Raw genomic sequence first — 72,089 nt, forward strand, 5'->3', positions numbered from 1 at the left:
TCCAGTGAAATAGATAAAGAAATTTCCAGCCTGAAGTTTATTTATATTGAACCATTCAAAATTGAAATCATTCCTCCCCCTAATGCTTACTCTCTGACATACCTGCAATCAGGTAAAATATTGGGTGTGCAGAATGTAGTAGACTTAAAGCACTATCAGAGACAAATTGTATTATTCTGCCTTTAAATAATTGCAATAAATTGCGGACTTAAAAAGCTACTGAATTTTTTTGTTAATGATCATACAATGTGGATGTAATGTTGAAATAATGAAGATAATGTTTTTATTTAGTTAAATGAGTGTTTAATTAGTTATATAACTCATAGTCAGAATATTAACTTTACTGTAATTAGTTTTAGAGGATGTATAGTGTATGTAACTGATGACTTCTCATGAACTCGGACTTGTGATTTAGGTTGCAAGTACAAACTTACAGGAAACTAATTTATTACCTGACAAAAGTAAAAAATATTATGAAAGATGTGCCTATGGATGTGGGACAGATGCAGGCACACACACAAAAATAAAAGCTGATGAGGACATGCACGAGATAGTGCACCAGTTTCTGCTTTCCAGGAAAAGGAGGAGTATACAAGAAATGCTTATGAGTAAGCAGTGCATATTTAAATAGTATGGTACAAAAAAATGTAAAAAGTAATTCAAATGGTACTTGTGTGGACACAGATAATGTAAATGCTGTGTGAAAAATAATTTTTGGATCACTTTTGAGTAATAAATACTCATGATGTTTGGTTTACAAGAGTTATAGATTTTATGTGGACAGAGATTTTAAAAAGCTGTGTGAATATTTCTTAATCATTTTTAATCATGTTGTTTAATTGGTGTCAATTGTTTATAGCTCAGTGGCTAAATGTTTTCGTTTTTTATTGTGAGCTTTACAGCAGGTTCTTGGGCTGAAAAATTTCCCATATGACTGAATGTTTTGTGTACATGATAGTTTTTGTAAAAAAATTATTTTCTGATTAGCTATATAGTATTAGCAAACAGATTTCAAATGAGTAATGAATAGCATGTTTTGGATGGTGTCAAATAATTCATTAACTTTTAATTCCTTAGTACTAATAGTTGGTTGGTTTAGGGATTGGTTGTTGCATTTCTGAACGATTTCTTGAGTCTACATTTGCCAATATACATCAATGTAACGTGGAACATGTGTAACCCAACAACACAGTCTTCACATATAAAGTTTTCCTGCTTTATCAACTACATACATTTAAATGAAGTATATAAATATGTAGTGTATATTATTGTGCTGTATATATGTTTCAACAACTTCCTGAATTCAAAATAACCAGTGATAGAGAATGGATGGAATTGTAGTAGACACACTGAGCAACTCAGGGAATGTTATGTAAACCAAACAGGTTATTGTTTTGTTGTACTATGGCTAGATGCAGGAGCATGAAGCAGTCGGGAAATGTTTATCAACAGGCGAGCGAGCGGGTTGGACGAAAAGGAGGAATTCTGCTGTGAAAGGACACAAGAATTGTTTCACTCCAACAACCCACATACTGTACGGCCAGGCATAATTTGGAGAAGTAATTGGGCACAGCACGAAGCATAAATGTTAACCAGTGTTTAAGAAGAGCCCTGGGGACCCAAAGTTAATTTTGGTCAAGTGCCTGCAGCTATACATTGTCGTGGTATACTGAACCTAACAGCACCGTTACCAAGTAAGATCCAACCAGTACATCGTTTAGAATTTACAAGACTAGCCACTGCTAGTTGCCAATCGTTCAATAACATATTCTTTAGCAACTTTAGTGTGTTAAGATGTCTAATCCTGAGTAACAACTACCTGACAGGATCCTCTTCATATTCATAATTAACTGAGTGTGGCATTAATGAACTGAAAGTAAATGTTAAAAAAAGATGACATTTATCGAACTGATCAATAGTTTAAATAAAAGTGAAGAAAGAAAATACGTTTTTTGGAATTGCTAATTAAGTGCTAATTATTGACAAGTAATTTGACTAAGCAGTGTATTTAACAGTATTTCATGTTTAGACAATATTGTATGAGAAGTAATTTACTTAACAATAAGTCAAAATAGAGTACTCCATAACATATTATAAAATCAGTTATTATTGTAGAACAGTCAATTTAAATACTAAAAATATTCTTTTCGAAAAATTTACATTCTGCAAAACAATTTAATAGTAGTTAACATTACAGTGAGAAATGCAACTCAGTTGTTACGTAACTGGTAGTGTAAAGAACTTGTAAGCAATTTCATGAAGTAGTTGCAAGTCCATGATTGACTTTTTTTTTGGATGATCATTGGGTTTTGATAATGAGCAAGAGTCGTTGCCTTCGTGACTGTCCATGTCTGTCAACATGCTAAGTGAGTTGGCGACCGTTCATTTACAGTAATTTCCAAACAGAGTCAAAATTAATTCATAATTTCGGACCGAAATTTCATTTTCCAGTTTCTGTATTTTGTACATTTTTATTTCTGCCGATCGTTATGGCGCAAAGTAAATAGCACAATAACAGTCAAGTTATGACAGCACCAAACTTCCTCTAGCTAATACTTTCACTTCGGATTCGATGCCTTATTCCAAATTAATAGCAAACCATTAGCAACACCAAAATTCTTTGTTTAGTCTCCTGCCTGGAGAGGAATGGGTCTGTTAAAAGATCATGTTTCTGGGAAGTAGCGTAAATCTTAATTTGTTTGGTTTAGAATCTTTCGCACATGTCAGTTGTTTATGTTCTGTTTGTGTACAATAAAGTTACACTCTGTTGTGTTTGATATTCAACAGATACTGTAGTTGAGTGAGTGCTAAATTCTTGTTGTAAATGGAAATTCATAACTTTTTACGTCGTATCATACTCCTCAAGTGCTAACCTGTAGCCCTAATTTTTGATCTGAAAAACTCGTGTAGTGTAAAGTGTGTTAAGTGATTTAATTCTGTTTGTAAGTGTGCTATCTGTGTTTCAATGAGTGATAAGTGTGAATGTTGTCATAAAATAGTCAATGAGGGAGGAGTGGTATGTGTAGACTATGGGTTGGAAATTCACCAGGGTATCTGTAGTGGGAAACTGAATAGGGAATTCAAGGCTTTCCCATGGTACTGTAGGCTTTGTAAAAGAGATGTGAGAATCGCTGAGCAGGAGGTAAGGATTTGTGCCCTTCAGGCTGAATTAAATCTCGCGAAATTTAATGTAGATCGGTTGAAGAGGGGAAAAGGTCTTGAGAAATGGGTAAAGATGAGAAGCAATGGGCGAAAGAGTAACAGCTTTTCAACTTGATCGACATTTGAGCTAACAGTATGCAATAAATGGTCAGGTTCTGCTGAAAGTGTCATCTGTCTCTAAGCTGGTCGTAAGTTGCGTTCTAAAAATGAACGTCATAGAGACACTTTCTGCAGGACCTGACCATCATTTTTCAAGACAATGCTCAAGCACGTACAGGGAAAGCTGTTACTGATTTGTTTAAGTTATGAGGCTGCTAAGTGCTATACCACCTACTTCACTCCCTTGACTTAAGCCCTGGTGAGTTCAACTCGATTTCTAAGCTGAAGGAAACAGTTTACGACATTCGCTTCAGAACTGCTAAAAATTCGTCGGGCAATAGACCGCGGCGCTCGTAATGTCAACATAACTGGCACTGCTAAGAGTATCCTATGGCTTCCACATCACTGGCAACGACTTATACGCAGTGCTGGTGACTACTTGGAAGGTCAATAAAACTCTGAAATACGTAACTATTTTGTAAGATCTGTAAATAAATAGTTGCCACTATTAAAGTTCCAACCCTCATATAATCATTTATGCTGATATTTAAATTAAGGTAACAAAGACGAATATGTTATCCCCCCAAAAATAATACTTGACTGAACCCAGTACAATATTTTATTTGTTTATGACGTAATGACTTATGGAGTATGTTGCAAATGAGCAATTCAATTCCTGTTCAGATAGTAGAATAACATAAAAACGTTACCAGATTGTAATCAGGTTGAAAACAAGACCACAACATTCACATAAAATGAACAAGGCAAGTAATTAAGAATTGAATGTCGAACAAACGAAACAGATTGTAATAAAACGACGTTTTTTATCGCAAGAGTCAGGTAAGGGGCAAGGCTTCAGGCTAGTATAATCAAACGTCACTAGATCACGGGATGAACTAAAACTTGAGCATCAGATAAAATCATGATTTCGATCATTTATTTATATATTAGTTGCCATTGTTACGCATGACTTGCACCCTAGAAGGTATTTGAGACCGTGTTCCACAATTATTTCTAATAGTAAAATGAATAGTGTATCAAAAATGCAAACACAGGTCGTCGCGATGATACCTACAAAAGTCAATAGACGGTAGGCTGATCAAGAGAGATTTCCCGAACTGTGACGTAAACTGTTCGAACATTTCGAGTCGTGTTCAACACGTGCTATCAATCGATGTGTTTCCAAGCAGATCTCAGAGCCAACCATTCGCACATATTTTATTTATTTATCTCTTATTCCGGTGATCCATGTTGTGACACTATCACAGGATATGGAACGTGTCAGTTTTACAAGCTTTTGGCCAGAATTCATGATAATATATAAAACAAAACAAAAATAGTAAACAGTAACTTTGGTCCCACTACAAAAAATACATTTTAGATATAGATAGAGATTACAAAACAAAAAACTGTAAACAGTAACTTAGGTCCCACTACAAAAATACATTTTAGAGAGAGATAAAGATTACAAAATAATAAGTGTTACAGAGAAATAAATATTGCAAAATATATGTATACAATCAAAATATTCGGTATTACAAATACAAATTTGGGCATACATTTGCAATTTACAATACAAGAGATGTTAACCACTGTAGTTCAGGAACTCTTCTAATGTAGAAAATGATCCTTGCAATAGGAACTGCCTTAAGGTTTTTTTAAACAAGAGATCATCATCTACTAAACACTTAATTCTTGAAGGCAGGGCATTAAAAATCTTACAGCCACTGAAATGGACTCCTTTCTGCACCATACTTAGATTTGACTGTTCATAGTGGTTATCATGTTTCCTTCTAGTATTGTGACTGTGATATGCGCTATTCAGCTTAAAGATGGATTTTTCTTTTCTTATGAAGCACATCAACGAGAATATATATTGCGCAGTGGATGTAAGTATTTCAAGCTTCTTAAAAAGATTCCTGCATGTGGCTCTAGGATGGACTCCACACATGATCCTTGCGGCTCTTTTTTTTACACACAGTACTTTTATAGCCAGTGGCTGATTTCCCCAAAATATAATTCCAAATGCCATAATTGCATGAAAGTAACCATAATACGCTGACTTCATGGTTTCCATATTTCTATAAGAAGAAACAATGCGCAATGCGTATGTTGCTGAGCTTAGTCCTTTGCACAGATCCACGATGTGGTTTGACCAATTCAGTTTGCTATCAATATGCAAGCCTAGGTATTTTGAGGAATCTAACCTGATTATTGTCTGCTCACCTACTTTTACAAATATTTCCTCATCTTTGGATGTTTTGTGGAACGGAATGTAGTTTGTTTTACAGTAATTTAAAATAAGACCATTAATGTTGAACCAGTTCATCGTTTCATTTAAAACCTTATTTGCCGTTACCTCAAGCTTATCTACTGAATTATCAATAAGTAGTGTAGTGTCATCCGCAGAAATGGTGAATCTACAATGTTCCGTAGAGAGAGGAAGATCATTTATAAATATAATAAAACATTCCCAGACATAGATATCAACACAGCAGCACACTAATGTTGCATTCAGAGACGACTTGTTCTTTATCAAAATAATTGTTTTGATGTTTCCCATCTTCTGTATTAATTTGAACGAATAGTTTCCGAACACCTTGTACATCCTTCATTATTTTCCTATACTTGGTGGTGTTTGCCTAAGCTTTATTATTATTAATATTTCACTTAACTTTGACGAACCGATTGCTTTCAGAAATGATTTAAGATGAATAAAGCATTTGTACTTGTATTATTATTATTATTATTATTAAGCTGACACCAAAGCATGCGAATATGTTTGGGAAAGAGCATTACACAACAGTTGGATGAACCCTTGCTTGCGATGGCAAATCAGTATAGACTAGAGTCTACGCTTTACTTCTATCGTTCAAGTATACAGATTTTTTTATGTATGATGGGTGATGTAGGTGAAATCAAAAATAATCTCGACCAAGGACAAGAGCAGGATAAATCAAGATACGATATTAAGCTGCTGAAATTAGTTTCCAGTACTATCGATATCTCGTAAAGTATAACGATTTAATCTAGCGAGATAGTAGTGATGTAATTGTTGATACAACAGCTGATGGAATAATATAAACACTACAGAGTACCCGCAAAGTTGTGAATGTTGATTGTGTGTGGGGGGGGAGATGATGTTTTGAGATGAAGGCGGGTACTAGTTTTGATTCCTCAGTCACCTTCTAATACCGTGGTTACATACGACGAAAAGAAAGGACTTTCATCGTACTTTTGTATATAATTTGAGAGGTCAATTTTGACTTACAACAAATACACGAGGTAACTATGTCTTGCAACTATATTTCACAAGTCACTGTTGTTGCTTTAAACTGGATTAAATGCCTGCTGAGAGGGAGCTCTCTGATATCTGTTCCCAATATTTTTGTTTCCCACATAACGAAGTTCATGTCGTGTAGTAAAGTACAGTATATCCGCCGTAATCTATGCTAAGAAACTCCTTACAGACTCAGGTAATTAGTTAGTTTCATGTTCCATGGATCATTTTGCACGATAAGTCGTAATGATGTGGATCGAGTCATTTAGGGAAATATACAAATGTGAGTTAGTAATTTTTACCCACCACCTTCAACACATTACAGAAATAGTTCTTCAGCGGAAATGAGTTGTCAATGAGAACCTTTTTTAGTCTTGTTTTAAACTGTACTTTGGTGCCTGTCGGACATTTTATACCACCAGTTAAGTGATCAGAATTTTTTGTTGCAGAGTTGTGCATCCCTTTTTGTGCTAGTCGCAGCCATAATGTGAGTAATGAATGTCACTTTTCCTTCTGGTAGCTTTTGGAGAAAAGAATTAATATACCACCACCCCCAATTCTTGTATATTTTTCACTATAGGGAAATTCTTTTTGCATTACATTTTATATTGCATTAATCATATTCCATGTATCCCACAGAAAATGGTGTCTGGAAAGTTAAAGAAGTCGAGGATGTACATTTAAGTGCAAGGCAATGACATTGAAGTACTGTATTACGGTGTCAGTCTTTTAATTCAGTTCGAAACTCCAATGCGTTACCTACATAACATTTAATGTTGTCTGATAGGTTGTTTAATACATGTGTATCCGTGTATCTGACTCTTTCCTGTATTAATATTAACCATTCGTCATCTTTGTAGATGTTGTATTTCGTGCTAGTGATATACTCATGGTTTTTGCAGATATTTTGGTGAAAAGAGAAAACATCTTAACGAATACGTGTATTGTGGAACAGTTGTCACAATGCGCATTCCTCAAGAGGTCTCTGCAGGATATTGTTGAATTAACTCCAGGTATAATTCTAGTGACACACTTCTGTATTCTGAAAGTACTACTTTTGCAACTTGAATTTCCCCAAATTATGATTGCATATAATATTAGAGAATGGAAATATAGAAAATAAACTAGTTTCTTCATGTTAAACCTCCTATAGTAGTAATCATGTGTAGCATTCTGTAGACATAGTTGAACCAAGGTGCTTCATTAATTCTAGGCAGTGATCTGTGGTATTACGGAAGTGTCATATTCCACCCTTATGCTTTAACCCATGATGTCATCGATATGGCGGAAATGGCTTCTGTAAGCATCTCCAATATGGCACCTATGATGTCGCTACATACACATGGCAACAAACACAAAAATATGTATAAATAAGACAATAACATCTTCTTCCTAAAGTAAAATCAAACTAACAGGGCAACCATATGAAATTGGGGGTTTTTGGGTGGGGACAAGCTAAATATAACAGTAAAAAAAAACCACACACACAACAAAAAAATGATTAAAAAATCTATAGGAATTGGACACTTCCCTTGACCTACATAGGTCAACCACAGATGATGATACCAAAACACCAGTGCCTACAGCAAAAACTACAGAAATTGGTATCAGGCATTTCCCTTGATCACAGCTGACGATACCAGAACACCAATACCTACCTACATATAAAACTACGAAAATTGAAATCTGTCATTTCCCTTCACCCTTATAGGTCAACCACAACTATTGATACGGAAAAACCAATACCTACAACTACGAAAAACAAAACCACAACCAAAACACCTCAAAAAGTCAAACATCCCTATGTAAATTAAAATACATTCAATACACACAACATTACAACTTGAGTAAAATATACAAAAAAAAAAAAATTACTTACCACCAACAAACACAACAAGACAACATCTACAAACACAACCAACTCATAAACTCTGCACCGTAATGACCTCACACACAACACCCTTACGTCATGGGTCAAAGCAGACGGATGAAATCGGATGCTTCCGTTAACCTGTGATCTGTCTATAGTTCCAAGAACTTGACAGTAGATACTACTTGTATTTCACTGTTTGAATAACTTACTTTTATGGTTTGTAGAGTAAAGTGAAAGGAGTACTGAACTGTACGTGGATACTGCCTCATCTGTAGAAATAACAACATCTATTACTATATAGATGTCCACCTGACTGTATTAGCATGTCAGTGTTAGGCCTAGGTGCCCTGTGCAGTGGAGACAGGGAATACTGAGAACTGTGCGTGTTATACTCAATACCCTAACCAACAAGTTCAAGGTGCTGTGTTCCACTGAAACTGAACCAATGAGACTCACTTCGCCAGTTGATAAATGTCCTGTGTGAAGTGGAGACAACATCAAAATGATAAGATAATATTAATTCTTGGGAGTTTAGTTGTGTGGTGAAAAGTGGCACTCCTTTGGTATATGGTAGCAAAGGATGGGAAAGAACACCATGCACACTTAGTGTGCATGTCTGTGTGCCTCATTCAACATGTCAAAGGCGCTATTCCAGTGACCGTTAAGGTAATAGGATGCAACCAACTGCAGATTGTGATGCTCATTACGACAAAGGATGCTTGTCATCTGGGCACCAATGTCATACTTGTATCATTCTGGCAGCTGCCAGAGAAGTTTGAGAATACGAGCATTGCTCGTGGTGTTTCAACGAAGCTCACAATCTGCAGCATTGTCCCTAGAACTGGTCTTGGCCACCTGCAGCTTCTTACCCTTGAGCCGTGGGGTTGAGAACTGTGTGGTCCTACCTAAATGTGTTAGGTAGGCAACTGCCTGGGTAGTTGACTGAGTACAGGATGCAGGCAAGTTGTTTTTTTAGAGTAAGCGACTCTTCATATAGTACTGATAATGATAGCTGTAAGAGACCTGGAGGAATCAGTGTAACATCCAAAGAAAAATCACCAACAGATATATTAAAATCCTTGCGATTAACTGCAGAAATATTTGCAAAAAAGTGCCAAATTTTTAAGTACTCCTAAAAAGACAGTAAGCTCACATATTAGACACTGAAAGCAAGTTAAAACCTGAAATTGACAACAGTGAGATTCATGGGGAAAATTTAAATGTAGATTGGAAGGATAGCCTAATTGGAAACTGAAGTTGTGTATTTGTCATAGTAGACATGAAACTCAAATACATCATCATAGAACTGAAGACGCATGTAAGATTGTGAGGGTAAGGCTCCAGATCAGGAGTGCACATAAACTTATAATTGGATTCTTCTATCAACATTTTTTTGAGAAAGCATCAGTTTGTGAGTGTGCAAATTCCTCAGTCATATTTTAATCATTGGAGGAGGAGCGTGACAAGATATTATGAAACATTTTTAAATGTTTATCTGAAAACTATTTCGAACAGATGGTTGGTAACAGTACTCATAATGGAAATATATTAGATCGAATGACAACATACAGGGCTGACATCTTTGAGAATGATTCATTGAAACTGGTATCACTGACCATGAGACAGTTGTTGTGGCTATAATTACCAAAGTACAAAGGGCAAGTAAAAGGAAGATTTGTTTGTTCAGTACATTTTCTCACTACAGGAGCATATAGAACAACTATGGTTCATGATGTGAAGGACCCTTCATCACATACAGTCACCGAAAGAAACTTCTCAAGAAACATAGGCCCTAGACTGTTACACAATAGATGTAAAACAAAACACAAGAGTGTAGACAGAGAGATACTAAATGAAGAGGACAATGCGTGAAGCCTTCAGTGACCACCAGAGCAGAATGTTATCAAAAGATCTCTCACAAAACCTGAAGAAATTCTGGTTATATATAAATGTAAAGGCTGTTAGAGTCACTAATGTGACCAGATACTCATAGCTGAGGAAATTCTCATACCATTGCACAGATGAGTGTTATAGATGTTAGTGTCAAGTGGCATTGAGAAACAGCTCAAATCATTAAAAACTTAACTTAGTTCCAGGGCCTAACAGCAACCCTATCAAATTCTGTACTACATTTGTGGCTGAATTAACACATCTTTTAACCAAAATACACTGAAGTTCTCTCCAGCAAAAGAATGCTCAGTGGTTGGAAAAAAGTGCAGGGTGCACATATTTACAAAAAGGGCAATAGAAGTGATCCGCAACACTACCACTTATTAGATGACAAATGCCATTTCGTACACAAAAGCGTTCAAAAGCATGTGAAGTGAACAGTGGTCCGTTGTCCAACACAAGTACTTCTGGCAATCCTTCGATGCAAAATATGGAGGACAATGGTTAAATGGTACTACATGATGTGGTAGAAGTCATATGCACCGCAGATTGAAAGTTGCTAAAAGAGTCTACCGCTATGAGCCAATGAGTATTCCAAAATGGTACTGCAAAATCATTGTGCACTCGTTGTCATGGCAATTGCGTCTTATACCTAGCTGAGAATGTCTGTGGTGGAGCTGATTGGATTTCCGTAAGTGCACGACATTGTGACGTTATCTGTTCAGTGTGGGCATCCAGACTGTGCCAAGTACAGTGCCGCCATGCGAACCATTTTAGTGTGAAAAATTACCCAATTTCTTTGGTGAAGCAATAGCAACACATCCTTTTGTAACACTTTGGGAATAAGCATACACGATTGTCTACTGTCATCTTGAACTAGAATCACACGCAGTTCAATTGAAAGGTTATGCTGACATGCACAATATCAGCTTGCTACTGAGGCTGGATACCGTTCAATGAATGAGGCCAAGATCTGTGAATGTAAGGCAACAAAATCTTGAGATCTGGATCCACTTCTGTGACCTTTGCAATTTTTCTGTAGTGCAAGGGAAAAGATTCCAGCAATTCGGAGTACTGCGCATCGATTATCGATTTGGCAACAAGCAGATGCATCAAAATCAGAGTCTGGGCCAGTTGGAAGGTCAGGTAGGGTGTCTGCTTTGCCATAGGTCTGTACACAATTTCATACTGATACTGTGAAAACAACGAAGCCCATTGTTGCAATTTTTGAGCGGTGCATGTAGGGACCGGATTAGACGGATGAAACAATGACTGCAAAGGCTTGTGATCTGTCACTAAATAGTACTTGCGAGCACACAAAGAGTGATAGAATTTTGTCACACCATATGCAGTATTGGAGAGGTTCTTTATCAATTTGTGAATAATTGCACTGATTTTGAGTTAACAACTTTGAGGCAAGAGCAATAGGTCTGTCCTGTAACTTTGAGGCAAGAGCAATAGGTCTGTCCTGTGCACCAAATCTGTGCAAAATCACAGCACTGACTCCATAGGAAGAAGCATCGTCTTGCAAAAGTACAAGCCTGGCAGGGTCAAAATGCACCAAACATCTGTCACCAAGAAAAGCTTTTTGAGTTTTGAAATGCATCTTAACAATCTTTAGTCCATGCAAAAGGTACATTTTTGTGACTCAAGTGATGCAATGGAGTTGCGATTTGAGCAGCATTCATTATGAACCAATGTAGCAGGTCATCTTGCCTAGTAGTGACTGTAGTTCAGACGTGTTGCAAGGAACACACAAGTCGTGGCTTGCAAGCAAATGAGAATGGAGGGGTGCACACCCTGACTGTTTATCACATGACCTAAGTACTGTAGTTCAGTTCGAAAAAAGTCACATTTTTTGAGGCAACACTTGAGGCCTGCATCTGAAAACACTCGAAAAAGAGTACGCAAATTGACAATGTGTTCCTCTGGTGTACGACCTGAGACGACAATATTGTCAAGTTAGTTTGAGGAAAATGGCACTTTTGCAGTCAGCTGTTCCAAGTAACACTTTCTATGATTCTTCATCCCATGGAATTTGCAAGTAGGCATCACGCAAATCTATCTTAGAAAAGTAATGTCCTGCACCAAGCCTGTCGACGAGTTCCTCAGGGCGAGGTAACAGATAAGTGTCAACTATTGTCTGTGGGTTTACTGTACACTTGAAGTCAACACTAATGTGTTTTTTTAATTATTTTTTTTTAATTTTTATTTATTGTATTATTTTTTTTTTCTCCAGTTCACTGACTACTTTCTCTCAAAGTTATTGGAACGGGACTGGCCCGGAAAAACTTAGGCTGTGCATTGTCTTTCATTGTAACATGCACTACGAAGTCATTAACTTTACCAATTCCTTCTGAAAATAGTTCAGGAAATCCTTTAAGCAAGCTAGCAACACTGTCTTTTAGTGCACCAGCTGATATGGACAATATATTGCTTGGATGCTAAGTCCAATGGAAGCATCTAAGGCATCTAAACGGAGTATGTTCTCACTGTCTATTGATTTCAACACAGTAATATTTACTGTTCTAGAGTGAGATTTGTAAGTGACAGGCAAACTACACTGTCCAAGCACTGGAATTTCTTGTCCATTGTAAGCAGTGAGGTGCTTGCAAGATTTAGAAAGGCATGGTGAGGCTAACTGTTCATATGTGGTGCCCATGTCTAACTAAAAGTTCACACAATGGCCAGCAATTCATAATGAGACAAATAGTTTGTTAGATCATCGTTGCACACCACTAAGGGGAGAATGAGGCACAACCTTAATCTTACTGTTGTCAGAACCTGTTACATGTTTGGGAAACGCAACTTTCACTGCATGTGTATGAGCCTTTTTTTTTTTTTTTTTTTTTTTTTTTTTTTTTTTTTTTTTGGGAGTAGGCAAAATTGGCATTTTTGTGCTGTTGCAATGATGGGCAATCCTGTCTTTTATGGCGAGCAAATCATCAAGGGCAAGACTTCACTAAATTCACAAGCTTGTTTACATGTCTTCATGACTGTCTGCATGGCTGTGTATGCGCTCATTATTGTGACTGCTTGGGGCAGTTGCGAGCAAGGGGCGACTTGACAAATCGGGGCCTGGTCAAACTTATCGGCTGCTGTACATCCGAACCATATTGCTCTAAGATTTCCAACACTTGGAGAAGTGATGGATCTGAGTATATTAAGATCTGTTCCTGTATTTTACTATGTGGGACATTGTACATTACTGCATTCCTAATCATTAAATCACTGTAAAATTTGCCACAACTACACTTAAATTTACACCTCCTAGTCATGCCTGTTAATTCTGTATACCACTGATGGTATCTCTGTTCTGGCTTTTTATGCAAGTGAAATAACTGATATCTGGTTGCAGCTGCTTGGGACTTCCTGGTCATAATATTGAGTTAATGCAGTGATTACTTGGTCATAACTGAATTCGGTGGGAGATGTCGTTGGAAAAAGTTTTTGTATTAGCCTGAACACTGGGGACACCGCAACCGAAAAAAAATATTGTAGCTTTACAGTACCTTGAACTTGATAAATTTCACAATGTATGTGGAACTATCAGGTATTTGAGCCATTTGTCTTTGGTGTCATTAAATTGCCGGAAAGTTGGTGTGCTGGTCGGTAGCACTTGTTGGACTGATCGGTCGGTCGGTTGTTGTGCTTCCGACACAGTTAGTGCAGCCGGAAGTTGTTGTATCATAGCTAGTAGGGCAGCAATTTGTTGGTTCTGAAACCGAAAAGCTTGTGTTAGATCCATCACATTGACCGTCTGCGGCCGAGACGTGAGGGTGGAGAGTGGAAGGGGTGGGGTAGGCATGGTATGTTGTAGCTAAAAGCAAGCAAAGCCTCTGAAAAGAGAAATTTGATTAGTTCTGTGGCTCCCCTTCTGGAATATATGCAAGAACACAACAGCAAAATGATCATCCTTGCAAGCTAAAACACAAGAGAAGCAAGCAAAATCTTCTTCTGCACTGAATTATACTCGTCGCCACCTTTGTGTTGTCGTTGACACTGTAGAGTCTTGTACCAGGGGAAGCAAGGGAGAGGATGTTGATTGGTGGCCGATATCCTCTTCCACAACACAAACAGCACACATGTATGAACACAGTTCTTTATTTACCAAGGACAAGAAGCTACTTATCTTTCAGGTTTCCATGTGTTGTGGTACAAGCTCCTCTGTAATAGTCCTTGTTAGCCTCACTGCTGGTGAAGTACAAGTCCCGCTATGTTTACTACTCTGGTCGCTAGGTACTGACTGGCTCTGAGCTAGAGACTGTGCCTGCAACTCCGACTGCGACTTACTGGGTGACTGTGTGTGACTGACTGGGCCATGTGGTCCACGGTGGCGATCTAAATACTTGCAGTTGAGAGGGCATTGGCAGCATGTTGCTTGCGAGTTTGGCTTTGGCCTCTCTCCTGATAGGCACACTTTACCCAGCACCTATTATCGATCCTCTTGCAACCTCTTTGCTGACCAGTGTGCTGGCGACAGTATATGCCAGCACAATGAGCATCGGAGGAAGCCCCCTCTACTAAAGTTCACGATTGTTGAGTGAGTCTTCAGTTTCCTCTAAACTGCCATTGTCAGTCTGTGTCCCTGGACTGTCGTAGGGCTTAATACAAAGGACAGCGACAATATATCTGCACTTATGTCTTCTTAATGAAAGGTCATAGTCCTCATCTGCAAGTATGACATCCAGCAAGCACTAAAGGATATGGTACAGTCCAAAGGAGAACTTTGGAGGAACTTTGCTATATCTGGCGCTCCAGCATTTGACACATCTTTGGTGACAGCATAGTGGGTGAAGTAGCCAATGCGGACTATTATCTATATTCCTGTTTGTGAACTTCGGGAGCCTTCTCAACTCCTGTTCGGTGGAATCATGCTGCTGCAGGTGGGATTGGTAACAGATGCCCTGGAATAATTGCGGCACGTGCTTCTGCTGTTGGCACTCCTGAGAGTGGTTCATATAGTGTCTAACGGATTGGTAGAGACCTAGTCATTGATACTTGTCTGATTCTGTCTAGAGTCTGCACCAATCCCAGATGACCAGATGTTGGAAATTCCTCAGGATAGCTGGCAATAGAAGAACTGGGATGTCGAGCAAATATTTTTACCCTGTTGGATCATAGTTCCTCTTATACAATGTTCCCTTTATTAATTGGAATTCTCCTTTGGTTGGTTCCTCTTCCTTCAAGGCTTATGTAGTTTTCAGCAGTGCTGGATCCTCCCTATGTTCAGCATCAATACCATGTAGTGCAGCATGCTCTGCGATCTGCCAAAGAATTCCTTGAAAGGCAGTTAAATTCATTTTGTATATCAATGTGACATTGTATTCATATAGCCACTGTGGTCATCTCACCAGATGTCTGGTGTATCGTTCAGGCTGGTCAGCCAGTATCAAGTATGATGGTCTTTCACAATGGTGAATGCTTTGCTAAATAAATACAAGGGGAACTTTTTTATGGCTGAAACAATTGTAGTTATTTTTCTGGCTTGTAGAGTAGTTTATCTTGAACTTTGGATTTATTCTGAGACCATAAGCTGTTATGTTTCTAGCACCTTCTTGAATTTGCACTACAGCTGCACCATAGTAGCTAGTGTCAGTGGTAAGTTTTGTCTCAGCATTCTCTTTGTACAGAGCTAGGATAAGAAAAGAATATTTCTTACACCTCATTTCAGGAAAATTTGGCATCTCTCTTCAGTAGTTCTTGCAAGGTATGTGTCTTGGTACAGAAGCCCTTTGTGAATCCTTTCATGCATGTCTGGAAAAGCAGGTGCAGTTGGCAATCCACAGCTGTACAAATTAATTAAAAGTTAGATTCCTTCGAACCAAGACTTGAAATCACTTATTGCGAGTGGTCACCTTAACTACTTTGACTGCCTATGCACCCTCCCTGCACAGACTCAAACTACCACATGTCACACTGTCTACATCTTTTATCATAGTCCACTGAATTCATGGATCACCTGTAGTACAAGCACATTCTGAGAGAACTTCTTGCATCACGAATGTGCCATGGAGTTGGAAAATCTGTGATTGCTCTTATTTTATCTGGATTGGAACGGACTTGATCACCATTCATAAATGCCCCAAGATTTTTATTTCTTGGGTAGTGATGGGGCATCTTTTGGATTCAGGCAGAGGCCTGTAGTCTGATCACACTTCAACATGATAGTCAGGCAGATTTAATGTTCTTCAAATGTCTTTGAAATCCAAATAGCAAAGACATTTTGTCTACTTAAGGTGAGTACACAACTTGCCTGTCACACATATATATGTACTGGAGTGTTACACAGTCCAAACATTACACAGTCCAAACAGAATAACTTTAAACCCACAGAGTCCATCAGAAGTTTTGAAAGCGGTCTTTTCCACATGGATCCCATAAAACTTGGTTTGCTAGTAGCCTGCGTGCATGTCCACAGTTGATAAATACTTTGCTCCTTTCAGCAGCCTAGGTTGTCATCAATATATAGCAATGGATAGATAGGCCTATCTTTCTTCATGATTGTGTTTGATCATCAATAGTAGGCATAGAAACACTATGTGCTCTCCTTCTTCACACAGACTGCAGGAGAGGACCCAGGACTCTGAAGTTTCAGTGATGTCTCAATGTAGCAACTTCTCCATTTTCTCCTGGATTATCCATTGTTCAGCTAGCAATACTCTACGTGAATGCTGACTTTTCTCCTCTCTGGGCTTGAAATCTTCTGATACTTGTCACAGAATGGCTTTCACTCACCATTGTTTTTCATCGGTCAGGCCAGATCCTACTGATAGTTCAATATTAGCTTTTTTTACCTGTGGTGTCTGTAAAGGTAGCAGAGCATGATTTTTCATCAATAGCACTAAGCTGCCCTTCCTTGTCTGTTTCACCTATCCCTAAGCACATACCTTTTAGGGATGAGTTGTGTCTGCTCATGGTAGTTAGTGATCTGAAGTTCTCCTTGATCACCTATAGTGCTAACAACTCTCAATGGCATTTAGATTTCTTTTTGAGCATGAGTAGCTTTTTGCAGTTGACAAAACCTTCACAGTTTAACTCTGCACTTGGATTGATGAATAGAACTTGTCTAGTTGATGACAGTGCTAGAATGTCTCCAATGGCAATAACTGTCCAGAACAATATTTGTTATTTATGGTTCTAGGAATAGCTTTGTCAGTCTAGTGCTGTGATCTTCCCTCAGTCTATGACTTCTTCTAAAGCCTACAAGAAGACCCACCTGAGAACAACATTGTGACAGACAACAAGCTTACATTCTGCTCATGAAATATATAATTGATTATGTGCTGAGCAACTTTAAAAACCGTTTTCCTAAGAAATTAACAGGTGAAGCAGATTAAATACACATAAACCTTGGGTTACAAATGTGTTCTGAATGTCATTCAAAACTAAGGGAAGACTTGGGAAATGGATGATGACAGGGTCAGATCTCATTATAAACTGTACAGTAAAATTCTAAGTGAAGTCATCAGAGCATCAAATTGTAGTTTACATTTTTCAAGCAGTGACATACAATAACTAGTAAGTGTTAAGTTTCTGGAACTGCAAGTAGATCAGAACCTCAGTTGAAAACTCACTGCCTATAATGAAGGACCTTGGTTCAACTATGTTTACTGTGTGCATGATTACTAGAATAGGTGATTTAAAAATGAAGAAACAAGTTAATTCTTCATATGTCCATTCACTAATGAGTAATGGAATATTATTATTATTATTATTATTATTATTATTATTGTTATTTTATTTTATTTTATTGTATTTTTGAGGAGGGGTAGGGGGCGAGAATTAAAGAAGAAGGGATAGTATTTTCAGAGTACAGAAGTGTGTTATAAGAATTACATCTTGTATTAATTCAAGAACATCCTGCAGAGGCTTCTTCAAAAAACTGGGTATTATGATAGCTATTAACCAATACATGTGCACGTTAATATCCTTTGTCATTATTAATACTTCTTTTTGCACAAAATTTAGTGAACATCATGAATATAACCCTAGGACCAAAAACAGCCTCTACAAAGACCTCAAGGGGTTGCCATTAGTACAGAAATGAGTGATAAGTGGGTGTACATGTATTCAATGGCCTACCAGACTACATGAAACGTCACATTGACGTAATTCAAGATAGAATTGAAGAAATTTCTGTTGAGCATCTCCTTCAACTCCATTGAAGAGTATCTTCACAGAAACTCTTAAATTTAATGATTTAGGTGATTGTATCACTAGAATTAGTACTCTGATGCTGTAAAGTAATATCATTTTGCTGTATTGCACTGAATTAAATTAAATGTGTGTCCTTGCCTTCTATCTACATCCCAGATACCATTCTCCAAGAGGCCCAATGTAATTTATGTAAAAATTACTGTAAAACTGTAACTATTAAACTGTATTTTTTTCAAATTTTGTTTTTACTTCAATAGTTACACTAACATATTAAATATGTTGTATGTTGGCACAATGGCAAAACCCACACAAGGCTTTGTATTTCCCATGCAGGCCTCTCATCAGAGACAGTAGCACCCATACCTATTACAGTTGTTTGAAACTCTTATTAGGGACACGATTGCATGTTGTAATGGATGCATGGAATATATCATACTACAGGGTTAACAAATTTTACTATTATGTAGTACGATAAGTGAAGTGAAGTGATTTCTAAGTTATGGTGTGAAGTTTTTGTTTCAAAATTAAATAGCAGCCTATGCAGGAAAATGAGTTGCCATAAGAAGTGCTCCTTGCAACTTTGAATACTTCAGATAACTTTTTTTGTAGGTCTGTGAACTTTAGCGTACTCAGAATAAATGTAGCTTTTAAAATAAATTAAAACTTTTTGCGTACTTGTAACATAATGCAGCGATTTTGTTCCCTTGCAGGTTAAGTGGATAAAAGAATGATGCCGTCGAGAAACATCATGACAGGTAAGCATAAAAACCTAATATAATAGTTCTCATTTTAATCTATGGCATTGCTTTATAAATTATAAATATTTATTGATGCATCCTACCCTTATACAAGCTGTGCTGTACCATATCCTTCAGTTCAACATGAATATACTGGGTGGTTACAATTAAACGTTCCCTATCTAGCACATTATAATACAGAAACTAATTACCATACAAGTACCAAACTTGGTAGCATTAATGTCAAGGACATGGGGAAGATAAATAATGCAGAACCAATGCAATTGAAACACTTTTAATGTGCTGCTACAGTACATCATTCGATTACATACCAGTACTGCTACAAAAGGGGCTCAATATGGCATCAGTAAGTGTTCAGAAGAGTCTGAAAACACAGGATTGCATTGTGAACAGCAGGATGAAGCATGTCTGTTGGTATGCTGGCTATCTCTCGTTATGCTGCACTTCAGATCAGCACAAGGGTGAATCTTACCCCATAAGACCTGTCCTTCAGGTAGCCCCACAACCAGAAATCACAGGGAGTGAGATCAGGTGATCTTGCTGGCCAAGCATTTGGAAACAGTCGGCTGATAATTTGATTATTTCCAAATGTGTTTCGGTGAACTTCATGAGCATTTGTGGTATGGCTGCATCTTGCATGAAAACTGTTGGTTTCAATGCATTTCTCTCCTGTTGGGTAAGTGTTACATGCTGGTGAAGCATATAGCAGTAATGCTGGCCAGTCACATTGCCAATCTGTTAAAAAAAGAATGGGCCAATGATGAATGTAGGTGTGAAGCCACACCATATGGTGACACATTCACTGTACACAGGAAATTCATGCACAGTAACTGAAGGTGAAGATCCCCAGACTTGACAATTCTGTGTATTCATCTCACCTGTCAGAGAAGAATGAACTTCATCTGTTCATAGGATGGTCCAGGACCAGCCCTTGTCAAGTTCAATCTTTGTGAGAAAGTGGAGAGCAAAGTCGACACGTCGTCGTATATCGTATGGTGCAAGCTGTTGTGCGATGTAGCTCTTGTATGGATACCATTTGAGAATGGTTCGAAGCTCCTCCTGTACAGCGGACCACGGGATGTTCGACTGTTGTGAGACAGCATGCGCACTGGCTGATGATCAGGAATTATGGGCAGCATTGTCTTCCATAGCAATAGAGATTTTGTCAACCCCCTCTGGTGCAACTGGTCATCTGCCTCTTGCCGGAGTGACGCCCAGTTCTCCAGTTGATTCGAACTTCTTCATCATGCCCCGCACAGCAGGTGGAGAAAGAGAACCCTTCCATAATCCTTTTAGCCTGCAATAGTCGTGAAGTGCAGCTAAAGCATTACTTTTGTTTTGATAATAGAGCTTCACCAATAATGCCCTGCTCCTTTTTTCCAAGCTCATGTTGACACGTCAACAGGTGCACTGCAACTGGTCGGATGTGTGAGACTATGAATCACAATGACTTATCACGGCATCTGGTGGCCGTAGTTGAAACTAGATGGTGGTGCTGTGATGCATAGTAATCATGCGCCCCAAACTCTGGACATTAATGCTACCAAGCCTGATACTTGTATAGTAATTAGTTTCCATGTTATAATGTGTTAAATAGGGAAAGTTTAATTATAACCACCCAGTATATAGGTAGTAATAAAAATGGAAAGAATTGATTATTTGTTCACCAATAACACTTAACTCTTCCCAAGAATTCAGCACCACTCCACTGTAATTGACATTGACTGTGATATTCCATTCCTCAGATTGATATAAAGAAATCTAAGAGTGAAGATGCAGCAACTAGTGTTAGATATAGCTGAAACATGAAACTTAAAAGATGTACAAAATCGTGTGGTGCAGCTTGTGAACAGAACAGCATAATCGTTAGCAGCTTGTATCTCAACTTGGTCTCTGTTTAATGAACTCATTGCGAATGATATGTTAAAGATTTACTTCCTTTGTTTTTACTTCATTGGTGCTAATAAATATAACATTCCAAAGGCATCAAAAATCACATATCCAATGCTGAGATGTCTTTTAAAAAAAATTTGTATAGAGACTATAAAAACACACAATCCTGATACTACTAGATGAGTAATAGAACTACTAAACCAAATAGTGTGAATGAAATGAATAGAATTTACTTCCTCTCAGACCTTAATGCATTCAAACAGGAATTTATGAACATTACTCAAACAAATTAATATCACATCTGATGTCTACAGCCAAATGTAGAGCATTCGAGAATGGTTTTGTACATAAAATTACAAGCAGAACTGAAAATAAAAGCAGAGTGGAACAATTTTTGAAGTGTATCATAGTCAATCACTAGATGTTGCTGAATGGATAATACTTCATCACTAATTTCAAACAATGTGATCATCATCTATCAAGCCACATAACAGTGGAGAAATATGGAAGATGTGTTGTGTACGTACATACCCTATGCAAGAAACTGAAGATCCTGGTTGGGAGCAAGCAGAGCAATGTGCTGGGCTGATTGAAAGATACTCTGTGAAGGTGAATGCCTTCTGTGCTGTTTCATGTAGCAGAGTGTATGGCTCATAATACTTTTTTCCTGGGAAAACCATGACAGGTGCAGTGTACCTATGTATGGTGCAAGGCTGGCTTTTTTTTCCTGAACTGAAAGCTGATAACCCAAATTTCATAGAGTAGTGTGTGGCTATCTCAACAAGGAGCTTCCAAACCAGTGGACTCTGGATGCTATGCAGCTCTTCAGGTGACCCCCAAGGTCTCCTGATCTTACAGTTTGTGATATCTTTTCTTTAGGGATACATAGGAAACAATGCTTACATACCACCTTTGCAGCAACACTGAATGAAATCCTGGATCGCATCATTGGTGTGCTGGCAAATAATGACAGGGACATGCTAGAACTTGTATGGATTGAACTTGACTACTGTTGATGCTTGTCGTGTAACCCAAAGATAGCACATTGAACATTGTAGTGATATGTAGGAAACCTGAAAATATACTTTTTCATACCATGTATCATTCATTATTTTGTTTGTAATATTTTATGAGGTATAATTATTCAAAGCCAGATGAATCATTTAAATGCCCTACATTTGACAATGTTGATGACATATGCTTTTAAATTCGCATGTTAAATTGTAATAGTACTGCTTACAGTAAATAGAAGAAAGGTTGGAGTTGATATACACGCCATGAGTATAATTTAAGCAAATGTGTTTATTTCTTTGTTTCTTTTTATTCCACAGAAAACTTATTGGGCCTGTCGTGGCATGACAGTGCTTGGATCCCCATATTAAATCCTTCCAACATTATGGATTACTTTTCAGAACGAAGTAACCCATTTTTTGACCGGACGTGTAATAATGAAATAGTTAAAATGCAACGCCTGAATCCAGATCAGTTGCAGTAAGTAATTTTATAGTCACCCTAATCTTAAGGCATGGTATTCATAAAAAGTGCAGAAAAATCACAAAATAAAAAAAATGCTGATTTGCTAAATCCACAAAGAGAGTTGAACTGACAATATTGTAAACTTTTTGTTTTTTTGAATTTTGGAAATCCTTTGATATAGCTTCACATCGTCACCTAGTAAATAAAATTTCTGGTTATGGAATATTGTAAAACTACATGATTTGGATTAAAGGCTTGATAGCTAATTGAATCCAAATTTCATTCTTAATTAAAAGACATGACCAGAAGTGAAAGTAGTGTCCAGTATAGCTCAAGTGAGAGAAGACCATTAATATTTATAAATATGTGCTACCAGCGCATCAGAAAATATATTGCAGGTTTTCAAGGCAATTCACAGATGGTGGTGTGGTATAAAAGGAGACCAGCTAGTTTAAAAATTGTTATAAAATAGTAGATGACTTGAGGATCAGGGCAATGACTGCTTGTGTCTGTGTATATGCGGATGGATATGTGTGTGTGTGCGAGTGTACACCTGTCCTTTTTTTCCCCTAAGGGAAGTCTTTCCGCTCCCGGGATTGGAATGACTCCTTACCCTCTCCCTTAAAACCCACATCCTTTCGTCTTTCCCTCTCCTTCCTGAAGAAGCAACCATCGGTTGCGAAAGCTAGTAATTCTGTGTGTGTGTTTGTGTGTTTTGTTCATGTGCCTGTCTGCCGGCGCTTTCCCGCTTGGTAAGTCTTGGAATCTTTGTTTTTAATATATTTTTCCCATGTGGAAGTTTCTTTCTATTATATATATACTTACCAAGCGGGAAAGCGCCGGTAGACAGGCACAATAAAATAACACACACACAAAATTTCGAGCTTTCGCAACCGGCGGCTGCTTTGTCAGGAAAGAGGGAAAGAAAAGGAAAGATGAAGGGATGTGGGTTTTAAGGGAGAGGGTAAGGAGTCATTCCAATCCCGGGAGTGGAAAGACTTACCTTAGGAGGAAAAAAGAATAGGTATATTCTCGCGCACTCGTGTGTGTGTGTGTGCGTGCGAGTGTTGTTGTTCAATGTATTAAACAGTTTTAACTATCTTTAGTTCCTTTGTGAAGTCTGTTTACTTTTTTTCTCTACCCCTAAACACATACTAATTAAAGCATCAGGATGGAATCATAAGTAGTATAATCAGTTTGCTTTGTATTAGTACAAATAGGTTACCAATTTAAATAACTAATATTGCCAAAAGTCAACAATTTTTAATTGTTGTGGGCTGCAGCAAGATGGTATTTCTGTTAAGAAATCAAATCATATAACCATTTATGTCAGTTAGGTGATTATTATTCCCAATTTTTCAGATGTTTTGTTTATTTAATTTAAAAACATGCAAACAGCACAGTGTTAAATTAAATATCAGACATTTGGACAAATCGTGCTTAATCATCTTCATACTGATGTCATGATACAGTTGTATTACAACTTCACAAAAGGTAACAGTTATGTGTTTCTCAGGTACTACATGCCATAGTATTTCGGTATGTGTATGTATTTTTCTGTCTCAGTTTCTCATATGGCACTTTACTGTGTGTTTTGTGACCTTGTCCCACATCGTATATGGTGAAGCTGCCCTCAACTGGAAGATTGGTTTGAACACTGCATTGCAAAGTGGTACATCCTTGTCAGTGTCATGGACTTTTGGGTTCGATAGTCTGGTACTTATACATCGAACCACCAAGCCGTACCCCTTGTCATATAAATTACTTTGTCCTACAATACATATTTCAAGATGTCATGTTACCCCAACATGGGCAAGTGTTTATAGACTGCTAGTTGTTTGTTTGGGTTAGTTATCTTTAAGTGATTTAGACATGTTACAGCTATTATTAAGCTTAGCAGTGCATAAGCTGTAATTTTTTTTCCATGTATCACTTTTTATATATGTTGTGAGACCTAATTTGCCATTTTATCAAGACGAAACTACAGTACAAATGCTCACCCCTGTCCTGTATTTTAAATTGTGTATTATTTTTTATTTTCAGTTTTGATGCAAAATTGTTTTATTGCTCCTCATGTAATGCTAATTCCTGTATGTAAACATTTATTTTGTTGCAATTACAGAAATATGACTGGACTTGAATACATATTGCTTCACGTCCAGGAACCAATTCTGTATGTCATTCGCAAACAGCATCGACATACTCCCACCCAGGCAACACCTCTTGCAGATTATTACATTATTGCTGGCACAGTTTATCAAGCCCCTGACCTTATGTCTGTGATAAATTCAAGATTGGTGAGTTAAGATATCATAAAGTATTGCAATTTAAATAATTTCGACAATGTAAAGTGTAATGTAGTTTATTGTGAAAATGACAGAAGCAGAAAGGCTGGCTGGTAAGTACTATCCCCTCGGAGGTGTAGTTCCTAGTGATGCCATTAGGAACACATAGTATGAAATAATACTTAACATGTTTCTCCCAACAGATCTCTGAATTTGACCTCTTGAAGGTAAGTTCTGGCCAGCTTTTCTGTCTCTTTAAAAGTTTAACAATGTTCTCAACCTAATTTTTCATATAATATAATTACTATCACCTATGCAGGGCAGTTCGATTAAGTTGTTCATCTCAGGTATTTCCTGAACCATTTAAGATGCTGTGATTGGGTTTTCACCCAAATTAATTGCAAAAAAAAGTTCTCACTAAATGACGTATGGTCTCTTTTTTATAGCTATATTAGACACATCGTTATCAGGTTCACTTTTTCAAACAGTACTGTAGTTATTTCTGCCTCCAGTGTCATAGTTCTAAAAGAGACAAATTCATTGGTATTTCTCTCATCAAAATTGGATCAGTAGTTTCAGAGAAATTGCGATATGAGGACTTAGGATGTCTTCATTTTGGACATCAAACAGGTTGCTGTCTCTCATGGAAGATACTTTCATCATATGGAAATGATGCAGCAGGTTGATGGCATGCTCCAGTTTAATATGGCTGAGGGATAGTACTTATGAAATCAGAATGGTGGAGAAAAGTTTAATTTAAAACTGATACTAATCACATTTCGTTATGTGTAGTTAGATTGACACACTAACTGGAGGGTAAGGGACATGGCACCTAAGGATGAATAACCACTCAAATACAGTAATAGTTCTGCCCTTGTTTCTTCCAGATCCCTGAAAGAAGGATGTATGTAAAAAATTGAATGTACATTGTACTACTCATTATTCATGCAGGTTATCCGCTTTGTGGATTATTCATGCATCTAAAAAAAGCAGTCACATGTAGCACATGAGGTCCAGCAGCAAGGGTTATCCAGTGCTAGGGGCACTAAGCCAGACCGACAGTGGAAGATGACTGCTCCGAGGTGCATCTGTGCGCACTTAGAAGTCGGCTGCCAACACTGCCACTATTATCTGATCAGTAAACATTGTCCTAAATACAAGAGTTGAAAATATCTTGATTATTGGTGTTTTCTAATTATTTGTGCGCCTTCTCTCCCACGTTAACCTGAACATTTGGAAATATATTGTATTTGTAAAATAGGGAACTGAGCAATAAATATTGTTATATAATAACTCCATGACTTGAGTTAAATGTCAAGGTTCTTACTTACATTGCAAAATTACATCAGCAATAAACAGGAAATTACAGTAGAATGTGGTCATAAACATTTCCTTAAAATACCATTTATGTCATCTAGTGTTTGAAATTCAAGCAGACAATCTCTTGGGAGCCTGCCAAACCTTTGTTGTACAAGGCTTACACAGACAAGTGGGGCTCTGTTGGTGTGGGCACTTCCTTCCCTAGATGTGTGAGACTTGCAGGAAGTCTAAATCTTTCTTTTAATCCCAGAAGATTAGGTGGTCCATTGGGCAGTGTTAACACCAAAACCCAAAAGAGGCTTCATGTGGCAACTCCATCTGAGACATTTTTGAATATCAGTGCAAGCAGTAATAGTAACGGACCACATCCTGGGATGAGTAATGTATGTTTTTGTTAAATCTGTAGCAGGTTGATTTGAGAATTTGTGACATTCTACATCCATAAAGCTTTAGAGGAACATGCAGGCAACATAAATCTATCAAGAGGTTGTGCCATGGTATGCTCCTGATCGAAGCACTGGAAGGTACTCAAATCAGCAGGTTGTTAAATTCCTACTACCTGAAGAATGTGGTATCAACAGTGAGCTAAATTATCGGAAAGGAGTAGTGACATGGCATGTCATTATGGGTATAGATACCAAAGTACTCCAACAGGAATGGAAAAATAGATGTCACTAAGTTCAGAATTTTGTGAAGAAGGTTGATGGTGAACTCCAGAAATCGCCATCCTTTATCTTGGCCTCCAGTTTGTCAAAATTGCCTGAATGTATTGTAGCAGTCCTTCTCCGCCTTAGGGTTAACCCTTTGTACGTAACCCAATGTGCTGTATTAAGTGGCAATGCTGTGGTCACACCACAATGAATTGTCCACATGTGGAAGATGGGGCTCCACTGTCCAGGAACCAGATATTCAGTTCGGTGTGATACCCTTGTGTATCAATTTGCTACCAAGCCAATCCATTTGGGACCAAGGAATGCCCTGTCTTCGCAGAAGAGAAGAAAATACAGGAGGTTAATTACCCATCGTATCTTGTACTCTGAGAAGTATATGTATACAGAGTAGGGCAGCACAAATGGTCACAGGGTTGTTTGACTCTTGGAAGAGTGTCACAGAGATGCTGAAGAAACTGAACTGACAGGCATTTGAAGATATATGTAAAGTATTCCAAGAAAGTGTTCTAACAAAGTTTCAAGAACCAGATTTAGTGACTCTAGCAATATACTTCAACTGCTATGTATTGCTCACACAGGGATCTTGCCGACAAGAGTAGAATAATTACAAAAAAAAAAAAAAAAACACACACACACACACACACACACACACACACACACACACACACACACACACACACACACAGAGGGAGAGGGAGAGGGAGAGGGAGAGGGAGAGGGAGAGGGAGGTATTCAGTCAATCATTCTTTCCACACTCTATACGTGAATGGAATGGGAAGAAACCCTAATATCTGGTACAGTAGAATGTACCCTCTGCCGTACACTACACAGTGGTTTGCAGAGTATAGATTTAGGTGTGAAGGAGGAGTGTAAGATAAGACAATCACCAAATTTTGTGATGTAGTTCGTCTCAGCAATGATGCAGTCTATACAGGAGACCAGTGTTAGTATCCAGACTTTGACAGCCGAGTAGGGTATAACTTGCTCCTGTAAATGGAGCTACAGGTCTGCATCACTAGTCCAGCCAAGCCTTCCTACCACTGAAATAATGGTGGTTGCAGAACCTAATGTTTGAAAGGATAACAGACTCACAGCAGACAGCAGAAGAGCACCAACAAAGTGTTTATGGTAAAACAGCCTTACCACCATCCCCAAAATCCAGACTGCAAATGAAAAACAATGGGCCTAAAGATAGCGTCTGAAGCCATCAAACCATGCGATCTTCACAAGGATATGGCCAAAGGGACTCCCATTATCACCTAAATGAAATAACACACGACCTAGTTGCCGTATTGTGAAATTTAAAGTTATAAGGGGCCATTAAAAAGTTTCCAGTTGAGGATATTGCTGTAACATATAGTTGTGATCCGATGTTGGTATATATTGCTCCAACACATGGGCAAGGGATTAGTGTATCATTTGTGTCTTTCCAACATGCATGCGGTAATTGCGGAAACGTGAACTCTGAAGATATAATTACCAAATGCGTCCAGTCAAGATCAATGTGCTGTTATTCTTCTTGGATGCCAAAGGATGAGCACTGGTAGATATCCATCTGACAGTTAAGAACGTGTATGGGGCAGCATGTCTGTCAAAAAGCACGGTTGTGGATGGTGTGACATGTGGGGTGTGCTCAAGTGGGTGACACTAGAGCACTCGATCTATAGTCCTGATCTCTCCCCAAGCAATTATCATGCCCTTGGTCACTTAAAGAAGGTGTTCAACACTCAACGATTCCTGTCAGATGAGGATGTGCAGCAGGCAATTATGGACTTATTCACTACCAATATATCTACCCGTGGTCTAGAGGTAGCGTCTTTGATTCTTAATCAAAAACGTCTTCGGTCCCAGGTTCGATCCCCGCCACTGCCTAAATTTTAATAAATAATCAGCATTGGCGGCCGAAGACTTCCGGCATAAGAAGTCAGCCTTATTCTGCCAACGGCCTTGTCAAAGAAGGCGGAGGAGCGGATAGAGGTTCAGGGCACTCTCTTGTCCTAGGGGTGGGAAATTGCCCCTAAAGGCGGAAGAATCGGCAATGATCAACAACATGAGGATGCAGAAGGCAATGGAAACCACTGCATTAAAGACACGTAACGTGTATCCACAGGACATGTGGCCTGTAGTTGAAGAAGTGTCATGATGATCTCTCCATTGGCAAAAGATTCCGGAATAGTCCCCCATTCGGATCTCCGGGAGGGGACTGCCAAGGGGGAGGTTACCATGAGAAAAAGATTGAATAATCAACGAAAGGATAATGTTCTACGAGTCAGGGCATGGAATGTCAGAAGCTTGAACATGGTAGGGAAACTAGAAAATCTGAAAAGGGAAATGCAAAGGCTCAATCTAGACATAGTAGGGGTCAGTGAAGTGAAGTGGAAGGAAGACAAGGATTTCTGGTCAGATGAGTATCGGGTAATATCAACAGCAGCAGAAAATGGTATAACAGGTGTAGGATTCGTTATGAATAGGAAGGTAGGGCAGAGGGTGTGTTACTGTGAACAGTTCAGTGACCGGGTTGTTCTAATCAGAATCGACAGCAGACCAACACCGACAACGATGTTCAGGTATACATGCCACCGTCGCAAGCTGAAGATGAACAGATAGAGAAAGTGTATGAGGATATTGAAAGGGTAATGCAATATGTAAAGGGGGACAAAAATCTAATAGTCATGGGCGACTGGAATGCAGTTGTAGGGGAAGGAGTAGAAGAGAAGGTTACAGGAGAATATGGGCTTGGGACAAGGAATAAAAGAGGAGAAAGACTAATTGAGTTCTGTAACAAGTTTCAGCTAGTAATAGCGAATACCCTGTTCAAGAATCAAAAGAGGAGGAGGTATACTTGGAAAAGGCCGGGAGATACGGGAAGATTTCAATTAGATTACATCATGGTCAGACAGAGATTCCGAAATCAGATACTGGATTGTAAGGCGTACCCAGGAGCAGATATAGACTCAGATCACAATATAGTAGTGATGAAGAGTAGGCTGAAGTTCAAGACATTAGTCAGGAAGAATCAGTACGCTAAGAAGTGGGATACGAAAGTTCTAAGGAATGACGAGATACGTTTGAAGTTCTCTAACGCTATAGTTACAGCAATAAGGAATAGCGCAGAAGGCAACACAGTTGAAGAGGAATGGACGTCTCTAAAAAGGGCCATCACAGAAGTTTGGAAGGAAAACATAGGTACAAAGAAGGTAGCTGCGAAGAAACCATGGGTAACAGAAGAAATAGAAACCGTGGGTAACAGAAGAAATACTTCAGTTGATTGATGAAAGAAGGAAGTACAAACATGTTCCGGGAAAATCAGGAATACAGAAATAAAAGTCGCTGAGGAATGAAATAAATAGGAAATGCAGGGAAGCTAAGACGAAATGGCTGCAGGAAAAATGTGAAGACATCGAAAAAGATATGATTGTCAGAAGGACAGACTCAGCATACAGGGAAGTCAAAACAAACTTTGGTGACATTAAAAGCAACGGTGGTAACATTAAGAGTGCAACGGGAATTCCACTGTTAAATGCAGAGGAGAGAGCAGATAGGTGGAAAGAATATATTGCAAGCCTCTATGAGGATGAAGATTTGTCTGATGTGATAGAAGAAGAAACAGGGGTCGATTTAGAAGAGATAGGGGGATCCAGTATTAGAATTGGAATTTAAGAGCTTTGGAGGACTTAACGGTCAAATAAGGCAGAAGGGATAGATAACATTCCATCAGAATTTTTAAAATCATTAGGGGAAGTAGCAACAAAATGACTATTCACGTTGGTGTGTAGAATATATGAGTCTGGCGACATACCATCTGACTTTCGGAAAAGCATCATCAACTCAATTCCGAAGACGGCAAGAGCTGACAAGTGCGAGAATTATCGCACAATCAGCTTAACAGCTCATGCATCGAAGCTGCTTACAAGAATAATATAAAGAAGAATGGAAAAGAAAATTGAGAATGCGCTAGGTGACGATCAGTTTGGCTTTAGGAAAAGTAAAGGGACGAGAGAGGCAATTCTGACATTACGGCTAATAATGGAAGCAAGGCTAAAGAAAAATCAAGACACGTTCATAGGATTTGTCAACCTGTAAAAAGCGTACGACAATATAAATGGTGCAAGCTGTTCAAGATTCTGAAAAAAGTAGGGGTAAGGTATAGGGAGAGATGGGTCATATACAATATGTACAACAACCAAGAGGGAATAATAAGAGTGGACGATCAAGAACGAAGTGCTCGTATTAAGAAGGGAGTAAGACAAGGCTGTAGCCTTTTGCCCCTACTCTTCAATCTGTACATCGAGGAAGCAATGGTGGAAATAAAAGAAAGGTTCAGGAGTGGAATTAAAATACAAGGTGAAAGGCTATCAATGATACGATTCGCTGATGACATTGCTCTCCTGAGTGAAAGTGAAGAAGAATTAAATGATCTGCTGAACGGAATGAACAGTCTAATGAGTACACAGTATGGTTTAAGAGTAAATCGGAGAAAGATGAAGGTAATGAGAAGTAGTAGAAATGAGAACAGCGAGAAACTTAACATCAGGATTGAGGGTCACGAAGTCAATGAAGTTAAGGAATTCTGCTACCTAGGCAGTAAAATAACCAATGACGGATGGAGCAAGGAGGACATCAAAAGCAGACTCGCTATGGCAAAAAAGTCATTTCTCGCTAGAGAAGTCTACTAATATCAAATACCGGCCTTAATTTGAGGAAGAAATTTCTGAGGATGTACGTCTGGAGTACAGCATTGTATGGTAGTGAAATGTGGACTGTGGGAAAACTGGAACAGAAAAAACCGGAACAGAAGAGAATCGAAGCATTTGAGATGTGGTGCTATAGATGAATGTTGAAAATTAGGTGGACTGATAAGGTAAGGAATGAGGAGGTTCTATGCAGAATCGGAGAGGAAACGAATATGTGGAAAACACTGATAAGGAGAAGGGACAGGATGATAGGACATCTGCTACGACATGAGGGAATGACTTCCATGGTATTAGAGGGAGCTGTAGAGGGCAAAAACTGTAGAGGAAGACAGAGATTGGAATACGTCAAGCAAATAATTGGGGACGTAGGTTGCAAGTGCTACTCTGAGATGAAGAGGTTAGCACAGGAAAGGAATTCGTGGCGGGCCGCATCAAACCAGTCAGTAGACTGATGACAAAAAAAAAAAAACTTCATAGTGGTGCATATATGCAATGATTGCCTTAATGCCCATGGCGATTTTGCCTGAATTGTATGGGGCCTACCAATTCTGGACTGTACATCCTTCAAGTGGAAACTTTTTGATTGCCCCTTATTTTGTGATTGTGAATCACACGAGAAAAAGGGATACATACTATTGATAATCAACAAAACGGTGGTTACATTTTACTATCGATATTTTGATGGCACTGTCAGCCATCTTCAATTGTTATTTTGTTAATCAGGTCAGTTCTTATGTTCAGCTGTACTTAACGTAAATGCTGCCGTTTATTGTTTTCATGCTGTGTGCTGTTACGACAGTTTCTAATTTTGGATAAGTTTGTAACAAGAAAGAACAGGAAAACAGATTCTGAGTTTTCCACTAACATTATGATAAGTAAAAACACGTACACACTGCTATAATAATCTAATTACCTACCTACCTATCTATAGCAGTTTAATGTAAATGATGGAGTTGTTATCAGAGGCTGGTAGAATGTTGGGGATGAAATATTTCAGTATTTCACAACACAGCTGAGCAGTAAACATTAAAAAAATGTATGAATACGTATATATAATATACTGCCTGTCTTGCCCAGAAATTGCATTGATCAACAAAAATGTAGGCAATGACTGCATTTCTGCAAAAAAAAAAAAAAGAGCTCAAAATTCTACAGTTATTAGACAAGATGTTAAATTATCATGACAACTGGTCACCTACACGGTACTCGATTATAAAAACCTGTCAGATATGGAACGATGCGCAGCGTTTTGTGGAGAGTGGAAGGGGTATGTGATGACACCACATAGCACATTCTGTAGTCCATTTGTTTCCATAGACTTTTCAGTCGGCTGCTTGAATTTGTCAGAGCTGACTGTGCACTGCAACCCCCCCCCCCCCCCCCCCCCAATTGTGACGTGGGCAGTGACTAGTCAAATATTTACAAAGGAAAATTGCCAAACAGTCGTACATTTTGAGAAGTTTTTTTCTTTTATTTTGACAACCAGTTTCGGCATTTAATATATTGCTCAATTGTTGTCAGGTCATTGAAGGAAGCATGCGAACAACAAATTAACGATATCCAGATACTGGTGGCTCCATTAGGCCAGCATCGATACATCTGAATGTCTACACATAAAGTGCAGATGGGGCCTTAAAATGGAATATTGAAAGGCTGAAACTGGTCGCCAGAATAAAATAAAATAACTTCTCTAAATGTACAGCTGTTTGGTGATTTTCTGTGGTAAAAATGTATTCACACTCTTGTAAACCTATAATAACAGGAGCCACGGATTCCCTGTACAATTAACTCTTAAAATATGCATGCATTCATGCGCTACCAAATGACAAAACATGCACAGAGAAGAAAAACATGCAATATGAGAAACCCATCTTTTATTATGGTGTATTATATTTTTTTTTTTTTTCAAAAACAATTTACAACAACCAGTTTTTTGAAATTCTCGACGATACAGACATGAGTAGCTCTATACCATGAGGTGCTGAGCTAGCAATCCCTGGATTCAGGAGGAAAGATGGTTCGATACGTCTGCTGACAACCTTGAAAACGGTCTTTATGTAGTTCTCCACTTTCAGTTTAGGCAAATGTGGGAGTTGATCTCTTACTATAGGGCACAGCCAATCTCTTCCAAATTCCTTTCTTTTGTGACAGATTCCAATTCCCTTAAAGATGCAGCATCACTGCTTAAATGAAAAGAGTTGTATCAAAGGCATACCGAACATCTCTTCAGAGACTGCTGTATGTACATTGGAAGGCAAATAGCATCGTCATTTTGTACTATATATCTGTGAACATAGATAGCTCACTTGTGGAAGGGCATTATGTCATGTCTTCATGTTTTATTACAAGAATGATGTTAGGAGTCCAATTGATACAAATCTAATGTATTTTTAAACAATGACATACAAACGACAATGTATGTTGTTCTTCATAGAGGAGTTTATTAGCATCAAATACTGTATAACCATATTATCATGGATATATAAAACTCATTTATGAGATCGCATACATTAGAGGTCTAGTTGAAATTAATGCCTGAATCAGTGTTAATATCACAAAAGTATAGCTCATGGTATTTGTGTGTTAAATAATGTGGTTGCTACAGTTTCAAGGTGACTGTTGAAATAATAAGTTTAAAAAAAGTTTATGATCACCTAAGAAAATTGAATGACTGTAATGAAATTTGAGTTTGAAATGAGGAACATTGTATGCTTTGATGTGTTGAATAAATTCTGACTTGTTTTCTGTTAAGTTGTAAATTTAAATACTAGGTTTCAGTAGGATAACGATACCTATTGCCAAAAAAAGAACTGAACCCGTTTAACTTTTATAAGTTATTCAACCCAACATTAAGATTATTTTACTCTGCAATACTGAACCTTATATGAGAAAATTGCGCTCTCTTCTTCTTCTTCTTCTTCTTCTTCTCTCTTTAAGGCAGTAAATTATATTTGAATTTCAATTCATTCAGCATTCAGTGGTAGAGTGCAGTTATCATATTGTCAAATTAAGAAATATTTAAATGTGTATTTGTGTGTTGATAATACATATTATAGTTTTTTTTAAGAAACGCTTTTCTGCTTAATTTTATTGACCAAATGCTATTTGTATGAAGGCCCGCCTGAAAGGAAATTATGTACTTTAAACAAGTAAATTTTTTTCAGAATAAAATGGAAAACAACGAGCCTTTTTAAGGTCGTCTTTAGCAAATTGGACCCCCCCCTCCCTTTTTCACAAAATCCTGGTGGCTGCGTCCTTGACCTTTGTCCTGTCTGATGGATCCAACAACGACCATACCATCGATGTTATTGACATTGTCATCTGCCTGAGGTAACCCTAGGGTCCTTCAAGTAAAACACTGACCCCCTGAAACCTCTCCACTACAGAGGAGCAACAGGGGGAAAGACTGAGGATAACATCATCGTTAAGATGGCTTTCATAGCAGAGCCTGAATGGATTCAGGACACATATAGAGGAAATACTCCTATTAATTCTGGGTGGATCAGTGTGTATACGTCTCCTAAAAGCATTTTTTATTCTGTAGTGCCTCTGAGCAGTGTGGCAACATTATTAAAAGTAAATACAGAAAAAATTTAAGAAATTGATGTTTATTTAGAGAGATCTAAAGGAGGAGTGGCTATTTTCAGAAGCATCTCCTTCCACTCCTCACTCCTCTCCCTCACAACCAGTATACAAACAATCACTGTAGAAGAGCATGTATATCATAGGTTGACCATTTGTTCCCTCTACCAGCCCCCACCTGAGGTGCTAGATAAAGTACTCTCCATGACCATATTCATCTCCCTCCCCCATCCTCCACAGCTTCTTTTCTCTGTGGTGATTTTAGTGCATTCATTGTGTTTTGGAGCTCTGCAGTCACCTTTCTCAGAGGTAGAGCAGTTGGAGCCTTCTCATGTCCTTATGTATGTTATTGAACAGGGTGCAGAGCACGAACTTCAGCTCTAAAACAGGGTCATTAACTGCTATCTATCTCTCAGTATGCTCTCCAGCCATTAACAAACACTGCTCAGTGGGAAGTGGTCGATGTCTTGCACACTGTGATCACTTCCCAATCTGTATTCACCTTCCAGACAGAGAGGTGTTCAGAAGATAGCCACAACAATGGGTGGGGCAGGCTTTCAACCAACTTTACTGCATTTGAAGACTATCACAGCATCCAGGGATGGATGGGTCATATTACCCAGATGATCCACCATGCTCCTGAAGCATCAATTCTGCTGTCTTCATGCCAATTGAAAAGGCAGCCTGTTGCATGGTGGAAAAACAAATGCTGTCCCGCAGTCAGGACCAGGCGAGTGGTTCTCCATTGTTCCAGGTGCGGGCCATCTGCAGATAACCTCACTGCCTTTCAGGTAGCAAGAATTAAATGTTGCTGAATAATTAGAGACAGCAAAAGAAGATTGTGGAAGCAATTCCTGCCTACCATGAATGGTTCCACTAAAACCACATTCGTATGGGAGACACTAGGAGGATTTGGGGAAGAAGAGGGAGGTGTCCAGTGACTACTGTAGTACAGAATGTAAGTCTCCAACCAACCTGTAAGACACTGTCCAGATTACAGTGGCCTATTTCCCACGGTTACTGTCACTGCCAGACAAGATTCAGCTTTCCAACTACACAGTGGCTTTTGAGAGAGACATTTGAGGCTTCAGTTGCTTTGCAGATGATGACTACAGCTGCCTCTTCACCATGTGGGGGCTGGCTTCTGCATTGTCTACAGCTCATGACACATCACCTGGTCATGATAGGACTCATCATAGTAGGTTATGTCACCTCACACAATGGAGCAAACAAGTCCTCCTTGCCCTTTTTAACCTCATTTTGGGACCAGGACACTTTCACAGCTCTTGGCAAAAGGCAGTTTCAATTTCACTTTCAAAACCTTGGAGTATTTATCAAAGTGTTGGCTTCACTATCTCTGTGATACAGATCTTGGAGCATATGGTCAATTGGCACTTTGTCTGGATCTTAGAATCCAGGCAGTTCCTTAGGCCCTTACAGTGTGGATCCAGGAGATATTGCTCCACCTTTGGTAAACTGGTTCTCATGGAAGTGGCTATACAGCAGGTTTTCCTGTGTCATGTAGTGGGTATATGTTTTGACATCAGCAAGGCCTATGATACTGCTTGGGAACTTGTTACCCTCAGGCAGGTCCTTGAATGAGTTTTAGAGAATTTCTTCTATCTTTATATGGTCCTTATCATCACACTATTTTCTATATCAAGTCAGTGGTGTCACCGCTGATCAATTAGAACAGGAAAACCTTGTCCCTCAAGTCGTGTTTTAAGTGTGACTGTCTTTGCTGTAGCTATTAATAGTATCACATCTGTTCTTAAACATCCTGTGTAGTTTTCCTTATTTTTGATGGTTTCTCTGTCTTTTGTTTCTCCTCGAGCCTTCCAACAACAATTAGTCCATTGCAACTGACCATTCAATGGTTGGATAACTAGGCAGAGAAGATGTGTTTTGACACCTCCAATGAGAGTTGTGTGAACTTTCTTCTTAAAAATATTTTCTATAGAAGGAAGGTTAAAATTGCATCCCTTTAAACTGTTCCTGTTCTTTTCTATTGTTCTTTCTAGGCACAGTGAGGTTTCTAAGTCTCACATTTGACCCTCAATTTATATGGTTGTCACAATTAGGAACATAAAAAGATTATCACTAAAAACTTGTGGTATTTTAAAATATCTTAGCCACAATACATAAGGAGCAGATGGAACTTACCTCCTCAAGTTTTACAGGGCCTTGGGCAATCTCAGTTAAGAAAGTGGACTGAAATGGAACATGTAATAGCTATAGCCAGAAAATTGGTGAAAGACATTGTGGGGTCCTGCCCACTTGTCTCATATAGGGTGCCTAAAGGATGTTGTGTTCTCGGAGTGCTGTACAACAATTCAAGCGAATCAGGTTAATAGTTTTTATTACAAAAAAGAAGACTGACAATACTTAACTTGTATTTATAAGAATGTGTCCCAAGTGATGAGTGACATACAATATAAATTAGAGTCCTACTTGCTATATAGTGTTCATGCAAGTTTGCCACACTGCTAGTGGATCACTAATAATTTCTGCCATAGCACTCTCTGCTAGGCCGTGCTAATACTCTTTGAATACTGTCCCAATACTGAGCCCATCCTGAGCGGCCAAGGCTGGGTGGAGCGGCACTTATATTCTCCTCTTGTAGAGGCCGCTCCTGTCGTGGTGTGGTCGTAATCAGTGCACCATTGGCCAACATTGTTTCTCTGCCTTCTCTTCTCTTGTGTTCTTCATCTTTGCTCCAGTGCTTGTGTTTATGCCAGAACAGACATAATCATTTTCCTCTTCTAAGGCTTAAGTGTCAGGAAAACTTGTAAGTAAACCCCTATTGGCCCATTTTTGGCTTTAGGCCATTTTCAAACTGGCATGCACATGTTTTCAATCTATTATCATATTTGATTTATACACAAGCATATGTAAGGTGTGTAAACAGACATGGGCAGTCTTCTGTTATTATATCTCCCTTGATGTTTACCTATTATGTGACATGTTGGCTGTTATTTTTGGTGCTTAATGGTACACAGGATATGACTGCTTGCTATGAAAAACATAGATGATCAGGAAATAATGTTTGAACTTTCCTGATTTAAAGTAACAACTAATATATACTCAGAAGCCAACATCTTAGGGAAATTAAATTCACTCATGTGTATGCAGTTTGCACCATTTGTCACTATACATTCTGTCTCAATAGGCATTGTATGAAGTCTTCAAAAAATTACTTTCTAAAACAAGAAGTGAGACTTATAGAATGAAGTGAAGAGTTCGCATAACTAGACAGAGACAAAATAATTTCACTTTATCCATTAAATACGCTGTTGTGCAGACTTTACAAAGCTATTCACAATAGTTCTATATTATTATTTATTCATATCATTTCTCACATAACAGATATGTGTGAATTTAATATTAATCAGTTGAAGGCTTTCAACCTGGCAATCCTCTGAAAGAGGCTTTGGAATCTGTTTATTAAGGATAAGTGTATTAAATGTGGAACTATGATGTTCTTTTCTTTCTCCTAGATGTCAACAATACATCATCTACAATCTGCATTTGAAGAATCAAACTCTTATTCTCGATATCATCCTTCTAAAGGGTATTCATGGGATCTAAAAGAACGCAAACCATCAGAAAGGACTGCATCAAAAAAGGAGACTCAAAGGGAAGAGCCGAGCTCATTGTTCCAGAGACAAAGAGTGGATATGTTGCTAGCAGAACTTACACGAAAGTTTCCAGTTCAAGTCATTCCTCAACAGAAACCAGCAATTGGTGAAATAATGCTTAATGTCAAATCTTGGTATACATTACAATGTAGTATGCTATGTTATAATTTTTTTTAAATTTGGTCTTGTGTTTGCAGAAGAAGTGAAAGCTGAACCTCGTGAAATTAAACAGGAGAAACCAGATAGTCAGCGAAACATGAAGCCACCACCAGAGAAAAAACCAAAGATCAATTTGTGAAGAGGATTCCAGAAAATCTAAATAAATCAAACTGGAAATCAATCTTGTATTTTTTATAAATATATCTAATAAAAAATTCGAACATTATCAGCTGATATTGTTGCTAATACTGAAATGATCTTAGTTATAAGTAAACAGTTTTCTAGTTGCCACATCCTTTTTACTAAAGCAAGATTAATTATTAGAGTAAAAGGTTAAAGTTTATGCAGTGTTGTGGAAGACAGCAGTAATAAATTACTAATGTTGAGGGTCAGTGAATTTGAGCAGTCTTAATGAATGAAACACGTACCCACTTCTTATCAGTTGCCAGCAGTGCAGTCACATGTTAAGTCAGAATAATTTCCTCATGGACTGAAAACAGTGAAAATGTAACTTAGCTGTGTACAAGAACAAATGAAATTCTGAGATGGAACCTGTAAACAAAAAATTGGAAAGACAGTTATCACATCACATATAGCTATTGATTTGTGGCCACACACACATAGCAGAAGAACTGACATGTCATTACCTTTTGAGATGCCCCTGTTTCTCTAGAGCCCTCTTGGTTGGTCATAGGATTTTTTCTGTTGCTTAATGCTTCTTTCATTTCTGATAGCGCATCACATTTGTGAAAAATTTTGCACCATTATTTGAAGTCCATATTTAACTGTAGCTCATCCTGTAACTGGCCAGTTTCCAAGTGTGGTCACTGAAGTAAGGAGATGTCAGCACTTCTTGCTTGGGGTATCAATCAGATATGATTGGTTAGGCCTAATTTTCAAATCAGTTTGAGTGTGTTAATTTAAAGTTGTATTTTGAAGCAAGCGAAGTAACAGCATTTCTTTCTCCAGAAATGAGGGAGCCTCAGTATCGTCAGTACACCTTAGGTATGCTTTATTCATGTGAGGATGGTATCTGTCAACATGCATGTATTAACTGTTTGGTGACTAGTTCAGGAGGGGGGGGGGGGGGGGTGCAGTGGGACAGTTTAAACCAGTATTAAGGTGTATGATCTTAAGATGGCCCTTTAGTTGACAATTTCAAACTAAGACAGAAAAAGATATAAATTTCTTAGAATACAGGAAATGGTTTTCTGCAGACTCGTTGAACCGCTGCCTATGGACCTAACCAGCTCTTTGTGTATAACTGATACAGGACTATATTAAGAAATCACTAACAGGACTAATTAAATCTAACTGAAGAAAAGGCATTTGATTTATGGCAGAAATTGAGACTTCAGTTCATTATTAGTCCATAAGGCAAATGTGTCATCAGAATGTGAAGTAAACGTGCATAAAACACAAATTTCTTAGAATGTAGCAAAAGTGGCAGTTTTCAGTGCTAGGACTTCCATAAATCCAGGAAAAATAGCAAACATGTAGATAAAGTTATAAGTGTCACATTGATTCTGATGAAATTAGCCACAACGTAAAATATGTTGTAGCATGAATGGAATATGCAAGCTCAGTGCTGGACGATTTATGCTCAGACTTGCATTATGTATGTGATGGGCATGTCAGTCTACTATTGTACAAATTACAGAGCACATGTAGTTATGGGCAATTCTCTTTCATTCTCTTAATAGAAAAAGAATGACATTCTAATTAGAAGACTTATCTCAGCACAGCAATTGTCTGGAGAGGACTGTGAGCAGCAACATGGCTTGTAAAAGTATCCCAGATATGGTGTTTGGAATTCAGAATAAGAAATCACGTTGACCATTTCATGAACTGAATTGATCATTGTTGAAGATATTCATTCACAAAATTAATGGTGGGTATTTGAGAGATGAAATATGAAATTATGTATTTCACTAGCAGAAGAATGTACGGGGGTCACTCCAAAAGAAGTGCACACTATTTTTGTTAAAATACAGTTTTCATTCTGCATGTGTGAAAGTTTTACAGTGTGTAAATACACCCTTCCCACTTGTTTTCAAACTTAGTTCAACCTGTTCCGTGAGTGGCGCTGTCACAGCATGTCTTCAAGATGGCTGCTACACTTGACGTTCATCAGAAGCAACATGCTGTCATAGAATTCCTGTACTGTGAAAATGAGAAGGGTGGGAAACAGCCACAAGAGGTTGAAAAAGGTGTATGGAGATGCTGCTGTCGATTGCAGTACAGTTAGTCGGCGGGCAAGCGTTACGTGATGAAAGCGGGCACGGCAATATTGAGGATTGTCCTCGCAGCGGCAGGCCTTGTACTGCACACACTCCAGGCAATGTGCAGAGAGTTAACGAATTGGTGACTGCTGACAGACGCTTCACAGTGAACGAATTGTCAGGTTTCATTGGGATAGGGGAAGGAAGTGTTTGCAGAATACTGAAAGTGTTGGTGTTAAAAAAGGTTTGTGCCAGGTGGGTTCCCTAGATGTTGACAGTGGCTAGCAAAGAAACAAGAAAAACGGTATGCAGCAAACTTTTGGAACAGTACGAGAATGGTGGAGATGAGTTTCTGTGAAGAATTGTGACAAGTGATGAAACATGGCTCCATCATTTTTCACCAGAGACGAAGAGGCAATCATTGCAGTGGCATCATGCAAATTCACCCAAGAAAAAAAAAATCAAAACGACACCTTCTGCTGGAAAAGTTACGGCTACGGTGTTTTTTGATTCCAAAGGACTCTTGCTCGTGGACGTCATGCCAAGTGGAAACACCATAAATTCTGATTCATATGTGACGAGACTGAAGAAACTTCAAGCTCGACTGAGTCGTGTTTGACCACATCGGCAAAAGCAGGATGTTTTGCTGTTGCATGACAATGCACGGCCACATGTCAGTCAAAAAACCGTGGAAGCGATCACAAAACTCGGATGGACAACACTGAAACACCTGCTTTACAGTCCTGACCTGGCTCCATGTGACTATCATCTCTTTCGGAAACTGAAAGACTCTCCTCGTGGAACAAGGTTTGAAGATGATGACTCCCTTATGCACACTGCTCCAACAGGTTGGGCCAGAATTTTACCGTGCGGGTATACAGGCGCTGGTTCCAAGATGGTGTAAGGCAGTTGAGAGGGCTGGAAATTATGTGGAGAAATGAAAATATTATTTTAAAGGATGTATCTACACACTGTAAAACTTTCAAACATGTAGAATAAAAGATGGATTAAAAAAAGAAATAGTGTGCATTTCTTTTGGACTGACCCTTGTACATAAACATTAATGCTATCATGTTCGTAAACGTGCAGTCAGATTACGCTGTGGAAAGACTTGCAGTCTTTGAGTTCCCATAAAAATATGGTGTTGAGCCCACAGACATTGCTTTTCAGTCCTACTTTAGATGTTTATGAGCTAATAAAACATTATTGTCCTTCCCCCATCCCCCCACCCTCTCTCTCTCTCTCTCTCTCTCTCTCTCTCTCTCTCTCTCTCTCTCAAAAAAACCACACAGTAACTTTCACATTGATATTGTTCAACTTAACAAAAATACATGTATCATCTGGAAGAATGGCTATTTCTGTCTGTTCATTAAGATAAGATGGTAAGTTTTTAATATAAGGCAGGCATTGTAATAATAGGCTAGTCCCAATCGTGTGGAGTCCCACTGTAATTTCTCATTATGTAGATGGTGAAATGTCATTTTCTGAATTACATTATGATCCACACTGTTTCTTAAAAAGAACTAAACCAATGCAACATTTTATTTGCTACCAATTAATTTACAAAATCTTAGATTATAACTTCATTCCAATCCTTTTGAATAGTCAGTATGAAGCATATAAAACATTATACACACAGTAGCAGTACAGTTGCAGAGTTGCAATGTTAAGTAATAATACATAACATTCTGATATAATATAAGTACTTTTGGATTAAAGGACTCATCGAAAACCATATGTTCAGTCTTTACATTAGACTGAGACTCTGAACAGTGCTGCCCTCTCCGGAGGTATTTGTACATGAGGGATAGTGGTCAGTAGGCCACCCCTCCAAGGGCATCTAACGGTACACTCGCTGCGGTGAGGGAGAGATTTGGCAGTGGTGAACGGGCTGTCGGTCAGACGGCTGTCCTTAGTTCATGGCCGCATGCACCATGTAAATGGTGAAGATGTACATTTTGGTTGTTAACTTACCTATGAATACTGAGTGATTATCTCAACTCTTTTGTTTCATTGCAATCTGAATGAATTCGAACCATTATACAGTCCTCTTCAATTCATTGTCCTCCAATACTTTTATGTTTTCTTCTGTGTACGCTAACATTGTGTTTTGGTAGTTGAGTTGGCTTCCTTAAGAACTGCATGGTGTTGCATGTAGTATGAAATGGCAGCAGGTGTAGCTACTTGTTCCATACGTCCTAAGCCTTCACATTCCCTTATAAACTGCGTGTAGCTTCTTTAAGCTTCAGGTGACTCGCCAGTCTGGATTGTGATGGATTCAACGAAGTAACGTGCAGCGACTGTCATCCATTGGCAGAACAGCAGCAACGAGTGTCGATGGAGATGACGCATCTGAAAGTTAAGTACCTGGTCTGGCTGACCTGCTTCCTGTAATTTCCACTCACTGTAACTGCTGCTTCTGCTGTTGCCTGCCACCACTAGATTTCCATGATGGACGAAGTATTAAGAAAGAAACTTGTAACCACACACTCGGTGGTGAAAGCAAGCCTCACATGGTTGTTTGCAACAACAAAAAATCGATGTAACAGGCAAAACAGACACTTTGGACATTACTGTCAGGCTAGAACAGTTGCCAAAGATCGTGGAGAAGTATGAAGACACACAGTCACAGCTCAAATTGTTTGAAGATCTAGAGAGTCATGCTGAGGACAGACAAACTTTCAAAAATATGGTCTTTGAGGTTTTGAGAAAAATGAGAACAATTCAGATGAATCACACAAACGCAGTTGACAAGTTCTAGTCAGATGCTGGTCTGCCGTGAGTGTATCAAAATGTAGCACCAAGCTGGCCACCATAATACTGCCATCATCTAACGGTGATGTAAAGCAATTCTGACATTTTCATAACATATTTGTGAGTCTCGTCGAAAACAATGAGGAACTAGAGGACATTGCTAACTACCATCATTTGCCGAGTTCATTAATAGGTGAAGCACACAGTGTAATTGTCATCCCCCAGTGACCAATACTAACTTTAAGGTAGCCTTTGATTTGGTCCATAAAAGATACAATAATCCTCGACTGATTGCATCAGCACACTTACAGAAACTTCTAACACTACCGGCAATGACAAAGCCATGTTCAAGTGAACTTCGTGCACTGCTCAACGAAGCTTTAAGCATTGTGCATGCACTGATGGCATTGCAGCTAGATATCTCTTGGCAAGACATAATTACATCACAGCTCTTTATATAAAGGGTTGAACATTCTATAAGAACCGAGTTTGAAGGCATTCTTGAGTTCGAGTAGCTTTCCAACACAAAGAAAATTGTGCTCGTCTCGAGAATGCACCACATTGTCACAGCACAACAGTTAATAAACATCGGAATGTGGTCAAGACAAAGCAGTTTGGGCATTCGAAACAGACATCCATTGCTGCAGGTACTGCATGTGTCATGTCTACCAGCCTCATACACTGCACAAGTGCAGCAAATTCAAACAAGCCATGTGTAATGAATGCAAGGCTGTTGTGATGCGCAACAACTTGAGCTACAACTGTCTGAAGCATGGTCACAGGGCTTTTCAGTGCAACTCCATTACCTGTCATACCTATGGTAAATGGCACCACACATTGTTACATGCAAAATCACAATGGACACAGGATGCACCAAGGAAGGAGTGTACAGGTGACATGCAACACAAACACAATGGCAAACATCCACCAACTACATCGAGCTATTGTTCACTGAAGATCAGTCCAGGCAAACCAGTACTCCTTGCAACACCGAGAATAAGGTTGCAAGATCACTGAAAAATGGCAGACTTGTGTTCTATTAGATTCTGGGTCGCAGTCATGCTTCATATCAGAAACATGTGCACAACGCCTCAGACTTCAAAGGTGGCACGGCAGAATAGCGATTCAAGGAATAGGTGCAACATACTCCGATACAAAACACCTTGTCCACTGGAACCACAACACCCCAATTCAGTAGTTAACCTTTCCTCCAAACCCCTCTCCCAATCCGAAACCTCTGTCCTATCCAAAGGCCTCACCTTCAGCCCCACTCCCAGGTTCAACCAAACTGCCCTTGTCAAAGATTTACTGTCCTACACTCGTAGTCTCTGCTGGAAATATCACTTTTCCACAAAGAAAAACAATCCTGATCCCACTCCTAATGATCCAACTCCCCAAGACACTATCCAAATTGAACCCTGCCTGCAACAGTTCTGTCCTCCATCACAGCGGGACCCACCTCCTCTTCCTCAAAATCACCCTCTCCAAACCTTCCAGGAATTTCTCACTTCCAGCCTTGCCTCTCAATCATTCTTGAAAAACCTTAATCATACTCCCAACATCACCACAGCCAAAGCCCAGGCTATCAGTGATCTGAAAGCTGACCGATCCATCATCATTCTTCCGGCTGACAAGGGTTCCACGACCGTGGTACTTGATCGTCGGGAGTATGTGGCTGAGGGACTGCGTCAGCTTTCAGACAACTCTACATACAAAGTTTGCCAAGGTAATCCCATTCCTGATGTCCAGGCGGAGCTTCAAGGAATCCTCAGAACCTTAGGCCCCCTACAAAACCTTTCACCTGACTCCATCAAACTCCTCACCCCACCGACACCTCACACTCCTACCTTCTACCTACTTCCTAAAATTCACAAACCCAAACATCCTGGCCGCCCCATTGTAGCTGGTTACCAAGCCCCCACAGAACGTATCTCTGCCTACGTAGATCAACACCTTCAACCCATTACATGCAGTCTCCCATCCTTCATCAAAGACACCAACCACTTTCTCGAACGCCTGGAATCCGTACCCAGTCTGTTACCCCCGGAAACCATCCTTGTAACCATTGATGCCACTTCCCTATACACGAATATCCCGCACGTCCAGGGCCTCGCTGCAATGGAGCACTTCCTTTCACGCCGATCACCTGCCACCCTACCTAAAACCTCTTTCCTCGTCACATTAGCCAGCTTCATCCTGACCCACAACTTCTTCACTTTTGAAGGCCAGACATACCAACAATTAAAGGGAACAGCCATGGGTACCAGGATGGCCCCCTCATATGCCAACCTATTTATGGGTCGCTTAGAGGAAGCCTTCTTGGTTACCTAAGCCTGCCAACCCAAAGTTTGGTACAGATTTATTGATGACATCTTCATGATCTGGACTCACAGTGAAGAACAACTCCAGAATTTCCTCTCCAACCTCAACTCCTTTGGTTCCATCAGATTCACCTGGTCCTACTCCAAATCCCATGCCACTTTCCTAGACGTTGACCTCCATCTGTCCAATGGCCAGCTGCACACATCCGTCCACATCAAACCCACCAACAAGCAACAGTACCTCCATAATGACAGCTGCCACCCATTCCATATCAAACGGTCCCTTCCCTACAGCCTAGGCCTTCGTGGCAAACGAATCTGCTCCAGTCCTGAATCCCTCGACCATTACACCAACAACCTGAAAACAGCTTTCGCATTCCACAACTACCCTCCCAACCTGGTACAGAAGCAGATAACCAGAGCCACTTCCAAATCCCCTCAAACCCAGAACCTCTCACAGAAGAACCCCAAAAGTGCCCCACTTGTGACAGAATACTTCCCGGGACTGGATCAGACCTTGAATGTGGCTCTCCAGCAGGGATACGACTTCCTAAAATCCTGCCCCGAAATGAGATCCATCCTTCATGAAATCCTCCCCACTCCACCAAGAGTGTCTTTCCGCCGTCCACCTAACCTTCGTAACCTCTTGGTTCATCCCTATGAAATCCCCAAACCACCTTCCCTACCCTCTGGCTCCTACCCTTCAACCGCCCCCGGTGTAAAACCTGTCCTATGCACCCTCCCACCACCACCTACTCCAGTCCTGTAACCCGGAAGGTGTACACGATCAAAGGGAGAGCCACGTGTGAAAGCACCCACGTGATTTACCAACTGACCTGCCTACACTGTGACGCTTTCTATGTGGGAATGACCAGCAACAAACTGTCCATTCGCATGAATGGACACAGGCAGACAGTGTTCGTTGGTAATGAGGATCACCCTGTGGCTAAACATGCCTTGATGCACGGCCAGCACATCTTGGCACAGTGTTACACCGTCCGAGTTATCTGGATACTTCCCACCAACACCAACCTATCCGAACTCCGGAGATGGGAACTCGCCCTTCAGTATATCCTCTCTTCTCGATATCCGCCAGGCCTCAACCTCCGCTAATTTCAAGTTGCCGCCGCTCATACCTCACCTGTCTTTCAACAACTTCTTTGCCTCTGTACTTCCGCCTCGACTGACATCTCTGCCCTTACTCTTTGCCTTTAAATATGTCTGCTTGTGTTTGTGTATGTGCGGATGGATGTGTGTGTGTGTGTGTGTGTGTGTGTGTGTACCTATCCTTTTTTCCCCCTAAGGTAGGTCTTTCCCCAGGATTGGAAATGACTCCTTACCCTCTCCCTTAAAACCCACATTCTTTCATCTTTCCTTCTCCTTCCACCTTTCCTTACGAAGCAACCGCCGGTTGCGACAGCTCGTAATTTTGTGTGTGTGTTTGTGTGTTATTTTATTGTGCCTGTCTACCGGCGCTTTCCCACTTGGTAAGTCTTGGAATCTTTGTTTTTAATATATTTATTGATAATATCATATTTGTGATATGGGATAACAGTTGTAGTGATCATTGAGGGAGCATAAACCTTTTGTTACAATGACGGTTTCCATAAATTTAGCAACAGAATACATACATTGCTGGAGAATTATATTGGTAATGTCCTTTCAGAAGGAATTCATATTACTTTTGACTGAGCAATGTAATTTATTATTGAGTGTGCCAGCTGTATGCCTCACACACTCGTGACATTTTTTCGGTGTCTGGTTTGTCAGGTCAATGTTATCACTACCATGGGTGTGGTTATCATGCACATCAATATTTCTTTTAAAGCAATGGAGATTGTTATTTACAAATGAAACAGTCTTTCTTTACAAATTTACTGGGTGGTTATAATTAAAATTCACCTGTTCACAGAGGTCCAGTATGGGCTGTAATTATTGTACGGCAGTAAAACTTGGTAGATACTCTAAAGCGTCTCGCATGATTTATGACAATATAAAATATTTTTCTCTTTCTGTTTATATGAATGTCATTATTACATGGTGGGCTTTTTTCAAGATTAATTACTAATTTGGCTATTAGTTTAATTTTGATTTTTTCTTTGATTTGAATTAAGTTGCTTTTTGTAAGACGGTTTGTTCAATGAAAGTTAATCATTAGCAAAATCATTAATCATGTTAATAATTGTAACACACACTGATCTTGTAACACGTTACATATAAATTGAAACATGAAATAAACATTTTTAGGTTCTTGCCTCGGCTAAATGTTTCTGCTCAAACATGAGATCTCTGATTATTGTTTGCATTTGCCCACACACACATGAGAGAATAATTTCTTACCATTTTCTTTTGTAATGTATTGTAGTCTGAGTTGTGGCTCAGGATCTTGGCTGTTAAACTGAAAATAAAAATCTTAAAGCTATGTCTTCCACTGCAGCGGCTGGCGGCTATGGATAAAATGTGTATTATAACTGAAGTGGGTGAATAATTCACTTCTGCTAATTTCATAAATTAAAATTGCCACATAATGGCAGCTGTGACTGCAATGGCGGCTGCAATTGTTGGGCTGAAAATAACTTGAATTGCTGATGTTCAAAGGAAGCAGATGTGAGATAGGGCTCACCTCTTACAATTAAAAGTGAATAATAGCATGAAACTAATATATTATCTGATTACAAATACAGTAATGCTTACATTCAACCAGTCACCAAGATGTCCGACTATTTGCATTGAAGACAAGAGAGAGAGAGAGAGAGAGAGAGAGATAATGGATAAAAGATGACAAAAGATGGTTTCTTTTCCATCTGTGTGGTCCATTATTGTCAGAGTGTTTTTTTTTATTCTTTGCATTCAAAAATGACGCACAGAATTTTATATGATGATGATGATGATGATAATAATAATAATAATACACATGAGAGAAAATTACATATCGCCTGAGCAGTTAATGTTCACATATGATCCAATATTAAATGTTTTTTTCAAATACCACTTTTAAGTTTTTGTAATATTTCTACTGAGGGTGGTACAAGCGTTAATGCAGAACCAGTTTATGCCTTTTTTTTTTAAGTTCCAATTTTGGCCACCAGGTGCATATGTGTGGCTACTTACCATAAAGAAGACACATCAACACACACACACACACACACACACACACACACACACAAAGCAAGAACAAATCATGCACACATGACCACCATCTTCAGCACCTCGGGCCGAAATGCAAAACCATGAGGGATGCAAACAGCAAACTGGAGGGGGTGGGGTTGAGGAGGAGAAGGGATAGTAGTGTATGGGTGGGGGGAAAGATGAATGCTGTCTGGTGGAAGGTGCAGGAACTACAATGCCAGCAGTTGCAGTATCAGAAGATTGTGGGGCAAGGTGGTGTGGAAAAAAGGAACAAAAAAGGTGAGGAGCAGGGAAAGATGGGTAGATGCATTGACAGAGGGCTGCAAATAACAGCGTGGGAGATGAAAATGGGGAGGAGATGATAGGATTGAGGATGTGGAAACTGTTGGGTGGAAGGTGTGGGGAGAGTACGTTACCATAGGTTGAGGCCAGGATAGTTGTGGGAGTGGAGAAAGTGTTGTAAGGATAACTCCCATCTGTGCAATTCAGAAAAGGTGGTGGTGGAGGGAAGGATTCAGGTGGCTCGAATAGTGTAGCAGCCATTGAAATCAAGCGTGTTATGTTCAGCTGCGTGTTGTGCCACAAGGTGGTCTACTTTGTTCTTGGCCACAGTTTGTCAATGGTTGTTCATCTTGGTAGACAGCTGGTTGGTAGTCATACTGCTATAAAAAGCAGTGCAATGATTGCAGTAGAGCTGGTAAATGACATTGCTGCTTTAACAGAGGGCCTAGGTTGGGATAAATCTGTGGAAGGACTGGAATAGGGAATGCTGGGCGAGTGGATTGGGCAGGTTGTATACCTGGGTCTTCCATGGGAGTATGGTTCTTGCGACAAGGTGTTGGGACTGGGAGTGGCATAGTGATGGACAAGGATGTTGTGGAGGTTGAATGGGTGACGGAACTCCACTTTAGGACAGGTGGGAATTATGCCCCTCATTTCATGGCACGATGATAGGTAACCAAATCCCTGGCAAAGGACGTGGTTCAGTTATCCCAGTCCCGGGGTGGTGGGAGGATTGAGTTGTGAGGGAAATGGCATGAAATATCTGTTTGTGGACTAGGTCTGGGAGACAGTGTCTGTCTGTAAAGGCCCTGGTGAGATCCTCAGTGCACCGAGCAATGGAGTTTTTGTCACTGCAGATATGCCATTCCCAGGTAGACAGGCTATATGGGAGGGATTTTTTAGTACGAAAGAGATGACAGCTGTCAAAATGCAGGTACTGTTGGTTGATGGTGGGTTTAATGTGGACGGAGGGGCAGAGGGAGGAGGTCAATATCTAGCAAGGTGGCACCCTGGATTGAGGAGAGCCATATGAAGCAGATGGGAGAGAAGGTGTTGAGGTTTTGAAGGATCGTAGATAGGTTGCCTGGGCCCTGGGTCCTAGCTCATTGATGATATCTTCATGATCAGGACCCAGTGTCAAGACACCCTATCTTCATTCCTTCACAACCTCAACACCTTCTCTCCCATCTGCTTCAGTGGTCCCCCTCAATCCAGCGTGCCACCTTCCTAGATGTTGTTCACCATCTCTCCAATGGCTCTATCCACACTTCTATTGTACTGAATCATATTACTTTTTCATTCTTTTCTTTCCATATATATGAGCTATATGTAAACTGACTGAGTTATAGACAGAGCTAAAGGTAAATTAATGAGTTGTTTTATGCCAAGGGTAATGTTTTGATACATCATTAAATGTCTGTATGAAACAAAGTAATAAATACACTCTTCAGTCTATTGATTCATATCTTCACTCTTTTGCTTTGTGATGTGGTACCATATGGGCATATGCTTTGATCTGTTGTACCAGAATAGTTAAAAATGTGTAATTTTAACCATTCATTAAAAGTATTATAAAGAGTTATTAGAAAAGAAATATTTACTCACACGGTTATAGGGTCAACTCCTACCTGTTCATCATTTCACTTGCCACCGAGATCCTGCATCAAGAGGTTTAGTGCGGACAAGAAAAATTTACAGTATCTGGAGGAGCATTCCTGCATCGAAATTGTCACAATCAAGACTAAACACAATGGAATTGATGTGAAGGTAATGACTCAGACTTGATAGGCTCCTATTAAACTTAGCTTATCTATATTAAATTATTGTGCTTCGTGTGATAGATCAACAGTTTCAATAGTTGTGGTGATCATTCAATACTACACACTACTGGAAGCAGCAGTATGTAATGAAAACTATGTTTATTGACCTAGAATGTAACAATATTAAAAGTCTGTGGATACTGATATCAGTTCAACCAAGTTCAAGCACAGATTCATAAATTACCTTCAAAATTTTTTTCAGCTTTACTTTCCAATCAATTTTTCCAATTATTCAAGCAATTATTAATCCATTTCCACATCTCTATTCAATGGTGACTGTTTAAAGGATGGTGCTGAGCAAAACGTGAACAGCTCTTCCAATTGTTGAGATAAATTTTTTTCAGATAAATGATCCTTATTATTGTTACAAGTGTGACTCTCTCTCTCTCTCTCTCTCTCTCTCTCTCTCTCTCTCTCTCTCTCTCTCTGTGTGTGTGTGTGTTTACTGATGAAGGCTGTGGACGAACTTGATTTGATGTGTCTTCTTTATGGTAAGTAGCAATCTATATTTTCCTACATTGTTGATATTCCTAACTAGAGTTTCTTTTGTTTGATGGATTCAGATCAGGTGATCTTGTAAGGCAAGCATATGGGCAATTCAATGAAAATAGCGGATTCCACACAGTTGCACTCTTCCAAAGCAGGAATCACATCCTTTACAAGGTGGTCTCGATAACATGCAGATGTCACAGTACACTTGACACGTTTTCTGGGTTTATTCTCTTCAAAGAGTAATGGGCCAAGAATAAAGGTGCTTGCGATTTCACACCACACAGCCACATAAGGCAAGCGCTGTGGCTCTTAGTGCACAACATATGGTTTAAATCACCCCAAAATTGGCAGTTCTGTGCACTCACTACATCCTGTTGCGTAAAATGTGTCTTGTCACTCCGTAGAATAATGCGGTATTGCCCTGTGTAAACTTCAAAATGTGTCATGAACCAAAGAGTAAATTCAGAATGCTAATGCAGAGCATGAGGTTTCAATTACTACCCAGTCTGAATCTTGTATGGTTACCAGTGAAAAATAGACTGCAAAACTTTCCGTACTTTTGACCATGAGATGGAAATTTCTCATGACACTCCATGAGCACTAACTGCTGCATGTTCCATTACAGCAACAGCAATCTTGTTAATAATTTATATCGGGGTAGGATGCCTTTCTGTTCCTGGTGCCGCACCAAGCTCACATGCATTTTCAAATGTCATTATCTTCCTCTTTAAAGCATGTATGATACCCTTTGAATGAAGCACTGTAATTGCTGTTGTTCACATAAAATAGTTTCACTATTTCTCTTCTCAGTACCTATACTGTTCACTCAGGTTGTGTTGTTGTTGTCTTCAGTCCTGAGACTGGTTTGATGCAGCTCTCCACGCTACTCTATCCTGTGCAAGCTGCTTCATCTCCCAGTACCTACTGCAACCTACATCCTTCTGAATCTGCTTAGTGTACTCATCTCTCGGTCTCCCTCTACGATTTTTACCCTCCACGCTGCCCTCCAATGCTAAATTTGTGATCCCTTGATGCCTCAAAACATGTCCTACCAACCGATCCCTTCTTCTAGTCAAGTTGTGCCACAAACTTCTCTTCTCCCCAATCCTATTCAATACCTCCTCATTAGTTACGTGATCTGTCCACCTTATCTTCAGTATTCTTCTGTAGCACCACATTTCGAAAGCTTCTATTCTCTTCTTGTCCAAACTAGTTATCGTCCATGTTTCACTTCCATACATGGCTACACTCCAAACAAATACTTTCAGAAACGACTTCCTGATACATAAATCTATATTCGATGTTAACAAATTTCTCTTCTTCAGAAACGCTTTCCTTGCCATTGCCAGTCTACATTTTATATCCTCTCTACTTCGACCATCATCAGTTATTTTACTTCCTAAATAGCAAAACTCCTTTACTACTTTAAGTGTCTCATTTCCTAATCTAATTCCCTCAGCATCACCCGATTTAATTTGACTACATTCCATTATCCTCGTTTTGCTTTTGTTAATGTTCATCTTATATCCTCCTTTCAAGACACTGTCCATTCCGTTCAACTGCTCTTCCAAGTCCTTTGCCGTCTCTGACAGAATTACAATGTCATCGGCGAACCTCAAAGTTTTTACTTCGTCTCTACATCTACATCTACATCTACATCCGTACTCCGCAAGCCACCTGACGGTGTGTGGCGGAGGGTACCCTGAGTACCTCTATCGGTTCTCCCTTCTATTCCAGTCTCGTATTGTACGTGGAAAGAAGGATTGTCGGTATGCTTCTGTGTGGGCTCTAATCTCTCTGATTTTATCCTCATGGTCTCTTCGCGAGATATACGTAGGAGGGAGCAATATACTGCTTGACTCTTCGGTGAAGGTATGTTCTCGAAACTTCAACAAAAGCCCGTACCGAGCTACTGAGCGTCTCTCCTGCAGAGTCTTCCACTGGAGTTTATCTATCATCTCCGTAACGCTTTCGCAATTACTAAATGATCCTGTAACGAAGCGCGCTGCTCTCCGTTGGATCTTCTCTATCTCTTCTATCAACCCTACCTGGTGCGGATCCCACACTGCTGAGCAGTATTCAAGCATTGGGCGAACAAGCGTACTGTAACCTACTTCCTTTGTTGTCGGATTGCATTTCCTTAGGATTCTTCCAATGAATCTCAGTCTGGCATCTGCTTTACCGACGATCAACTTTATATGACCATTCCATTTTAAATCACTCCTAATGCGTACTCCCAGATAATTTATGGAATTAACTGCTTCCAGTTGCTGACCTGCTATTTTGTAGCTAAATGATAAGGGACCTATCTTTCTATGTATTCGCATCACATTACACTTCGCTACATTGAGATTCAATTGCCATTCCGTGCACCATGCGTCAATTCGCTGCAGATCCTCCTGCATTTCAGTACAATTTTCCATTGTTGCAACCTCTCGATACACCACAGCATCATCTGCAAAAAGCCTCAGTGAACTTCCGATGTCATCCACCAGGTCATTTATATATATTGTGAATAGCAACGGTCCTATGACACTCCCCTGCGGCACACCTGAAATCACTCTTACTTCGGAAGACTTCTCTCCATTGAGAATGACGTGCTGCGTTCTGTTATCTAGGAACTCCTCAATCCAATCACACAATTGATCTGATAGTCCGTATGCTCTTACTTTGTTCATTAAACGACTATGGGGAACTGTGTCAAACGCCTTGCGGAAGTCAAGAAACACGGCATCTACCTGTGAACCCGTGTCTAAGGCCCTCTGAGTCTCGTGGACGAATAGCGCGAGCTGGGTTTCACACGATCGTCTTTTTCGAAACCCATGCTGATTCCTACAGAGTAGATTTCTAGTCTCCAGAAAAGACATTATACTCGAACATAATACGTGTTCCAAAATTCTACAACTGATCGACGTTAGAGATATAGGTCTATAGTTCTGCACATCTGTTCGACGTCCCTTCTTGAGAACGGGGATGACCTGTGCCCTTTTCCAATCCTTTGGAACGCTTCGCTCTTCTAGAGACCTACGGTACACCGCTGCAAGAAGGGGGGCAAGTTCCTTCGCGTACTCTGTGTAAAACCGAACTGGTATCCCATCAGGACCAGCGGCCTTTCCTCTTTTGAGCGATTTTAATTGTTTCTCTATCCCTCTGTCGTCTACTTCGATATCTACCATTTTGTCAACTGTGCGACAATCTAGAGAAGGAAGCACAGTGCAGTCTTCCTCTGTGAAACAGCTTTGGAAGAAGACATTTAGTAATTCGGCCTTTAGTCTGTCATCCTCTGTTTCAGTACCATTTTGGTCACAGAGTGTCTGGACATTTTGTTTTGATCCACCTACCGCTTTGACATAGGACCAAAATTTCTTAGGATTTTCTGCCAAGTCAGTACATAGAACGTTACTTTCGAATTCATTGAAAGCCTCTCGCATAGCCCTCCTCACACTACATTTCGCTTCGCGTAATTTTTGTTTGTCTGCAAGGCTTTGGCTATGTTTATGTTTGCTGTGAAGTTCCCTTTGCTTCCGCAGCAGTTTTCTAACTCTGTTGTTGTACCACGGTGGCTCTTTTCCATCTCTTACGATCTTGCTTGGCACATACTCATCTAACGCATATTGTACCATGGTTTTGAATTTTGTCCACTGATCCTCAACACTATCTGCACTTGAGACAAAACTTTTGTGTTGACCCGTCAGGTACTCTGTAATCTGCTTTTTGTCACTTTTGCTAAACAGAAAAATCTTCCTACCTTTTTTAATATTTCTATTTACGGCTGAAATCATCGACGCAGTAACCGCTTTATGATCGCTGATTCCCTGTTCTGCATTAACTGATTCAAATAGTTCGGGTCTGTTTGTCACCAGAAGGTCTAATATATTATCGCCACGAGTCGGTTTTCTGTTTAACTGCTCAAGGTAGTTTTCAGATAAAGCACTTAAAAATATTTCACTGGATTCTTTGTCCCTGCCACCCGTTATGAACGTTTGAGTCTCCCAGTCTATATCCGGCAAATTAAAATCTCCACCCAGAACTATAACATGGTGGGGAAATCTACTCGAAATATTTTCCAAATTATTCTTCAGGTGCTGAGCCACAACAGCTGCTGAGCCCGGGGGCCTATAGAGACATCCAATTACCATGTCTGAGCCTGCTTTAACCGTGACCTTCACCCAAATCATTTCACAATTCGAATCTCCGTCAATTTCCTTCGATACTATTGCACTTCTTATCGCTATAAACACGCCTCCCCCTTCACTGTCCAGCCTATCTCTGCGGTATACATTCCAATCAGAGTTTAGGATTTCATTACTGTTTACGTCTGGTTTCAGCCAACTTTCTGTTCCTAGTACTATATGGGCGTTGTGACCGTTTATTAATGAGAGCAGTTCTGGGACCTTTCTATAGACGCTTCTGCAGTTTACTATTAGCACATTAATATTGTTATTCCTTGTTGCATTTTGCCTACTCCTGCCTTGCCGCGTCTCAGGAGGCGTCTTGTCGGGCCTAGGGAGGGAATTCTCTAACCTAAAAAAACCCCATGTGCACTCCACACGTACTCCGCTACCCTCGTAGCTGCTTCCGGCGTGTAGTGCACGCCTGACCTATTCAGGGGGACCCTACATTTCTCCACCCGATAGCGGAGGTCGAGAAATTTGCACCCCAGCTCTCCGCAGAATCGTCTGAGCCTCTGGTTTAAGCCTTCCACTCGGCTCCAAACCAGAGGACCGCGATCGGTTCTCGGAACGATACTACAAATAGTTAGCTCTGATTCCACCCCGCGAGCGAGGCTTTCCACCTTCACCAACTCCGCCAACCGCCTGTACGAACTGAGGATGACCTCTGAACCCAGACGGCAAGAGTCATTGGTGCCGACATGAGCAACAATTTGCAGTCGGGTGCACCCAGTGCTCTCTATCGCCGCCGGTAGGGCCTCCTCCACATCTCGGATGAGACCCCCCGGCAAGCAGACAGAGTGAACACTGGCCTTCTTCCCCGACCTTTCCGCTATTTCCCTAAGGGGCTCCATCACCCGCCTAACGTTGGAGCTCCCAATAACTAATAAACCCCTCCCCCCGTGTGCCTGCTCGGACCTTGCTGAAGGAGCAGCCACATGTCCACTCACAGGCAGAGCGGGCGATGCCACACGGCCAGCCTCCACATTGACCCTCCGCCTCGTGCGCCGCGAACTCCGCTGAACCCGCCACTCCCCTTGGGGAGAGGGTGGCCCAACCGCGCCCGGTACCCGCGAAGATGTCTCGACAGCAGGGACAGTGGGTGAAGCATCTAACACCTGGGGTGCACCATGCGATGCACCAGACTCCCCACTGCCGCTACACTCCGAGGCAGCAGCCTGAAGACGGCTGACCGTGGCCATCAACACGCTCAGCTGTTCGCGAAGAGTGGCCAGCTCCTCCTGCGTCCGTACACAGCAGCCACACATCCTAGCCATCCTAAGAAATCAATTTACTATAGAGTGTTAATCAGCTTTTAACTAGACTGCTAATTCACTAAAGGCGGTTGATTATTGACTAAACTGTGATTGCTAACCACTTCTTGTAGAAACAAGGAAAATAGCACTACCTGTCTCTGGTCTCCATGAATTTTAATACCTACTCCAAATTTTTCTTTTGTTTCCTTTACTGCTTGCTCAATATACAGATTGAATAACATCGGGGAGAGGCTACAACCCTGCCTCACTCCTTTCCCAACCACTGCTTCCCTTTCATGCCCCTCGACTCTTATTACTGCCATCTGGTTTCTGTACAAATTATAAATAGCCTTTCGCTCCCTGTATTTTACCCCTGCCACCTTTAGAATTTGAAAGAGAGTATTCCAGTCAACATTGTCAAAAGCTTTCTCTAAGTCTACAAATGCTAGAAACGTAGGTTTGCCTTTTATTAATCTTTCTTCTAAGATAAGTCCTAAGGTCAGTATTGCCTCACGTGTTCCAACATTTCGACGGAATCCAAACTGATCCTCCCCGAGGTCTGCATCTACCAGTTTTTCCATTCGTCTGTAAAGAATTCCCGTTAGTATTTTGCAGCCGTGGCTTATTAAACTGATAGTTCGGTAATTTTCACATCTGTCAGCACCTGCTTTCTTTGGGATTGGAATTATTATATTCTTCTTGAAGTCTGAGGGTATTTCGCCTGTCTCATACATCTTGCTCATCAGCTGGTAGAGTTTTGTCATGACTGGCTCTCCCAAGGCCGTCAGTAGTTCTAATGGAATGTTGTCTACTCCGGGGGCCTTGTTTCGACTCAGGTCTTTCAGTGCTCTGTCAAACTCTTCACGCAGTATCTTATCTCCCATTTCGTCTTCGTCTACATCCTCTTCCATTTCCATAATATTGTCCTCAAGTACATCGCCCTTGTATAAACCTTCTATATACTCCTTCCACCTTTCTGCCTTCCCTTCTTTGCTTAGAACTGGGCTGCCATCTGAGCTCTTGATATTCATACACGTGGTTCTCTTCTCTCCAAAGGTCTCTTTAATTTTCCTGTAGGCAGTATCTATCTTACCCCTAGTGAGATAAGCTTCTACATCCTTACATTTGTCCTCTAGCCATCCCTGTTTAGCCATTTTGCACTTTCTGTCGATCTCATTTTTGAGACGTTTGTATTCCTTTTTGCCAGCTTCATTTACTGCATTTTTATATTGTCTCCTTTCATCAATTAAATTCAATATTTCTTCTGTTACCCAAGGATTTCTAGCAGCCCTCGTCTTTGTACCTACTTTATCCTCAACTGCCTTCACTACTACATCCCTCAGAGCTACCCATTCTTCTTCTACTGTATTTCTTTCCCCTATTCCTGTCAATTGTTCCCTTATGCACTCTTTGAAACTCTGTACAACCTCTGCTTCTTTCAGTTTATCCAGGTCCCATCTCCTTAATTTCCCACATTTTTGCAGTTTCTTCAGTTTTAATCTACAGGTCATAACCAATAGATTGTGGTCAGAGTCCACATCTGCCCCTGGAAATGTCTTACAACTTAAAACCTGGTTCCTAAATCTCTGTCTTACCATTATATAATCTACCTGATACCTTTTAGTATCTCCAGGGTTCTTCCACGTATACAACCTTCTTTCACGATTCTTAAACCAAGTGTTAGCTATGATTAAGTTGTGCTCTGTGCAAAATTCTACTAGGCGGCTTCCTCTTTCATTTCTTAGCCCCAATCCATATTCACCTACTATGTTTCCTTCTCTCCCTTTTCCTACACTCGAATTCCAGTCACCCATTACTATTAAATTTTCGTCTCCCTTCACTATCTGAATAATTTCTTTTATTTCATCGTACATTTCTTCAGTTTCTTCATCATCTGCAGAGCTAGTTGGCATATAAACTTGTACTACTGTAGTAGGTGTGGGCTTCGTATCTATCTTGGCCACAATAATGCGTTCACTATGCTGTTTGTAGTAGCTTACCCGCATTCCTATTTTCCTATTCATTATTAAACCTACTCCTGCATTACCCCTATTTGATTTTGTGTTTATAACCCTGTAGTCACCTGACCAGAAGTCTTGTTCCTCCTGCCACCGAACTTCACTAATTCCCACTATATCTAACTTTAACCTATCCATTTCCCTTTTTAAATTTTCTAACCTACCTGCCCGATTAAGGGATCTGACGTTCCACGCTCCGATCCGTAGAACGCCAGTTTTCTTTCTCCTGGTAACGACATCCTCCTGAGTAGTCCCTGCCCGGAGATCCAAATGGGGGACTATTTTACCTCCGGAATATTGTACCCAAGAGGATGCCATCATCATTTAATCATACAGTAAAGCTGCATGTCCTCGGGAAAAATTACGGCTGTAGTTTCCCCTTGCTTTCAGCCGTTCGCAGTACCAGCACAGCAAGGCCGTTTTGGTTAATGTTGCAAGGCCAGATCAGTCAATCATCCAGATTGTTGCCCCTGCAACTACTGAAAATGCTGCTGCCCCTCTTCAGGAACCACACGTTTGTCTGGCCTCTCAACAGATACCCCTCCGTTGTGGTTGCACCTACGGTACGGCCATCTGTATCGCTGAGGCACGCAAGCCTCCCCACCAACGGCAAGGTCCATGGTTCATGGGGGGGTCACTCAGGTTATGGTCTGTCAAATGACACTGAGGATGTCATACCATCATATAGTGTACAGTGCCAGGTTGGCACCTGTTGACTATAATTGGAACTAATTTGCTTTCCAGTGTAAATTACATTAATGCATGAGCTTATCTAACAAGTTTTGCTGCCATATGATAGTTGCAGCCTACACTGGACCCCCATGAGTTGATGCACATTAATTATAACGCCCTGGTATATGCATTGGACAGGATAAATTACCAATTCGTGGAAGATTGGCTTGCTAGGTGAATGTGGTAGCAATCATATCATGATTTGATGATTTGTTTGTACATAACAAGAATTTTATTGTGTATTGACCACCAAGACGGAATTACGTGTGAGATGACTAACTTCACTAGAGCAATGGATATAGTTTTAATGGCAGCTGAGTCACACCTTCAACTGACAACCCTAAAGGCATAGCAGAGGGTACTCATGCTGCACAACAGTTTATCTCTGTGGATATTCCATTTGAGAGAGATTTACTATAGAAATTTCAGGACAGCACTTTTCAGGAGGAGTCGGACAACATATGAGAGAGGCATTTGATAAGTATTTGCAAAAATCAAAAATACTTATGTGTTTGGGGTAAGCCTTTTTTTATTTTTTGGCATTTTTCCTTTTAGACTTATGAAATACTAATTTGTTGATCCCTTACAAATAATAGGAATTGCCAGTCTGCAACTCCTTGACTGAATAAAATCTTTGTCCTGCCAGCCATTTCTTCAAATTGGGGAACAAATAGTAGTCCGAGGGACCCAAGTCTGGAGAATAGGGGGGATGTGAATTAATTTTGTGACCACAACTGCTGAGGTGTGTACTGGTGCATTGTCGTGATGGAAAAGGACTTTTTAGCAATCCAATCACTGGCGTTTATCTACCGGGTTTGTTTTTCAAATGATCCAATAACATTGAATAATACGCATCTGTAATAGTTTTACCCTTTTCCAGATAGACGATGAGGATTAGCCCTTGCGAAACCGAAAAGACAGTTGCTATAACCTTTCTGACCGAGGGAATGGTCTTCGCCGTTTTTTGTGCAGATTCTCCCTTGGTAACCTATTGTTTAGATTGTTGTTTGGTCTCAGGAGTATAGTAATATATCCATGTTTCATCCACAGTGACGAAACAACACTTAAAGTCCTGCGGATTCTTCCTGAACAGTTGCAAACCATCCTTGCAACACTTCACACGATTCCGTTTTTGGTCAAGTGTGAGCAATCGCAGAACCCACCTTGCGGATAGCTTTCTCATGTCCAAATGTTTATGTAAAATATTAGGTACCCATTTATTCAAGATGCCCACATGCAATCTCACGCGCCTTAACCCTTCTGTTATTCATCATCATAACATGGATTTTTATCAATGATTTCTGGAGTCATAACTTCCATAGGGGGTCCAGAACGTTCAACATCACTTGTGCCCATATTGTCACTCCGAAAATTTTTAATCCACTTATAAACTGTTCTAATCAAAGGTACAGAGTCACCGTAATGACAATGCCTCAACTTCCTTGATTCACATGAAATCCCAACACAAAGAAATAGACCAATATGACTGAAACTTGGTGTGCGTTCTTTCCAAAGATGCTACTAACTAAACATGATCTCGATACATGCAGGTGGTGCCATCTCTTGGACTTTGCATTATCTTTTCAAATGCTCCTCATATTACTTCCCCCCACATACACCTTGTGTATTGACCATGAGGAGACAATTCGAGAAATTAGAGCCAATACAGAGGCTTACCAACAATCATTCTTCCAAAGCACTAGGGATCAGATAGTGGTACCAAAAGTACCCTCCCCCACACACCATTAGGTGGCTTGCGGAGTATGATGTAAATACAGAAGTTTCTTACTTGTCCAGAGCACTAGAAATTTAGTCTTGCTTGCCTACTCAGCAACTTGGTCTATTATAATTAATGTTTTTATATGTGCTGTGTGGTTCTTCAATGGGCAGAAGATCATATAAGCTACTTTTTACATGTAAAGTAAGAAGTAAAAGCAAAACAAAGATAATAGAATGTAGCCAAATTAAATCAGGTGATACTGAGGGAATTACTTTAGGAAATGAGACACTGAAAGTAGTAGATGAGTTTTGCTACACATGGAGAAAAAAAGTGATGGTGGCTAAAGTAGAGAGAATATAAAATGTAGACTGGCAATGGCAAGAAAAGCATTTGTGAGGAAGAGAAATTTGTTAACATCAAATATTGATTTAAATGTCAGGAAGTTTTTCAGAAAGTATATGTATGGAGTGTAGTCATGTATGGAAGTGAAACATGGATGAAAATCAGTTGAGACAAGAAGAGGATAGAAGCTTTGAAAATGTGGTGCTATAGAATAGTACTGAAGGTTAGATGCAATGGCAGCTCGTGAGTATACATTCTGGATGTTCACAAATTTTTAGATTCATATAATTCTGGGAGTGTGAAATTAATAGCAACTGCTGTATATAACAATTGTACTTATCAACAAGTTTGTACAACTATAGCCATTGCCAATAATAATAAAATGCATAACTTATCTGACAAAAGAAAGAATTGTTCTTGTGGAAATTTGTTGTTTTGTACATAATTAAGATCAGTTTAGGGCAACAACGAAATAATGTGTAAAATTTTGCAACTCCCCATTTTGCGTTTTTGTGTAAGAAGGAGTTTTCGTTCTTTTCCATTTTTTCCAACAAATTCACAATTTCTCTAACAGATCTCTAACAGATGTAAATAAAATAGAAAGAAACTTCCACATGGGAAAAATATATTAAAAACAAAGATTCCAAGACTTACCAAGCGGGAAAGAGCCAGTACATAGGCACAATGAATAAAACACACAAACACACACAAAGAATTTCGAGCTTTCGCAACCGGTGGCTGCTTCATCAGGAAAGAGGGAAGGAAAAGGAAAGATGAAATGATGTGGGTTTTAAGGGAGAGGGTAAGGAGTCATTCCAATCCCGGGGAAAGACTTACCTTAGGGGGAAAAAAGGATAGGGATATACTCGCGCGCGCGCGCGCGCGCACACACACACACACACACACACACACACACATATCCATCCATACATACACAGACACAAGCAGACATATTTAAAGGCAAAGAGTAAGGGCAGAGATGTAAGTCGAGGCGGAAGTGTGGAGGTAAAGATGCTGTTGAAAGACAGGTGAGGTATGAGTGGCGGCAACTTGAAATTAGCGGAGATTGAGGCCTGGTGGATAACGAGAAGAGAGGATATATTGAAGGGCAAGTTCCCATCTCCGGAGTTCGGATAGGTTGGTGTTGGTGGGAAGTATCCAGATAACTCGGACGGTGTAACACTGTGCCAAGATGTGCTGGCCGTGCACCAAGGCATGTTTAGCCACAGGGTGATCCTCATTACCAACAAACACTCTGACCAATCCATCATCATTCTTCCGGCTGACAAGGGTTCCACGACCGTGGTACTTGGTCGTCGGGAGTATGTGGCTGAGGGACTGCATCAGCTTTCAGACGACTCTACATACGAAGTTTGCCAATAGTAATCCCATTCCTGATGTCCAGGCGGAGCTTCAAGGAATCCTCAGAACCTTAGGCCCCCTACAAAACCTTTCACCTGACTCCATCAAACTCCTGACCCCACCGACACCTCGCACTCCTACCTTCTACCTACTTCCTAAAATTCACAAACCCAAACATCCTGGCCGCCCCATTGTAGCTGGTTACCAAGCCCCCACAGAAGGTATCTCTGCCTACGTAGATCAACACCTTCAACCCATTACATGCAGTCTCCCATCCTTCATCAAAGACACCAACCACTTTCTCAAATGCCTGGAATCCATACCCAGTCTGTTACCCCCAGAAACAATCCTTGTAACCATTGATGCCACTTCCCTATACACAAATCTCCCGCACGTCCAGGGTCTCGCTGCAATGGAGCACTTCCTTTCATGCCGATCACCTGCCACCCTACCTAAAACCTCTTTCCTCGTCACCTTAGCCAGCTTCATCCTGACGCACAATTTTTTCACTTTTGAAGGCCAGACATACTAACAATTAAAGGGAACAGCCATGGGTACCAGGATGGCCCCCTCATATGCCAACCTATTTATGGGTCGCTTAGAGGAAGCCTTCTTGGTTACCCAAGCCTGCCAACCCAAAGTTTGGTACAGATTTATTGATGACATCTTCATGATCTGGACTTACAGTGAAGAACAACTCCAGAATTTCCTCTCCAACCTCAACTTCTTTGGTTCCATCAGATTCACCTGGTCCTACTCCAAATCCCATGCCACTTTCCTTGACGTTGACCTCCATCTGTCCAATGGCCAGCTTCACACATCCGTCCACATCAAATCCACCAACAAGCAACAGTACCTCCATTATGACAGCTGCCACCCATTCCATATCAAACGGTCCCTTCCCTACAGCCTAGGCCTTCGTGGCAAACGAATCTGCTCCAGTCCTGAATCCCTGGACCATGAGACCAACAACCTGAAAACAGCTTTCGCATTCCACAATCACCTTCCCGACCTGGTACAGAAGCAGATAACCAGAGCCACTTCCTCATTCCCTCAAACCCAGAACCTCTCACAGAAGAACCCCAAAAGTGCTCCACTTGTGACTGGATACTTCCCGGGACTGGATCAGACTCTGAATGTGGCTCTCCAGCAGGTATACGACTTCCTAAAATCCTGCCCCGAAATGAGATCCATCCTTCATGAAATCCTCCCCACTCCACCAAGAGTGTCTTTCCACCGTCCACCTAACCTTCGTAACCTCTTGGTTCATCCATATGAAATCCCCAAGCCACCTTCCCTACCCTCTGGCTCCTACCCTTGCAACCGCCCCCGGTGTTAAAACCTGTCCTATGCACCCTCCCACCACCACCTACTCCAGTCCTGTAACCCGGAAGGTGTACACGATCAAAGGCAGAGCCACGTGTGAAAGCACCCACGTGATTTACCAACTGACCTGCCTACACTGTGACGCTTTCTATGTGGGAATGACCAGCAACAAACTGTCCATTCGCATGAATGGACACAGGCAGACAGTGTTTGTTGGTAATGAGGATCACCCTGTGGCTAAACATGCTTTGGTGCACGGCCAGCACATCTTGGCACAGTGTTACACCGTCTGAGTTATCAGGATACTTCCCACCAACACCAACCTATCCGAACACTGGAGATGGGAACTTGCCCTTCAATATATCCTCTCTTCTCGTTATCCACCAGGCCTCAATCTCCGCTAAGTTCAAGTTGCCGCCACTCATACCTCACCTGTCTTTCAACAGCATCTTTACCTCCACACTTCCGCCTCGACTTACATCTCTGCCCTTACTCTTTGCCTTTAAATATGTCTGCTTGTGTCTGTGTATGTATGGATGGATATGTGTGTGTGTGTGTGTGTGTGTGTGTGGGCGCACGCGCGCGTATATCCCTATCCTTTTTTCCCCCTAAGGTAAGTCTTTCCCCGGGATTGGAATGACTCCTTACCCTCTCCCTTAAAACCCACATCATTTCATCTTTCCTTTTCCTTCCCTCTTTCCTGACGAAGCAGCCGCCGGTTGCGAAAGCTCGAAATTCTTTGTGTGTGTTTGTGTGTTTTATTCATTGTGCCTATCTACCGGCGCTTTCCCACTTGGTAAGTCTTGGAATCTTCCTTTTTAATCGATCTCTAACAGAGGTTCACGAATTTACTTCCGGGCTGAAATTCAGATATTCTTACACTGAACCCACACAACAACTTGTGCTAACTGTACACATCCCTTGTTGAATGTTTGCTTGAAGTCACACTTATTTGATTTTGTCACTTTCTCAATCAAAGGATCTGTTCTCAGAGTGTGATATTCACCTGCTTTATTTCTTCATTGATGGTCCTCGGTGTCAATGTACTGCGTTTCTATACTGGCTGGAAAATGGGGGGTGGAAGTGCAACACTGGCTACTTTAAATGATGTAGCCAACAGGTGCACATTTGCGTTTCACAATTCTTTACTTTCACTGTTCACAACCCCCCGTCCCCCCACCAATAATACACAGTAATATGGCCAGTTCACTATTACTTAACTTTTGTTAAGCCTCATTAATAGTTTGCAGGCAAACATCAACATACTGCTATAATAGTGTACTGTTGATCATCTATGAGCAGTAAAATCCTAACCACAGAGTTCTTGCTGCATAATACGGTATGTATTGAACAGACACTGTCATTGTTCTAGCACATGGGCTATTACACCTATTTCACAGTTAAGTGGATGCATTGTTGTCGATCTAACCAATACAGGATCCTCATCTGAAAATCAGCCGTGGACTGACTGTCGCAGGACCAAAAATTGTGCCCTTGTATATCATCACAATAATAGGCACTGAAGCTACACATTGTTTGATGTTTAATTTACAGAAATTACAATTAAAACTTGACTCATTAAATTAACTGAATACATCGAAAACTTGCGTCTTTTTAACAGTTTCTTCTACTACAAGAGTTAGGCCGAACTATTTGTGTAAATGATTAGTATTGAATTTATATTTGCTTATAACTAAACAATAGAATTTAAGTTACAAAACAATTACTGATTTCACCCCATAACAAAAGATACTAACTAGTATTAGTCGAAATAAATTAGAAAATCAACTACATACATAAAACTAAGCACAAAATTAGATCCGGTGTTACATTGTTTAAAACTGAGGGGCAATCTTTCTCTTTTATGAAAATGCAAATTATACTCATGTATGTTAGTAATAATTAGTCATGAAAAAAACTGAATTTTAAGAAGGCAGATGGCAAAACAAGAGGGGAAGTAAAAATATCAGATGTTGCTTTGTCACAGGAGGCCCTAGTTCCTTTGCAGTTAACTTTTCTGATAATTTACTTTTACATTCTCAGTGAGATATTTCACTCTGCAGTGGAGCATGCACCGATATGAAGCTTCCAGGCAGATTAAATCTGTGTGCCAGGCCGAGTTGAAGTCCAGACCTTTGCCTTTCGCAGAGGAGTGGTCTGCCAACTGAGCTACCCAAGCATGACTCAAAGTGTGTCCTCATTTTACTGTTCTGTTAGCATTTAAAATAGATTCAATATAGTGCATGTTTACACAGCACACAAGAGCTGATTTCCACACAGTAAATGACCAAATCCAAACACAAACTGTGATTTGTAGAAATGATTAAACTCAAGTAGTAATGTCTACCAACATGATCATTTGACTAGAATACAAATGAAGAGTTGAGATCCATAAGAGCCTAAATCACATTGCTGTCGATCCCACATTCAAGTGAATATTAGAGAAACCAGTGATGCAGTTTTTCATGAATTCTCATATATACAATGTGGGCCTACAGCACAGATAAAACTGACTCACCATAAGATCAACAGATATCAGAACTGAGCCGTGCCGACTTTGCAACTATTGATATTCGCCCAGATATGCTTTCCAGCACTTGTGGGTCAGTCATGAGGTGGCATGGCAGTGAGCAGATCAAAGGGCAAGCACAAGAGGTCTTTTGGAGGTGGGGAGGAGACCCTGTCGGTGAAGAGGTGTTTTGAAAAGGATTGTACAGGCAACAGTTGTAACGGCTGTGCAATGTGCCCTCCATGGTGAAAACATGAATCTTTGATATCAAAGTGATTTTATTTGTATGATAAAATCACAGAATGATACTGGCCATGCAGAGCACAAAGCTTTTCTAAGACAGGATTTCGTACAGAATTTAACTGGATGAGGGCTCAGACAGTTGTATTTCCACTGATTCATTGACAAAGGAGTCAAAGCAGGAATAGCACAATGGGGTGTAGGGCTTTTCATCAGGAAAGAAATGGAACCCAGTGTAGTTGCAATAAGGTTTGTAAACGAATGACTGATGTCGATAGATTTGACAGTGTCTAGCAACAAAATTAGGATTGTGTTAGTATATTCGCATTGTGAAGGGACAGATCAAGATAAAATTTGACACACTCAGTGATGTAGTTGTTAGAGTGAAGGACAAGGACAGTGTTCTGCTCATGGGTGATTTTAATGCCAGGATTGGAAGTTGAATAGAAAGGTATGAAAAGGTTATGGGTAAATTTGGAGAGGATATGGAGGCCAACAGGAACGAGAAAGAACTCTTGGATTTCTGTGCCAGTATGGGGTTAGTAATCACAAACTCCTTTTTTAAACATAAGTACATTCACCGGTATACTTGGGAAGGCAGGGGAACCAGATCTGTCATTGACTATATAATAACAGATCAGGAATTTAGGAAGGCTGTGAGGGACACACGTGTATTCAGGGGATTCTTTGATGACACTGATCACTATTTAATCTGCAGTGAAATTGGTATTGTGAGGCCGAAAGTGCAGGAGGTCAGGTCCATGTGTAGGAGGATAAGAGTGGAGAAATTTCAGGATACGGAAAGCACATAACAGTGATCTCAGAAAGGTACCAGTTAGTTGAATGTAGTCAATTACAGTCACTGGAAAAGGAATGGACAAGGTACAGGGACACAGTACTAGAAGTGGCTAAAGAATGTCTTGGAACAGCAGTGTGTAAAGGTAGGATGAAGCAAACAGCTTGGTGGAATGACACAGTCAAGGCAGCCTGTAAAAGGAAAAAGAAGGCATATCAAAAATGGCTACATACTAGAACTCAGGTAGACAGAGAAAGTTATGTTGAAGAAAGAAACAAAGCCAAACAGATAATTGCAGCATCCAAGCAGAAATCTTGTGAAGACTTTGGAAACAGGTTGGAGACCTGGGGTCAAGCTGCTGGAAAACCATTCTGGAGTGTAATTAGCAGTCTTTGAAAGGGAGGTAAGAAGGAAATGACAAGTATTTTGGACAGGTCAGGAAAACTGCTAATGAATCCTGTTGATGCCTTGGGCAGATGGAGGGAATATTTTCAAGAGTTGCTCAATGTAGGTGAAAATACGATCAGTAATGTTTCAGATTTCGATGTACTATGGGACAGGAATGGTGATGGAAATAGGATCACATTTGAGGAAGTGGAGAAAATGGTCAATAGTTTGCAGTGCAATAAAGCAGCTGGGGTGGATGAAATTAAGTCAGAACTCATCAAATACAGTGGAATGTCAGGTCTCAAATGGCTACACAGGATAATTGAAATGGCATGGGTGTCAGGACAGGTTCCATCAGACTGGACGAAAATAGTAGTCACACCAATCTTAAACATGGAAACAGAAAGTATTATAACTACTATAGAGATATCTCTTTAATCAGTGTTGTGGGTAAAATCTTCTCAGGTATTGTTGAAAGGACAGTGCGAGTATTAGTTAAGGACAAATTGGATGAAAATCAGTGTGGGTTTAGGCCTCTTAGAGGTTGTCGGGACCAGATCTCTAGCTTATGGCAAATAATGGAGAAGTGTTATGATTGGAATAGGGAATTGTATTCATGCTTTATAGATCTAGAAAAGGCATTTGACCGGGTTTCTAGGAGGAAGTTATTGTCTGTGCTACGTGATTATGGAATAGGAGGCAAACTTTTGCAAGCAAGTCTTTACGTAGATAGTCAGGCAGCAGTTAGAGTTCAGGGTAAACTGAGTCCATGGTTCAGAGTAGTTTCAGGGGTAAGACAAGGCTGCAACCTGTCTCCACTGTTGTTCATATTATTTATGGATCATATGTTGAAAACAATAGACTGGTTGGGTGAGATTACGATAGGTGAACACAAAATAAGCAATCTCACATATGCAGATGACTTAGTTGTGATGGCAGATTCGATTGAAAGTTTGCAAAGTAATATTTCAGAGCTAGATCAGAAATGTAAGGACTATGGTATGAAGATTAGCATCTCCGAAACAAAAGTAATGTGAGTGGGAAAGAAATATAAACGGATTGAGTGCCAAATAGGAGGAACAAAGTTAGAACAGGTGGACGGTTTCAAGTACTTAGGATGCATATTCTCACAGGATGGCAACATAGTGAAAGAACTGGAAGCGAGGTGTAGCAAAGCTAATGCAGTGCGCGCTCAGCTACAATCTACTCTCTTTTGCAAGAAGGAAGTCAGTACCAAGACTAAGTTATCTGTGCACCGTTCAATCTTTCGACCAACTTTGTTGTATGGGAGCGAAAGCTGGGTGGATTCAGCTTAACTTATCAATAAGGTTGAGGTTACAAATATGAAAGTAGCTAGGATGAGTGCAGGTACTAGTAGATGGGAACAATGGCAGGAGGGTGTGCACAATGAGGAAATCAAAGAAAAACTGGGAATGAACTCTATAGATGTAGCAGTCAGGGCGAACAGGCTTAGATGGTAGGGTCACGTTACACGCATGGGAGAAGCAAGGTTACCCAAGAGACTCATGGGTTCAGCAGTAGAGGGTAGGAGGAGTTGGGGTAGACCAAGGAGAAGGTACCTGGATTCAGTTAAGAATGATTTTGAAGTAATAGGCTTAACATCAGAAGAGGCACCAATGTTAGCACTGAGTAGGGGATCATGGAGGAATTTTATAAGGGGGACTATGCTCTAGACTGAATGCTGAAAGGCATAATCAGTCTTAAATGATGATGATGGTGATGACTGACAAAGGAGCCCCAAAATTTCACATGGCCAGAATTTTTGTTTCATTGTCTTTCATCAAACGAATTTCACTTCTAGGATATCCTCAAAAAAAATTTGCTGCGTGCCAGCATCTGCCTTGCCACTTTGGCACCTTGGAGCACCACTGGTTCCTCAGCAGGTTGTCAACAAGTTTTACTTCATTCAGAGCACTGGTCAATTCCGGATGCCTGACAATGCCAGGTTTTGTGCATTGTGTTAACATTATTCTTAATAAAGTTTTTCTACTTTCCTCACAGCCATGCAACTTCTTACATTAATCAAATTTGACAGCCATAACAAATGTTTGTTTTCCTTACAGCCTGGATATTTGTGGAAACTGTGGCTCAAATTGTTATTTCTAAAAATACATATTTTTTGTGCACTATATTAATATTGAAATGTCTATCATTTTATGTGAAATATTAATATTTCTGTGATCATAATAATTCACTTATTAAATTAAAATACCAAGAAGCATTTTGGGCATTTGCCCATGTTTTGATGCCTCTGAGACCCTAACACAATCAAGTTGTTTTAAGGTTGCTCAGGAATTCTGGACTTTTCAATAAAAAGGAGGAGGATCAAGCTCCATTTGAAAATAGTAGTAGTAGTAGTAGTAGTAGTAGTAGTAGCATTCATAAATATAATGTTATTAAAAAATAGAGTCCACTATCCACGCTTAACCTTACCATCACGCAGAAAGGAGCAAAGTATGCAGATATGAAAATATTTGATCATCTCCTTTGTGAATTAAGGGTGATGGCATTACTGAAATTTCTGCTTGACAACCTCTTCTACTGCTTGGATGAATTTTTCAATAGATAATATGCATGATTGGGTTACATTTATCAAATTTTGTTGTAGATCAAGATTAAAACTAGTAAGCTGTTGTGAATGTGGCCTATTGGGAGGAGGGGGAGGGGGGGGGGGGGGAAGGGAGGAGGTTGAGAAAGAGGGAGAGAGATTACTAAGTAATTAGAACTCCTTCTTGGAACAGCTACATCTGTCAGTGGATGTGGGCCAGATAAAATGTTTACCCAGGTAGTAGTTAACATCTACTAATGCAATCAGAATAACAGCTACTACATTGGAGGAGTAATTACCTACCTAAAGTATCCATTATTGGTTGGATTCATATCACATGGTCAAATGAGGCCTGTAGGTCGGAGTCAATTGCGGTATTTTGTTAGGTTAGGTTGGTAGTTGCTAGGATTTTGAGGGACTTGTCAGGAATGTAGATTTTTGGTAAGGATAGTTTTGTCTTAATGCTTCCAGTGATAACAGGTAAGTGCTACTTCTTGTATTGCACAAGATTCCATTTAGAATTAGTCTGCTTCCTATACAAGTCATATTTTTGGTACTGCCATATCGTTCTTGATTATGGCATGTGACAGTCCTAGTTACGTCAACTTTGGTTTTATATACCCAGTGTTGCCTTATTCCAGGAAATTCTGGGGCTTATATGCCAAGATGTTCTGAGAGTGTTGTTCAGAGGACTGATAAC

At 40.1% G+C, this 72,089-nt stretch overlaps 1 protein-coding gene across 4 annotated transcripts; it reads left to right on the plus strand.

Moving 5' to 3' along the window:
* The first annotated feature begins 6,100 nt into the window (after positions 1-6,100).
* On the plus strand, positions 6,101-39,166 carry LOC126335399 (mediator of RNA polymerase II transcription subunit 6). 4 transcript variants are annotated; one of them, XM_049998647.1, is made up of 7 exons: positions 6,208-6,546; positions 7,444-7,554; positions 19,175-19,219; positions 22,447-22,606; positions 24,714-24,888; positions 38,641-38,887; positions 38,979-39,166. In XM_049998647.1, exons 3-7 carry the CDS (start codon positions 19,192-19,194, stop codon positions 39,077-39,079), a joined length of 711 nt encoding a protein of 236 aa, XP_049854604.1. In that variant the 5' UTR covers positions 6,208-6,546; positions 7,444-7,554; positions 19,175-19,191; the 3' UTR covers positions 39,080-39,166. The 4 variants fall into 4 exon arrangements, with proteins under 4 accessions (XP_049854624.1, XP_049854604.1, XP_049854633.1 ...); XM_049998667.1 differs by lacking the exon at positions 7,444-7,554 and having other exon boundaries at positions 6,101-6,546; XM_049998676.1 differs by lacking the exons at positions 6,208-6,546; positions 7,444-7,554 and adding an exon at positions 18,093-18,511.
* Positions 39,167-72,089: the final 32,923 nt, after the last annotated feature.

The sequence above is a fragment of the Schistocerca gregaria genome, chromosome 1, assembly GCF_023897955.1.
Source record: "Schistocerca gregaria isolate iqSchGreg1 chromosome 1, iqSchGreg1.2, whole genome shotgun sequence".
Classification (NCBI taxonomy): domain Eukaryota; kingdom Metazoa; phylum Arthropoda; class Insecta; order Orthoptera; family Acrididae; genus Schistocerca; species Schistocerca gregaria.

What these genes read in the sequence shown, in the direction of transcription:
- LOC126335399 (XM_049998667.1), top strand. Translation starts at nt 19,192, where the DNA reads ATGATGCCGTCGAGAAACATCATGACAG. An exon ending in GTCGAGAAACATCATGACAG is followed by an intron (nt 19,220 to 22,446) that starts GTAAGCATAAAA and finishes TTTATTCCACAG; the next exon opens with AAAACTTATTGGGCCTGTCG. An exon ending in CTGTGATAAATTCAAGATTG is followed by an intron (nt 24,889 to 38,640) that starts GTGAGTTAAGAT and finishes TCTTTCTCCTAG; the next exon opens with ATGTCAACAATACATCATCT.